A 53,783-nucleotide genomic window follows, 5' to 3' on the forward strand; every position below is an offset into this window, starting at 1 on the left:
GGATGGAAATCAAGCACTATGCTCTGTCAAAGCTCCCCTGGTGCTCTAGAATGTACCCTTGGGGTTGAGAATCACCAGACACAGCTAAGTCATAAGAAAGACAAAGGGTCAGGAGGGGATAAAATGAAATGAGCAAGTTGTACAATCACAAATTCAACAAAACAAAATTTTTATTATCCCATTGGTATTTTGGTCCTGTTTCCCCTAAAGCCAAGCAATAGTCATATAAATGTTTTGTTTTTTTTACTGAGGTTCAATTCACATGTTATTATGCTTTAGGTGGTTTGAAGCAATTGTGCATTCATACAGTCACACAGCCACTACCATTAGCTAATTTGAGAACATGTCAGGAACCCCAGAAGAAACCCACACACATATTAGCAGTTGTGTTCTTTTCCTCCCCCAGTTGCCTGTGACAGCTCCTAGTCTGTTCTGTCTCTATGGATTTGCCTATTCTGGAAACTTCATATAAATGGAATCATGAAGTACATCTTATTTTATGACTGGCTTCTTTCATTTAGCAGAGTTGTTAAGCTTCAGCCTTGTTGTAGCATACATCAGAATTTCATGTCTTTTGATATTTGAATAATATTGTTATTTATTACATACTGTATACTATATTACAGTATACATGCAATATTGTCACCATGTTTTATTTGTTCATTAATTAGTCAGTGCATACTTGTGCTCATTTCAATTTGAGGTTATTATAAATAATGTAAATGTGAACATTTGTATATAAAGTTTTGTGAGGATATGTATTTTTGTCTATTTTGGTTATTTACCTTGGAGTATAACATACTGGACTGTATGTTAATTCCGTGTCTTCCAAAGTAGGTGTACCATTCTACAATTCAACAAGCAACATACCAGTATTCCAATTTTTCCAAGACCTATCAGCACTCACTACTTTCTGTCTTTATTTATTATAGCCACTCCAGTGGATGTTAAATGGAATATTGCAGTTTTCATTTTCATTGTGTAATGATTAGTGATACTGAACATTACTTATGTAATTACTAGACATTTATTTTCTTTACAGAAATGTTTTAAATCCTTTGCCTATTTTTAAACTGCTGTTTGTATTTTCATTGTTCAATTCCAAAACTTCTTTAAATATTTAGGGTTTTGTTTTGGCCTTTTGTTTTCATGGTTTTGCTATACAACCCATGCTGACCTTGAACTCAATATATTCCTGCCTCAGTCTTTCAAGTCCTGGGTGCTACTACGCCTGGCTACTAAACTCTTAATAGAAAATTAATTTGCAAATGTCTCTTCTCATTTATTGGATTGTCTTTTCACTTTCTTGATAACATTCTTTTGTGCATAAAGGTTTTTTAAAATTTTATTTTATGAGGTCTAATTTCTTTCTCTCTTTCCTTTTTTTAAATGGATTTAGCTCTTTCATTAGATCAGAGTTGTCATGGTTACCTGAAACATGGCTGCCATTTTCAGCTATGGGAAATCCTAAACAGGACAAAGGGTGATGAATTGGCAGACATATGGGAGATCCTGAATTCTTTATGGCATTCTTGATCTTCTGAATTAATCAGTCTAGATGCTTTACTACCTTAAGGTCACTTATGTCTTTGCTTAACAAGAAAATTGAGCCAGGTGTTTGTTAATGGTACTCAGATCATTTTAACCAACATAGACCATTAGAAGCTTCTCCAAGAGCTATAAAGATACCTGTCTTCTTGGCTGGTGATGATTTGCAAAGAGCTGTATGTAAATCGAACTTCATTACCAGTTCTGGTCTTTGATATCTTCAGGAAGCACAATAAATCTCTATTTCTTTTCTAAGCTGGAAATGGAGTTTAGGTATCCTATAAAAACGTTTGGCTATGAAAGAAGTGCTTTGATATCCTAACTGTAACAATGAAATCTCAGCATTTCAAGCTGACAGGGAGTGGGAGTCTCTCCCCTGCCCTGGTAATCTTTGTAGTTGGATTTTTATTTGAGCTGCCAGCTCACAAAAACAACACAGAGACTTTTTATTAATTATAAAAGCTTCGCCTATAACTTAGGCTTGTCCCCCTAGTGCTTATAACTTAAGTTAACCCACTTCTATTCATCTAGGTGTTGCCACGTGACTCATGACTCTTACCTCTCCTCCTGCCTTGTCTTGCTCCTTCTGCACCCAGCTCTCAACTCCACCTCTCTTCTTCCCAGAGCTTTCTCTATCCAGAAGTCCCAACTATACCTCCTGCCTAACTATTTAGCTTTTTATTAAACCAATCTCAGTGATACATCTCCACACTGTAATCTAACATCTCAGAACAAGTCTTCTTCTCTATGGCTGAGACACTTGCTCACCATTCTGCTAGAAAGGACCTTTGAAGTAGTGTGTCAAAGCCAGCCTGGTGGGGCTTTCAAAAGCCAACTGTGCCTGTCCCTTCCCAATTCCACATTCAACGATGTCACATAAAAATCAGGCCACGGTGAGAATATTTACAATGTGGGATTCAGCAAAGGGCCTTTTCCCTTTTTGCGCAATGCTGGCAGTTTATCATTATTTGAATATCACTGAACATTCCCTCAAAGTTAGTTCTACGGATAAAAAGATCCTTTATACCAAAGTATGGCGATACCAATAAAACTTCAAGGATGTAAATTAAAAAGATGAGAGACTGCACTATCCTCCCCTTAAGATGACTAACATCTGTGACAATGGGAAATTCCATCAATCTTCTTATGCACTGAGTCCCAGCCCCCCCAGCTCGATCCTCCTCCCAAGGCCATGCTGTTCATGCTTTTGAAAATTCTCGCTAATAGTCAGTGTTCAGCATTTTATTTTGTACAGCTAGGCCACACTGTAGCAACTGTTCCATTCCACATAAGGGGAAAGCCACGGTAATGACGTGGTTTTCCTGTGGAACTGCTGAGGTCACCATCTGTGGTCCCAGGGGCAGTTCCCTGTGTGACTGAGAGACAGGAGCCCAATAGGTCCCTCTGCAGACTGACACCCCTCCAGTCTTGCCTCCTCTCATCTACCTCTAGTTCCAGTTTGTCCCCTATTCACCCTTGCCTTCGGAGATCAAAACTTTCACTAAACATAAACTTGTGGAATGTTGAAAAGTAGACAATTCCGTGCCGATGAGTTTTGTTATTCCCATTAGAGCTTGAAATTGAAGATAGTCTCTTTAAAAAATATGAGCTCTCTCAAACATACGACAAGGTGTTGAGAAGAACACAAAGGCACGGGTGTCCCTGCCTCAGCTCAGAAGTAAAATACAAACACTGGCCGGGCGGTGGTGGCGCACGCCTTTAATCCCAGCACTCGGGAGGCAGAGGCAGGTGGATCTCTGTGAGTTCGAGGCCAGCCTGGTCTCCAAAGCGAGTTCCAGGAAAGGCGCAAAGCTACACAGAGAAACCCTGTCTCGAAAAACAAAAAACAAAAAAAACAACAACAAAAAAAAATACAAACACTGTTAAAGTTTCTGACCCATCACACTTCCCTCCCGCCGAGAGAGAAGCCCTTTGGCCTGGAAGGCGGCTCCTCCCATAAAGTATTGCCATGCAAGTGCAACGACTTGAGTTCAATCCTCAGAACCCATGTGGGGAAAAACAGTCAGCTTTGGTGCCACCTGCTTATAATCCCAATGCTGGAGGAGCAGAGACGGGAAGAGATTTGTTGGCCAGCCAACCAATGAACACATGGAATTCTAGGCCCGTGAAAGATCCTGTGATTAAAAAAAAAAAAAAATGAGGTGGACAGGGCCTAAGGAATGACCCCTGAAGTTGACCTCAGGCCTCCACACACATGCACAAATGCCCTTTGGAACATTCAGATGCAGAAACATCTTTGAAAATAGGATTATTATTTGAATGCATCTCTCTTTTTTTTTTGTCCCCACGGGGTCTCCCTTTGTAGCCCAAGATGGCTGGAATTCACTGTCCCAGGCTGGCCTTGAACTCAAGGCAGTTCTCCAGCCTTAGCCTCAAGCATGTTAGGATTACAGACATGAACCACCATGTCTGGCTATCTTTATATTTTTATTACATGTCTATATGGAGCTTAAATACAACCTCTCTTCTGATGTACATTGTATTTCCATATACTCTACCATTTTAATTTTGAAAATAACAAGTTTGAAATGATTTTCTTCAGCATGTTGAACTGGTATTTAAAACCCATATATCCAGTGCTAACAAACTAATGACTGTTTTAAGGTGGTTACTGTGTCATCTCGTGCTAATTTGTTTGCATAGCACACAGTATATTCTCACATTACTGGCATTTTCTCCTTATTTGTACTTCTCCGTTCCTTTCTGTCTGGTATTTTATTATGCAGATGTTTTTCATTTTAATTTGCTTAACTTTATCATCCTTTCCCTTTATGGTTTGCTCTGTTTGTGACTTATTTAAGAAGCATTTTCCTATCCTTAGGTCATGAAGATAGTCAGCTATATTGTTCTACAGAGACTTTTAAATTGCATTTTAACACATGTAGGGTCTATTATACATCTGAAGTGTATTTTTGTCCAAGGTAAAGAAAGTAGTCAATACTTTTTCTAAATGGATATCTAAAGGCCATAAATGATGCTGGAACAACTGGACATCAGTGAAGAGAAACATACATTTGCTCCTCTGGTATTCCATGTCCCCTTTCCTTTTCCAAGGGTCCATTCACACATAGCTTTGACTCTCCATTCTCCACTCTGGTCTTGGTGGTCTATTTGGCTAGCTTCCAACAATGCCTACATTATTCTGTTCCATAATAAGTCTATATATTCTAGTAAGTGTGTCCCACCATTGTACCATGCCTTTTCTTTGGGGCCACCAACCAGCTCCCAAATCGTGACAAGGAGACTTATTAGTTATAAATGCTCGGCCTAGCTCAGGCTCATTTCTGGCTAGCTTTTTTTCTTTAACTTAAATTTTCTTGTTTCTCTGTATCCACCGTTTTGCCTTGGGGATTTTTACCTTTTCTTTCTCTATGTCCTACTTTTCCTGCTATCTCTATGAGTGGCTGGCAGCTCTCTGGCTTCTGGCCCCAGGCATGTCCCCCTCTTTCTCCTTATTCTCCTCTCATTTTCTTCTTCTTTTCTCTCCAGCCTAGATTTCTCCTCCTACTTATTCTCTCTGCCTCCCAGCCCCGCCTATCCTTTCTCTGTCTAGTTATTGGCCATTCAGCTCTTTATTAGACCAATCAGGTGCCTCAGGCAGGCCAGGTGAAACAAATGCAAACACATCTTTACATAATTGAACACACATCCTTACACCATTACACAAATGCAGCATAAATAAATGTAATATATCTTTACACAGTTAAAATATTTTGCAGCAAAAACAAATGTAACACATCTTTGCCTAGTTAAAATAATATTCCACAACACACCATCTCAATCTCCAGGTTGCCAAAGTCTATGAAAACCCTTACTTGGATTTGATGGAAGTAGTTCTCAATTTGTAGTTCAATTAGGAAAATGTCATGGGCTGCACAGTACTCCCTAGATCTGTATCTTGAAATCCTAACTAAATGCCTCGGAATGTCACTGTATTGGAGAAAAGATCTTCAAAGAGATAATAAATTTTAAATAAGTCATTGGGGTAGGTTCTGATCAAACCTTACTGGTGTCCTTCTAAGAAAAGGAAAGTAAGATGCAGGTAACACATAGGGAAGGCTGTGCAAAGACACAACAAGAAGGCAGCTGGCCATTGGGAAACTAAGAGCCTCAGCAGAAACTAACCCTGCTAATACCTAGATCGTGATCCTCAACCCTCTAAATCTGGGGGAAAACCAACTCCTGTTGTGTAAGCTGTTTGGCCTGAGGCGCAGACTAAGTGTCCCTTTCTGAAATGCTCAGACTAGGAGGACTTCAGAATTTTCCTTAAATTTGGAGTGTTACCAGAGCTATCACTGGGTGAGCATCCCTCATCTGAAAGTCTCAAATCTGAAATATTCCCAAATCTGAAGCTGAAATCAGGAAATGTTAAGGTAGCAGCAGTATTAAGGTTGTTTTTTTCCTTTTAAATGTACAAATACAGTATTTTACTCCCCAGGTTGAGTCAAGCAACAGAAACATGTGCAGGACTAAGAAGACTATAGATAGATGAGTGGGCAATTGAACACACAGTAGGTCCAGATGGAAGAGCGGGTGCATGGGTAGGTGGTAATTTGACTAGGCAATGTCAACAGCGGGATCTACACTGGGCTGAAGGCCCTGGGACAATCAGGAGGACTGCCAGACTCTTGATGTGTACACCAGTGGTGTTGCTTTCACAGAGATGTCCTCCTCTTCATGGGGTCTAGATGAGAGATGTAGCTACAGTTTTCCTGCCTTGCCCACAGTCAGGACAAATCTCTGTCACTCGCCAGTCCCACAGCCGCTCAGACCCAACCAAGTAAACACAGAGACTTATATTGCTTAAACTGTTTGGCCTAATGGCTCAGGCTTCTAGCTATCTAGTTCTTACATCTTAAATTAATCCATTTCTATAAATCTATACCTTGCCACATGGCTCATGGCTTACCGGCATCTTCACATGCTGTTTGTCATGGTGGTGGCTGGCAGTGTCTCCCTTTCCCTTCCTGTTCCCTTAATTCTCCTCTCTGTTAGTCCCGCCTATACTTCCTGCCTGGCTACTGGCCAATCAGTGTTTTATTTATTGACCAATCAGAGCAACAGATTTGACATACAGACCATCCCACAGCAGAGAGACTTGCACCCTTCCTGTAATCTGGTATGTTTGCAAGCTCTTGGGCACCATTTTCCTGCAATTATTTCAAAATACTCATGTGCTCATGTGGTCCCAGTTTACCTCGATAAATTCATACTGTGGCACTCTTTATTGTTAGGAATAAATTGTTTATCATTACGTGCCATGCAGGTAGTGCCTGTCCTGTTTGTGTGCCCACCAACATCCAGAGACCTCCTATCTCTGTATTTGTACTCCAGCTGGAGTTAAAAGTTGTTTGTACGGCTGGAGAGTTGGCTCAGCAGTGAGGAGCACTTGTTGCTCTTGCAGAGGACCTGAGTTTAATTCCCATCACCCACATGATGGCTCACAACCATCCATAACTCCAGTTCCAGGGTACCTGACATCCTTTTCTGATTTCTGTGGGCACCAGGCATGCATGTGGTGCACAGACGTACACTCAGACAAAACATTCATACACATAAAACAAAATAATTTTAAAAACCTGCTTGTTAAAAGGAGTCTCTTGGGACAAGATACAGCTTGAAAAAAAACCCATCATTTTACAAAATACGGAGCGAGAAATGCCTCATCTAAGCGTGACTCCATCAAGGCTTAATGCAGCTCCAGACACAATGGATGGTTAATAGACACCAGAGACTCTGGGAATTCCTCTCCTGGAGAGGATGCTGAGTTACTGCCAGCTACTCTCCTGCCTTGTAATCCTCTCTAGCATTTGTGTCACCGCACACATCCTCAATAAACCACTCCGCAGGAGAAAGTTAAATCGCTAACAATTACTCTCTGTTCACTGAACAAGATGTCGTGCCTGAAGTAATGAAGCATCCGATGCTACTGTCTGTCTGAGCAGCTGTAGATCCAGGAACTAAGCTGGGTGCAAAGGTGTGAGAGGTGGAAGACACAACCCTACCTCAGAAGGGATGTAGAGAACCCCTGAGGGAAACAGTAGTACAAAGGTCAAAGCCAACAGGGTCTGAAGGTCAGCGCTCAGACCTGCCTCACCTCTGAGAAAATCCTGAGCTTCCGGAGTTACAGGCAAGCACTGATGATCCCAGTGGCCTGGAGCATCAAAGCAGCAAGTTTTTCAGAGGAACACCATGCCTCACATGTATCTCCACAGCCAGGGACCAATGACACTCCTGCCTCCTACCTCACTCCAAAGCTCAGACAAATGTTTCTCATTGGTAGAGGTGTTACTGGACCTTTAGAGTCATTAAGCACACTGCATGGTTTTGTATTTAAAAAAAATTAAGAAACAGACATTAATCAATGAAAATTGGATTTACATACAATTTAGCCAAAGGAGGAGTTATCTAGTTTCCTCTCCCACGGAATTCACTGTCGTCTTACAAAGACCAGAATATATGTAAATGTAACTGCAAACAGTAAGATGACTAATTGGTCTTTTTAGGGATGGAGAGAGAGTAGGGGGTAAGGATTGAGATCTGGGCACCAGGTTGTCGCCAACAGGTTTTTTGTTTGGTTGGTTTGTTTTTAAATTTAAGTCTGGGAAGAGAAAAACACTGTTTAAAATTTCTCCCATTCTAAAAGAAAATAATTGATATAGACGAGTTGGTGATGTAGGATTCCCATCCATTCTGGGCCTGGGAAAGTTCTTTGTCCATAATTCAAATTTTTAATTTATTTTTGAGGACTGTAATTGAGTACTGTGTTTACATCCTTCTCTCCTCCTTCCTCAACTTCCTCCTGTGTCCCTCCTACTCCTCAAATTCATGATCTCTTATCTGTTCCTTGCAGCTGTTACTATATATATAAATTTCTAAATACAGCCTGCTGAGATCACTTAGTGTTGCTCATGTGTATTGAAAGCTGACCTCTTGGGATAACCTTGGCTAAACCATTAGGAGGTTCATCCACAGAGAAGATTGATTCTTCCTCTCTTAGAAACCACTGAACACCCGTAGCTCTTCTTCCGGAAGTGAAGCCCTGTGAGACTTCCCCATCAACATTGGCATCACATTTTAAGCTTGTTTAGACAACCATATGGTTGAGCCCTCCTGTGTGTGGCTTCCCTGTCATCCCCAGAAGACACTACCTCTCAGCAGATGTCCTATCCTGGTCTTCTGGATCTTATAGCCTTTGTGTCCCTCTTCTACAATCTTCCGTCAGCCTTAGGTATAGAGGTTGTGTTGTAGATAGAACAGCCGGGACTGGGCCCAGCCTCTTTTCAAGCTGTTGGTCAGAGGAGTCCAAGAGACCCCAAAAACAATGTAGGCTACTGCCATGGCCCTTGGTTGCCGCCCAGAAACTGAAGGTAAAACCCTGTTACTTTGGACAGAGCTGACATGGAAGCCTTCTCCCTGATGATAAGCTCTCAGAGTACCAGAAAGAGCTATGCAAGCTGCCAAGGGAGAAAAGCAATCAATAGTCCTCCTCAGTTACAATCTGTGTGAACATCAACAACGGCCAGAGGGCAAGGTGTCCTAAAACGTACACTAGTGGCACTCAAATCCTGGGGGTAACCAACAGCCATCCTAGTTGCACTTAAGGCCCACTCAGTAGGAGGGAATTCATTACAGGCATGGTAAACACAGTCTAATACGTGTGGCTGGTGAGACCAAGGACCCTAGAGGAGAACCAACTAGAGGCACTTAGCTAAACCAATGTAGTTTCTAACTGTGTTCTAAGTACTTAGCTCTATAGCCACAAGAAACTGTAGCTCTTACCATCGAAGAAGCTTCTTTTTGCAGCAGATGGAGACCATTACAGGAAGCCACAACTGGCCAAAATGCATAATTCCATTCTTGATATAGGTGCATAGTACAAGCCTTTCATTTCTTTCTTTAGAGGCCAGCTTCAACAAGATCCAGACTCCACATTCCTGTTAAACACATTCATTTTGCAAGTGAAGAAAAGGTGATAGGCCGAGAGCCAGGGGGAGGGGTCTGAATGTGGAGTTGAGGCTTCTCAGCAAAGTTCCTATATACAGCTGTGAGTTTGATCTCCTGCCTTCTTTCTTGAGACTTTCTCCCCACTGAGAAATGGAATGTACACTCACTGTGGGATATTTGAAAACACTGAGATACAAAAGAAACATGTACTAGAGCCTCATCATCTCTTAACACTGAAGTATTGACCGTTTCAGCTCAGTGGACACATTTTCAAAATGATCTTCCCCATCATGTAAGTGAACTAAGCCAGACTGAGAAGACAAATATTGCATACTTCCCTTCATATGTGGAAAATATGTGTCTGAATATGTATATGTGTGTGTGTCCGTCTTTGTGGATATGTGTATATCTGTGTCCTGTATATGTGTGTCTGTATATGTGTATGTGTGTATGCATGTGTGTCTCTCTCTCTGTGTATTTATGTATGTGTATGTCTCTGTGTGTGTGTCTGTGTGTGTGTGTGTATGTGTGTATGCATGTGTGTCTCTCTCTGTGTATATTTATGTATGTGTATGTCTCTGTGTGTGTGTCTGTGTGTGTGTGTGTGTGTGTTTGATGTGAAAGTAGAAGGGATCCTGTAAGAGGGACAAGAAGCCTAAAAGGAAGGGAGGAGAGAAGGGAGAGGAAAAGATAAATATTACACTTACTCTTATAAACAGAATCTATATTTTACATATGACAACAGCACAAGGGGACTTTAGAGGGAGAGGGAGGCTACTAAGAGGGGAGAGCAGGGATGGGGTGGGATGAATATAAGCAAAGTGCAATGATATATGTGTATGGAATGTCATAATGAAAACTAATATTTTCTGTGCTGATTAAAAATTAATTTAAAAATCTTCCTACAGTAAAAGTCTAATATGATTTTCCTTGTAGAGAATCTTCAGTAGCTTCTTACTATCTAAAATCCCATGTGCTCAGCCCAATGCTTAGCAGTAGATACTAAATAGGACACTAAAGGCTCCAAATCATATGACAACATCTGTATTTAAGCACAGATTATATTGCTTAAGTCCTCAGTACAGATGAGCTGCTTTGGAATGTTGTCTTCCTATGTTTACACTTAAAATCTGTGATGCTAAATTATCTACTGACAACATCATGTCATCGTCTCTCTATGCTATCTTTTATTTATTTTAACTATATTATTATTATTATTGTGTGTGTGTGTGTGTGTGTGTGTGTACATACCACTGAATGTATGTAGAGGTCAGAGGACAACCCGCAGGAATCTTTTTCCTGGACTTGAATTTGGAATTCAGGTGGTCAGGGTTGGCAGCCTTTCCCTACTTAGGAACCGTCTCACCGTCCTCAGCACATGGTGCACAAACATACAAGTAGGCAAAACATTTACAACACGTAAAAATAAATGAATAAAAATCTTTGAAAAGAATGAATATATTTCTCTTTGACATACGTCATTTAAACCAAATCATCACTGACTTGAAGAAGCTGGAGAGGGAAACCCACGATTTCAAGGGCTGTCATTACTTTTGCTTCATCCTTATAAGCAGCCTCATGGCAGTGACAGTGACGAACTCCCCAAGAATTCTGCTGGTCTAGCCAAGTCCAAAACCAACTTCAGCTTATCCAACAGCCTCTATGAGGAGCCTCTGTCATGGAGTCCTGGCGCCACATGAACCCTGGCACTTTTGGTTTATATTCCAGAGGAGCCATCAGACAAGAGCAGAAACATGGCCGTTCACCTTTCCATTACAATGTCCCACAAACAAAGAAAATGGCCTGAGGCATGGGGAGAGCAGACATCCTGACTCTTTTAAATTCTGGCAGCCCTACCTTCTACCATGCACTGTGGTTTTGGGAGAAGTTGAAAGCTGCGCTTCAAAAGTAATTATAAATGAGGGCTCTGGCTAAGCGCGACCACAGCAGGGGAGAGAGATGAGCTGCATCTTTGCAGGAGGCCTCGGGGGCTATGGTGACTATGTGAGCCCGACTGTGGAGCAAAGCATGCAGTGACGTCTTGGTAGATGGCATGTGTTTGGGAGTGTGCCTGTCACAGCAGGATGATCTGCCCTGTGTAGTCTAGGAGATGGACAGTGATGCAGGCTGACAGACAGGTGGCTGGCATATGGTATAGAATCTATACAATCTAATAACTACTTGTATTCTTGTAACAAGCAGTAGGGTGTTCATGAACATCCACAGGAGGTTGCCCTGGCTTAAACACTTTGATGGCATGTCGTGTATGGTTACTTTCAGAAAATCTTAAAGTCAGAGGCGACAGAGACTCAACTGAGAGATGAGATGGGCAGATGCTCATTTCCTGCCATGCTCAGGAAATGACTGGCCCCAGGAACTTGGAGGGAAGAAAGGGGAAGATACATGTAGTTGATCAAGAAGTTCTTTGATCAGCAGATAGTGGTGCACACCATTAATCCCAGCACTCGGGAGGCAGATCTCTGAGTTCAACACTAGCCTTGGCTATAGTCTATAGAGAGAGTTCCAGAACAGCCAGGGATACACAGAGAAATCCTGCATTGAAAGAAAAAAAAAGTTCTTTGATCAAGACTCTAACCTTTTCCCCTAGACCCCAGTTTCACTTTGTGCTGGATGATTCTTTACCATGGAAGCTGCATTAATAGGTAGGGGAGTCTTTTGGAGAAGAGAGAGACCAATTCTAGATTTTGAAAGCACAGGAAGCCTGAGCTTAGCCCTTTAGGCTTCCTCAAGAAGCCCCTATTAAACAAGAAAGGCCTCTTCTTTCTCCTAGCTCACTGGTGATGCCCAGTGTGTTCAATGGCATGAAAGAGGCAAAACTACCCATAGGAAGGTCATGAGGGACAGGACTCATGAAGGAGTCAAGTTTAACAGGGAATCCAAAAGTAAGATCTCAGGCTAAGGGTACCAGTACCATGGAGAAAGGGAAGTATGAAACAGATGTTATCACTGTCTTAGCTAAGAAAGCTAGTGAGTTCTACAGATGAGAAAGAACTGACCCCAAGCTCCAGGGCTCATAGTTTGCTGTCCAGGATATGGGCTGAAGGGAAGGCACAGTTGATAAAGAACTGCCATACGAGTATGAGTACCTGAGTCCAATGCCCTAAACCCAAGTGAAAATACTTAATGTGGTGGTGCATGCTTGCAATCCCATCTCTGGGAGGAGGAGGAGGAGGAGGCAGGAGGATCTCTGTGCTCTAGCCAGCCAGCCCAATTGGCAAGTTCTTGACTAGTGAGTGACTTTGTTTCAAAGAGGTGGACAGCATTCTGAAGACAGCCAGACATTGTCTTCCAGCCTCTACATACATGTGTATGCACCCATACAAACACACAGATGTACACACATATACACACACATTTAAAAAAAGAAAATTCTTACGAAGTCTATGAGTATGATTAGTGCCAGAGTGTTCTAAGAGAACACTAACTCTGCCTGGGGGACCAGGGAAAGCCTCCTAGCTAAGACAGCAATAAGTGAGTGTGTTGAAGTCAGAAAACAATACTGTTTGCACATGTATATGCACAGGTGCATAGCATATGTTCTCTGGACAGTGGTTTGCATATGACAGACACATAATAAAGGTTTTTGAGTTAATTCAAGAACTAGTTATTGCTTCTCTCTCTTGACCACTCCTTCTAAATCTTACTCTTCTCTGAAAATGCCCAGAGAGTTTCATTTTTAAATAATATCTGATAAATGAGACATCAATTAGACATAGGAATTGTCATTTTATGACATGAGACAACATTTTTAGAAAGGATCCTGTAACCCCCAGCTAGAGAGAAATCTTGTTCTTGTGGTCATTCTAGATCATTTACTGGACACTCATTGGACACCGGGTGCTCTAAGTATGAAATGTGCTCGATCGTCCAATCAATCCTCACAATATCCCATCATGGTGGGGAATGTTTCAGCTGAGGACTCAATGTGCAGGCTGAGTAAATGGTAAAACTAAGACAGTCTGGCTTCAGAGCCTGCCACTCAAACTACATCCCACACTTAAGGCTGAAATCTAAGGGCAAAGGTGCCTTGAACTTTACCCCAGTATGCAGGTCAAAGATCAGCAGTATTAAAATTATTAAAAAGTATTAAAATTAAATGCCACTTTAAGTTCCATAATTTTACCATTTCATTTCCCACCAACTTCCCTCTGTTTCGTAGTAGAAACTGATGAGTCCTAAATTCAAAAGTATTTCTTCTAGATCACTGTTTCCCAAACGAATATATCTTGTTAAGAAAATAATATTAGAATCACAGAACTAATCATTTTCCCCATCAGACATTAAGGACAAGCTGACAGGCCTAGGGAGTAACCCTGTAATGTCAGGATTAGCTTTCTTGGCATCAAGTTAACATGTTTGCTTTGGTCTCACCATCTGGAAAACAGAGCTGATAAAAATTTGGCCATATTGGGGCACGGCAAGATTAACAAACCAATGTCTATAATCTTCACAGTCTGATTTTCTTAGAGGAAACAAGGATTACCACCATCTATTTATCCAAATAAGATCATTAGTAAGGACTGATGCCAACCTTCTTCGAATTTTCCCAGTATTCAGAGCAACCTTAATCAGACCTCAGTCCATTACTATAGAGGGATAAAGTTTATCCTTCATAGTAGACATGGATGGCCCACCCAGACAGATGGGCTCAGCAGGGAAGAACCTCGTGGGTGGGCCTGGTCTCTCATTTTCATGACATCAGCTTTTCCAGCTGGGTCACCATCCTGCTTCATATGGCAAATGTTCTTCTGCCGGAAGCAGACCCTTTGGTTTCCTCAAACATGAGAGTGAGGCTTTCTACACCACCCCAAATCAAATAAGAGTGGGAGACAGTCTGACATCAAACCTCAAAGAGAGACTCCCAATGTATAAAAAGATGACTATTTCTACTTCAGTGACCAGAATAATGTATAAGATTATAGCAAATATAATCCGAACTTTATTTCCAAAGATCATTTAAGCGCTTATTACATGGTAGAACTTGTTCTATCAGGTGGGGGGTACGGAATTGGACAAGGTAAACCCATTATCACCACCAGCCCAGCTCTTATAGACTTCACATTCTGGAAGACAAGACAAAACAGTACTCTTATAGAAAGGAGTGAAAATTAATGAAGCATGCTTCATGAAAGGAATAAATGAATTAATGACTGCTTGCCATCTCCATGTATCTTTTAAGGAACACACTGTCCATTTCTCAAGACTGTATGGAATATTAATGAACACTGAGAAGACAGGATCCTGTAACTTGTATCCTATTGTGCCGGAACCATTTAAGCAGTTATTGTTGTTTTTCTTGCCCCCCTTCCTTCTGTATACCAGAGATGCTGAGAGTACCAGAGCATGATGGATTGCAACCAAAGAAGAGAAAGCAGACTCCCAAATGGAAGCCTCACAGCAGACCTCCAGCGAGGAGAGCTCAGACTTGTAACCTATTTAATCACAAGGACTCCATGGAAGATTTGATCACAAGGACTCCATGGAAGGCTGGAGGCTCCCACATGACTAAGGCCTGTGCAGTGACCTGTGAGACCTGGAATAGGTCTATTCTTAGAGATGAGAGAGAAAACAGCCAGTGAGAGACACCAAAAGGTCATGTTAGATCTTTACATCAGCACAGAGCTGATAATGAAAATGTCTCCACATACAATTTAGTTTCCTTTTCTAAAATAAGTCGAGATGCAGATTCATCTGGTTTTATTGACAATTGATAAATGCAACAGAGACTCACAGCCCTGGAATATTTCTATTACCCTAACAGGAACCAGCCTAGAGATGGGGAGGGTAGACACTCAAGGATTTCTTCAGATGTTTTTAGAGAGTCCTGAGAGAAAGCTGTGGAGAGAGGATCTTTGATAAACATGAAATGTAAAGTGAAATGTAAATGTAAGGTAAGCATGAAATGTAAAGTAAACATTCTGTCCTCTTGCTCTTTTCCAGGCTCTGGTGTGTGCCCTGGGCATGATGATGTGATATGCTGTTCTGTATCTGCTCTGGGGCTGAAGGTCACATGGATTTGTACTTTTAAGTGCAGGAATGGGGACATCTCCCGGTGGCTTGCAGATGTGTTCTACCTTCAGATCTCATTAACTTATGGCTCTTTGGTAGTTTTGTCCTCATAGTTACCAAAAGTAATGCATTACATTAAATCCTAATAATTTGTCTTTTCATTGGTTGGGTTTGGAATTAGAAGAACTGGGAAGCAGAGAAAGAAGAGGAGGCAGGGGAGAGACAATGTGGAAGAAAGAAAAAGCTGCTTTCTTATCAAGTGTTTATTCCTTCAAGTGAAAATCCATTATGGACATTGCAAAAGGAAATGGGTGTGGCCTTCTCTCTGAAACCACACAAAACATTCTGTTCAGACTGAGCCACAAGCAGCTGGAAGAGAGTGCCTGAAAGGACACTGAGTCAGATTCAAAACCTCCAAATGTCAACATTCTTCTGGTAAGAAGAGTCACCCACACATCTGCAGAGGCAAATGTGAGTGCTGAAACCAGCCTGACAATCAGGTCAGTCTCAGGCACGGGGGCATCAGAGGGAACACTGTGGCCCTCCGCAGCTCCACTGAGACTGATCTGAAATTCATAAAGGCCAAGAAGCCCTGGTGTCCCTGTCTCTCTAGGGAGCAGGCAAAGCTCTCTTACATATTCTAGAGCAATAGTTCTCAGCTTGGGGGTTGTGACTCCATTGGGGGTTAAAGGCACAAGAGTCGCCTAAGCTCATCAAAAACCACAAATATTTACATTACGATTCATAGGAGTAGCAAGGTTACAGTTATGAAATAGCAATGAAAATAATGTTATGGTTGGGGGGTCACCATAACATGAGGAACTGTATTAAAAGGTCACAGCATTAGGAAGGTTGAGAACCACCACTCCAGGGAATTTGAGGGTGAGCATATCTACTTGGCTTTCAGCCAGCTGGTGAATATGTCCTGTGAACATCACTACTATCACCGCCACGTAAGACTTGTTGGTGCTAGTTCTGGACAGGCCAGAGCACCTGATCTTTGAACCACCAAGTTGAGTCTCTTCTGTGACTTCTGGACTCGGTGTTCTCGGAGGGACAGCTATAGATCTTGAGGCTCCATTTGGGTTGGTCATGAAAGCCTCACTCCCCTTGCTCTCCTCCCAAGGATACTTTTGTTCCAGTCTTTCTCTGAAAGAGACAAAACATCTAGGTTGCCCCATTATCATTCTGGGATTTTTGCCATTGGGCAAAGAGACAGAAGGGCACTTTTAAAATATCAGGCTAGCAGATTGTATCCATATAAGCTGGAATTGAGGAGAAAGTCCAAGAGCAATGAAGGCAGACTTTGGTATTAATCTGGTCTATTCTTACTAAGGCTGATGGTCTGGTTAGGACATCATGACAGTTAAGAACTTCAATCATCAATCCAGAACTATTTCTGAACACCTCTGGTATACCAGACCCTTTGCTAAGAACTTGAAAGCAATGTGCCATCTTTAGAAACTTTCCAATGAGCTGGGGGAGATAATACACACTATCAGAGTGTGTGCGACTACGCTGGTTCCTCCGTCCTCCTTCCCTGACTTTGCATTACCTCTGTGAGAAATTCTAATCTTTATGTGCTTACTCTGCATATGCTTTTAAAATTGCCAGGTCTTGTGCACATAAATTATGAATCAGCCCTAAGGGAGTTAATTAAGAAGAGAGGAACGAGGGAACTGTAAACGAGGAAAACAGCTGACAAGAGAAGTCAAGGTGCTTACACTGAAGTCGAGGTAAGCATGGTGTGTTTGCTTCCCTGTCCTCAACCTCAGAAGGGGAGCTCATATGAAAAGTCTTCTTGGGTATAATCAACGTAAAGGTTGAAATGAGATTGTTTTGATGAGGATGGGCCCTTAATCCAAATAAGAGTGTTCTAATCAAAGGGAGAAAAAACAAAACAAAAACAAAAACCAGAGACTCACACATAGAGCAAAGAGCCAGAGGATGAGAATTGGCAGGAATGCCCAGAAGATGCAAATGAAGAGGCAAGAGGGAAGTCTCCCCAGGAGCCTTGAAGGGGGCACAGCCCTGCTAGTGTCTTGATTTGGGGCATCTGGCCTCCAGACCGTGCGAGGATATATTTCTGTTGTGTTGAGCTGTTGAAGTTGTGACAACTTTTTATGGAACAATAAGAAAGTGATTTAATGAGGAGAAATAGAGAAAAGCCTTAGAGTGGAGAAGCAGTCTAAGAGGAAGGAGTTGCTCACACTGAGAACAGATGATATGTGATACCCAGGATGGCTGAGATTACAATCCCTGGGAGCTGGACAGAAGGGTTTAGAATTACCATAATGCTTAGCTATGCCTCATTAGTTAAACAAGATCATCCTAAAACCATTTCTACCTCAAGCAGCCACTTACTTGGCCTATCTGAATCACAGCAGAATTATAACAACAACAACAAAAATAAAAAAAATAAAAAATATGGCCTGAGGGCATAGCTCAGTTCTACCAAGTGACAGAGCACTTGCCTAGCGTGTGCTTGATGCTTGACACAAAAATAAGCAAATAAAATCAAGTGCTGCAACTGTGAGCCAGGGAGGCCAAGTTGCCGAATGTCATGGACTGTACGTCAGTTCCATGTGCCCATGCGTCTGGCCCTGTCTTACATGGCCAACTTGCATGCTGTGTCCAGTGGTCCTGGAGGCACAACCAGAGAGGTAGAAAGAATTCCAAGGCCCCAAGTCAAGAAGATATTGACTACGTGGATGGAAAATGAGACTCAGGAAGAAAAACCTCTTTGCGTGCATATTATCTGTAATCAGTGAAAACAAGCACACAAGCTCCTCCTTGAAGCTACTGGAAAGAAAACCAAATACTTCTATTTTAGTTGAGAATGCTAAATGGAAATTGACTCTTTTATCCACTACTATCAATTTAAAATGTCCCAGTGTGTACTGCTTTCTCTTTACCTAGACATTAACCATTATGAATAGTATAACAATTAAAAGGCTTTTCACACATTTGCTCCACTCAGAACTTTATTTTACCACAAGATAACCTCAAGTTCTGCAAAAGCAAATTTTCTTTTTTTCTTTATCAAACTCAAAGCAGTGCTCTACCCTGAGGAAAATGCTTCAGAACCCTACACTGTAGCAGGTTAGCTAAAAACACATATATGGAACTATGTTCACACAGGACACATCCTGTACAATGTACTCTTCTCTCAACCTTGCCATCTGCTCCTCACCCTCTTGGTCAAAAGAAACTAGTGTGAATTAAACTGGTCTGAATGGAAAGGTTGGTTGAAAGAATAGCTTTGAGGGAAACCACTTGAGGGAAGAGTGGAGAAATGAAAACCCCAGTGTGGTCAGAGGTATTTGGGAGAATGCTGGGAAGTTAGAGTTCTACTGTGATCATGAATAGTACACTAAGGGCTTTGGATTTTATTTGGAGCAGCTATCTACTCAAAGTAAGTAGTGTTTTGAGATGGTCACTCTGACAGTGGAAAAAGCTAGGTGCTAATGTTGGGGAAATAATGGGTCAAGTAAAAGGGAGGCCTGGTATGGCGGCACACATCTGTACTGGTATGGTGGCACACATCTGTAATGCTTGGGAGGCAGGGGGAGGAAATTCACCACAAGTTTGAGGCCAGTCCGGCCTACATTGAGAGTTTGAGGCCAATACAAAGTGAGATCCTGCCTCAAAAACAAAACAATAAAGAAGTAGGAGAGGCTAAAAGAGAAGTTTAAAATCCAGTTAATCGTAATATAGATAAGAAGTGAAGACTTTCTGAATTCAGGACCAAGAATAGGAATAAAGTACATTGAAGACCTGCAGTATAATCAACAAGATGTAGATGGTCCTTTGGATGGGGTGTTTTTCATTTTCACCTACATTTCCCAGTCCATTCTCAAAGTGGAATCCAAAATAAAGGTTTGTGTGCAAGTAATTTTGGCAATCAACCTGGTACAAAAGTAAGTGAGAGATTAGGACAGTGGGAAGAGAAAGCATGGAGAAGCAAAACAAAAGTGCCATTCACACCAAACTAGCCACGGCAAATTAGGTCACCATTGCTCAGTATCTCTTGGAGACCTTCTGAGGAGCCCCATACCATTGGTTTAGGGTATCTCTTCAGTGTTAGCTCACTGGACACAGGAGCTGTGCATAAGTGAGTGACAAACAGGCTTCTGGTTCTTTGGATGTCCAAACCAGCATCAGAGAAATCCATGGACAAGAACTCCGGGGTACCTGATCTAAACACAAGGTGCCTTTGAATACAAGTGAACTAAGCTAGTAATTGCCTGCTTACAAGTCACCCAGGCAGTAGCTAGGCTAAGCGGTGACACTGAGAGAGGTCACAGTGGTGGCTAGTACTGTGTGAAAGGAAAGAAGCCAAAGCTACTGCTGTTCCTGGTGCAATTTGCAAGTGTTGATCTCTACTGAAGTTCATGCTGGGAGTTCAAAGCCCTCTGTGGGATACCAGGAGCCCCACTGTTCTGACCCCTTCTGCTTTCTCTATCTTATTTAACTCCAGTTAAGGCCTCTCCCACTTCACGGCCTTTATATTTTTATGTGTTACTCTCTCTGAAGCCTGGAATGTTTTTTCTCTAGAAACCTCTGGGCTCAATCCCTCACATCCTTCAGATCGCCATTTAAATGTCATCAAAAGTCCTGCTCTTATTATATCCTCCAACAGAGACTGCCACCATAATTCTCCTCCTTCCCTGTCTCACTCTCCACAGCACATCTCTACCTGACACAGGTCAGGCAGACTTGTGAATTGGCTCCTCCCTCTCCTCAATAGAATATAAATGGGGGCATACACCTATCAGGAAAAGAAAGAAAAGCCACTGAGTTAGTTTTATGCAATATTCATACTGTTCTGGTAAAAATGAGATGCATAGGCAATCACACATTATAAAATATGGATTGTGTAATCTCAGTGATTCTGCATGCAATTAAAGTGCTCATACTTTGCATTGTGAACTGGCATGGCATAATCTAGAAATGAGCGGTTCAATTCTTGCTAATGGTTTAAAATTGAATTTAATGATTTCATTTTTCTTTATTAAATAGCAAATAAAAATCTGTGACAAGTTGAGAGTCTGGGAAAGAAAGGAAAATGCTTCATGTTTAACTTCCTCCGACAGTATTTCCCTTGCAGTTTTTATTGTGCAATTCCCTACACAATGCGTGGCCTCTTTTGCTTGCAAAGGAGGCAAATCCCAGACATGAGTCCCATCTAATGATAGACAAGGTGTTATCATTTTATTTGGAGTGCAGCGGGGTTGGGGGCACATACACACACAGGCGAGACCTGCGGAATCTGCCAGGAGACCCTGGCTGTTCAAGACTTCAGATGTAGTGTTACCGCCATCGTGTGTTCAAATGGCTCATAGCACTTAACTTCAGGAGGAGGCTCACAGGCAAGAAAAGCAAGAGAGGGACCCCAGACTACACTAAACCTACCCACCCACTGCAGCCAAGCTAGCAAACCAATAGAATTATTAATATTATTATTATTGTTATTGTTATTGTTGGTTCTGAGATAGCCTTTAACGGCTGAGCCATCTCTCCAGTCCCAATAGAATTATTATTTGGTGGAGTCTAAATGAAGGCAGATTTGTAATGAGAATAGTGGTTTCATCCATGGTCTGTATACACCATTTCAGAGCTGGAATTGTGTGTGTGTGTGTGTGTGTGTGTGTGTGTGTGTGTGTGTGTGTGTGTGTTGCCTTTCTGTTTCCCTCCACATGTTCTCCTTCATTCCCACTATCCTCTTCTTCGAAGTCCCCTATTTGTCCAAGAAGTCTGGTTCTCATGAGTTCAAACACAGCCAGCTCTTGTGTGAAAGGCCTGGTCGTAGTCCCTCCGACAACAGTGTCACTGTGAAGCACTGCAGGTGCAGATGGAGAATGGGTCAGAGCCAAGGATGCTGGCGACTCCTCGTGGCCACAGACATGGGACAAGAACCGGCCACGTAAGTGAATAATAAACGTGAGTGAAGCAAACCTCCTTGAAGTCTTGACATCTTGCTGCTTTGGTCAGAGCTCTGACAGCCTGGTCCCTGGGGATAAACAAAGGATACTGATGAGCACTGGGAATGACCCTTTCCTTCACCACTGAAAAACACACTTGAAAAATATCTGGGGGACCGGCGAGATGGCTCAGCGGGTAAGAGCATTTCCAGACCACCAGATTTGATTCCCAGCACCCACATGATGGTTCATAACCATCTGTAACTCCACTCCCTGGAGAGGTGATTGTCCTCTTCTGGCCTCCATGGGCACCAGGCACACATAAATGCAGGCAAAACATTCATACACATAAAATATAGTGATAAAATAATTTAAAAATATATGGAAATGATGGATTTGAAAGATAAGAACTAGTTAGTATTTTATAAATTAACCTCTGTATATATGTAAGTATTAAAGCAATATATGTAAATTATAAGGAATCTGGAAAATTTACATCATAAAATTGCCAGTAATATGCATATATGTGTATATATTTGAAAAACATTAGACTTTTTTTATGAAGTGTCTTTCTATGTTGCCCAGACAGACCTGAATCTCATGGTGATCCTCTTGTCTCAGTTTCTTTAGTGCCAGGATACAAGTGTGAACTATTACACACAGCAAGCAGCAGATTTGTAAACATTTTTATTATGCTAATTTATTGGGGGCGGGGAGGCTATGCATTCCACAGTGTACTTACAGAAATCTGAGGACAATTTGTAGAAACAGAAGCTCTCTCCTTCCACCGTGTGGGTCCTGAGGCTCAAACTCAGGTCATCAGGGCTAGTGGCCAGTGTCTACCTGCTGAGTCATCTTGGTAGTGCCATCATATTGTTTTTATTTTATTTTATTTCATTCTATGTGTGTGGGGGGGGTAGTTTGCCTTCATGTATGTATGTGCATCACATGTGTGTCTAGTGCCCATGAAGACCAGAAGAGAGCGTTGGATCTCTGGGACTGGAGCTAGGTAGTTGTGAGCTGTTGTGTGGGTTCTGGGAATCAAACCTGGCCCTTTGACAGAGGATAGGGTAAGTCATCCCTCTAGCCCCTTCCATTATTATTTTTTTTACAGTTAGAATTAGGATATGTTATGTTTTAATCCATTTAACTCATTCCGCACTGTGGACTTACTAATTTTCTCTGATGATAAGTAAGTGTAATTTATCACATGTAAGTGTAATTATGTATAACTTTACACTGTTTCAGTTTTTCCTCAGAATACATTCCTCAAAGTGTAACAGGGTCCCAGACTTAGGAGGCCTCAGACCTTAGCACAACTGACTTCATGGTGGAAGTACCATTCAGGCTGTAAAACTCGGCACATAGACAGCACCACTTGCCAAACAAAGGTCTAACCCATCAAAGTCCATATAGTTCTGAAAAAGTCTCAAAATGCAAATGTACTAACCTTGCTTTTTAGCTTCTGCAGTTCTGCTTCTGGCTAACTGCTCTTCTTAACTGGAGTATGTCAACCCAGAACATGGTTTTTATGCTTTAAAGCTCACTCTGAGAAAGGCTTGTGGGTACACGGGGATTGCGAATACCCAATGTAGCTCCTGGCTGGTTAATAAACACTTTATCTTGGCTAAAACCCATGTCCAAGCCGTCTTCTCTGGTGAATACTCCACAATAAAAGTAACATAACTTGGTATACATTTTGGAAAAACTCTATCTGAGCTGCTCTGTAGGCAAGCTAGAGCATTTGGAGTCCCACAACAGCATATAAAGTTCCTCATTTTCCCACACCTAGGAGAACATTAAATTAAAAGGAAAAAACCTGACTTGCTAGCTTATCTCAATCTCTTTAATTTAACTTGCATTCCCTTGGAAATTAGTGAGGCTGAATACTTTTAATGTTATTGGACATCCTGAGAATTGTCTATTGGAATTTAACTGTTTAAAAAGTGTATTTTTTTTTTAAAAAATTTATTTTTATTCTCAGTTTCAAATTATGTATATACATGTGCATCTGTAAGGGGATATGTGCACATGAGTGAAGCTCTGTAGGGGCCAGATCTCCCTGGAGTTGGAGTTACAGGTTGTGAGCCACATGACGTGAGTACTGGGGACCAAACTTGGGTCCTCTACAAGACCAATACAATGCTTGTAAGCATTGACCCATGGCTTCAGCTACCCCACCCCACTTTTTTTTTTTTTTTCGAGACAGGGTTTCTCTGTGTAGCTTTGGCACCTTTCCTGGATCTCACTCTGTAGTCCAGGCTGGTCTCGAACTCACAGAGATCCACCTGCCTCTGCCTCCGGCGTGCTGGAATTAAAGGCGTACACCATCACCACTCGGCTCCCACCCCACTTTTAACCTTTTCACGTGAAGTGTACTTTGATATCTGGTAAGAAATGACGACAATACTTCAAGTTTCCTCAGCTTTTCCAGACACTTTCTTTTTCACTGAGCTTACACTGTCTTTAATACATTATCAAGCTTTAATGTCTTCCATATTTATTGTAGTTCATTTGTCATCTGTTGCTTTTATCATGAGCACTATAGTTGCTCTACTTTATGGCTATATACTATATATTATGTCAAAGCCTGATGAGGCAAGACTATGCATTATTTTTCTTCTTCAAAAACAACAATGCTACCATTTCCTTTACATTCTGCGTGTGTGTGTGTGTGTGTGTGTGTGTGTGTGTGTGTGTGTGTGTGTGTGTGTCTCGGTATTAAAATTATTTTTTGGAGAAAAATCTCACTGGCTTGTTGATTGACTAAAATGGTAGAAGTTACATATATTAGCCAGTTAATCCATTGTATAGGCAAAGTATTCCACTACAATAGACAGGCCTTTATCCCTGGACCATCACATCTCCAGAGGACAAATACAGACAAGAACATAGGCTGTGGACCAGGACCAGCTCTGTGGGCTTAGTGAGTTACTGAAACAGTTCTGCATCTCAATTTCATCCTCTATGATGTCATCCTTACAGTTTTATTCACCCCCAACCCAATATGACACTGGATTACACTCTTGCAACTAGATTTCAAGATATTTAATTGACAATTTTTACTATTCACCCAAAGGGTACTTTATAGGAAGACTATAAGGCAAAGCAAAAGTAATGTAATTGACAATAATGAGTATCTCCACACCCATCTGAAGGGATAATCTCCAACCTCATCAGAAGGGCAGAGATTTTTGGTCTCCATCACACACATACCTAATTCACATATTGATACACAATAAGCACTTGATAAATATGAATAACTATGAATATTGACTGAGTAAATGAATGACCAATGATGGTCCCCTTGGTTCTAATATGTCAGGATACTAAGGACAACAGATTTATTTGTGTTCTCTTGAATGGTCAAGAAAAATAACTTGGGCTGGAGAGATGGCTTAGAGGTTAAGAGCACTGGCTGCTCTTCCAGAGGTCCTGAGTTCAATTCCCAGCAACCACATGGTGGCTCACAACCATCTGTAATGAGATCTGGTGCCATCTTCTGGCCTGCACGCATATATGCAGGCGGAATACTGTACACATAATAAATAAATCTAAAAAAAAAAAAAAAAAAAAGAAAAAAGAACTCATCAAGAGAACTCAAATGAACTCATCTTGAGACCTCCCTAAGCTCCCCTAAAATAAAAAGAGAGGGGAGTACACCGGGATAGGTGTGGGGGTCTTAGGCTGTTTTACAAAGCAAATTGATTAAAGGAGGTCCTGGAATCTGATCACATTACCTCAGAGACTTCTGTCTCAAAAGCAACATCGATTTTACCCTCCCAAAATGATAAACACCCTATAAGGTGTTTAAACTAACACTAAGATATTTGCACACATAGGTTCATATTGCACACAGAGGATTATTCATGATTGCCAAAAGGTGGAAGTCAATAAAGTTTCAACTGAGAGAAGCAAAGTGTGGTCTGACCACACAACAGAATGGCATCCAGCCCTAGAAAACCAATCAAGTACTGAGACGTGCTGCAGTCTGGATGAAACTTGAAGGCATGATCAAAGAAGCCAGTCGCACTAAGGAAGGTGGAACATGCATGTTTGAGGCCAACTTGGGCTACACAGTGAAACCTGTCTCAAAACAACAAAGCCAGTCACAAAGGGACAAACATTGGGTGACTCCACTTATATCAGGTTCCTGAAGTATTCAAAACTGTAAAGAAAGTGGTAATGGGCAGTGGCTGGGGGTAGGGAAATAGGGAAGTCACTGTTTGGAACAGTTTCCTTTATGGAAGATAGTTAGGAGGATCAAAACTTCAAAGTCACAGCAAGTTTGAAGCCAGCCCAGGCTACACAAGACAGTGTCTCAAGAAATGAAAACAAACAAACTCAAATCCCAGAGATTTATTTCCTAATGTTCTGGAAGCTCAAAAGTATAACATGAAGGGGCCCAGATCTGACAAGGGCCTTCTTTTTTATTCTTATTTTATGTGTATGGGTGGTCTGCCTGCATGTATGTCTGTTCACCACATGCATGAAATAAGTGCCCACATGGGCCAGAAGAGGGTGTAAGTAAATGGTGGGCAAGTAAATGGTAGCAAACAGCTGCAAGATAATATGGAGGCAGTTAGTGCCATGACCTGTATACATGAAACGGCTAAGATGGATAACTTTATGTTATGTGTTGACATTTCCCTCAGTGCAACAGAGGCCGGACCGTACAAAGTGATTAGGTCATAGTCTAATAGATTACTATCACATGAGGGAGGTGGCTTGTTGCCTTGAACGTGTGTTTGTGATTCAAGTGAATCTGCTTCTTCTGTCACTCACTCACTCTCTTGCTGTGGTGATGATGTAACAAGAAGGTCCCCCCATGGGGCTGGAGAAATGGCTCAGGGGTTAAGATGGCTGCTCTTCCAAGGATTCTGAGTTCAATTCCCAGCACCCATATTATGGCTCACAAGGGGCGGTTCCTCTAGTTCTGGGGGATCTGATGCCCTCTTCCGGCCTCTGTGCAAGGCACCTGTGTTTGTCGTTTCTGAGACAGCCTCACATAGTCCAGGCTGACCTCAGACTTTGTGTAACTGAACTTCTCACCCTCCTACCTTCATCTCCCAAGTGCCAGGATGACAGGTATGACAGGTACAGTTTATGTAGTGTTGGGAATCTAACCAGGGATTCCTCATATATCCTCATACAGCATGTTCTCAACCAACTGAGCTACATCCCTATCCAAGTCTCTGTTCTTTATGAATGACCAAATCTTAGATATCCTGTAGATATCACAGACATATGAAATGGGCTAAACATTATGCATATTTTACTATACTTTTATAGTTACTAAGGATGTTTAAAGCAACTCTCTGGAGTGTGGGGTGAAGGAGCACAGTTCCCTGGAGAGCAGAAAGGGCATAAAGTTCTGTTCTCTTCTCCTATGTCATGTCTTATATATTTCCTCCATCTGTCCATCTATCTGCATCCCTTATAATAACTGATAAACAGTACCAAAAGCTTGTAGGTCATGAATACTTACCCTACCAGGCCTGAGAGCACCAGATCCTGGGATACCTTTCCATTTTCCACCAATTAGCCACTGTCTTCGGTTGTTGATGTTTGCTTATGTTTTTGTTCTTTTCAACAGGGCCTCATTGTAGCCCATGATGGCTAGCCTTGAACCCCTGATCCTTCTACCTCTATCTCCCAAGAGCTGGGATTCCAGTTGTGCATTATCACTCTTAGTTTAGTCTGCTGTTTTCAACAAGGAAATCGATCCGATCTACATGGTTCCTAGGGCTTGATGTCTTTCTGGCCACTTCCCAGGAAGATCTGGCCAAGGTCCTGTGCCCAACTCTAGACAGATTTAATTCTCCCGACTATTCTTAGGACACTGTGGATATGAATTCTTGGCCATGTTCCTTGTGATACCATAATGCAGGATAAAAACATAGCCTACCAACGGGGAAGGATGTTTTCAAAACTAGTTTCACACAAAGAAAGCTGATTAAGGTTGTGTGATAGCAGTTGGAGGGCAGAGGGGTAGCTCAGCAAGTCCTCTCCAAACGGCTGCAGCGGGCACTGTTGTCCAGGAAGGTATTCATTCAGTAAGACTACAGCAGTGCTATCTACAGCCAGCTCCAGACCAAGGTCCTGAGGGGTGGGGGGCAGGGGGTGGAGTGGCAGGGGGTGACTTCCAGAGAACAATATTGATAGGCAGCTGTTTGAAGAAAGTTTAATCTCTAAATAACCTTTAATGGGGAAGCAAGGCAACTTGAGGGCCAGTTTTATCTCGAAGGCTTTTGGCTTGTTTCGCAGCATATACTATCTTCCTGTGCATGGAAACTCTCTATGAGAAGATCCACACCGAAGAACATCTCCAAATACACTGAAGAACAGAGGGAGAAGATGCATTCTCCCCAAGGCCTCCTGCTGACACACCCACAAATAGACTTTTGAGCTGTTGAAGCTGCCACAGAGAAGATGGAAGTGTGAGCAGAAAGGAAACTAAAGAATTAAAGAGCTCACTTCAGTAGTGATCTTTGTCTCTCCACGGATCAAATGTGTCCCTGCCTCCTTTCCAAAGCACCAGTCCCTTGCATCTGCTGCCAGAGCCACTGTGCCTTTTACTCCAAGGACTGCCTCTCTATAATTCTACATCCAGAGTGACTGCTCATCACTCAGTATTCACTTTGTGTCTCCAAGTTTAGCAGGACTCTGGAATCTTCTGGTTCATTTCTAAGAAATCACAATGACGCATTTCACTTTAAAACATTTCAAAGCCATTGGAAAAGTATGCAGTTGGTTAGTTCGACTTTTATTTCACACTTGCCACCAGCCATTGCTTCCCTTCACCCACTGGGCTAGTTTCCTAGGTGGCTTTAGACTCTAAGTCATATGGTATCTCAGCGACTCCCCAAAATTACCAAAAGGTTTTTCTCTGGAGGATGTATTGTTTGCGATTTTACTGAGGAATCTCCTAGTTTTCAATGAATTGCCAATTTTATCATGAAAGAAAATCTTTAGTTCTACTATTTAGTTTCTCAAACTGAAAGGTCACTAAAAAAAATAATGTATACTGTGATTATAAGACTTATTCTTAACTAAAGGAGTATTGAATGCAATTTCCAGTGATTTTCTTTGGAGATTTTTTTGTTATCGTGAATTACCTCAAATTGTTGGGCAGATATAGTATGTGTTCATTGGACAAGTAAGTGAACACAGTAAGTGGGTGGTCAGCCATTAAAGACATGCATATGCCCACTCTGCCTGATACGTAATAAGCAGGTGGTAAACATTTTAACTATAGTTTTGCTATAAACATAATTTAACTATACAGGCAGACTACAATTCACAGACTCTACACACACCATATTCAATGCACAACACCTTAGGATTAGTTTGTAAAGTTGTAGCTTCTGTGTTAAATCTGCAAGTTCCAGTCAATATTTCCAACTCTTGCTTTATCTCTCCTTATGCCCTTCATTCTTAGAGGTTTTGAAAGCACTGTATTTGGGAGAAAATTAAGAAATGTATTATGGAAAATGAAGCAGTTAAAAGTTTAACTTCCAGAGATAGTGATCTTTAAGATTTGCTTTCTCAGCCTTTTAGGAATTCAATAAATCCCTTAGATCTGTGCATTAATTTAATTGTATAAAACCCATTTCTTACTCTACAGCTTATAAGTGTGTCTGTCTGACTTTTAAGCCCCTTCCAAAAACTTTGCTGAAACAGTAACACAGTATTTAAACTTTTTTAAATTGAAAATCTATTTTTTATACAATATATTCTAATCACGGTTTCCCCTCCCTCAACACCCAGATCTTCCTATCTCCCCACCCATCTAATCCCACACTTTCTCCCCTTAAAAAAACAGACATCTTAAAACAACAAACAAGGTAATAAAAGAGTTTGCCGTGTACCCACATCTAGAGATGACTATAGATGATGCCCAGTTGTAGGGAGGGAAAGGTGTTAACAAGGGTTTAAGACAGATGCTCCCTGCTGCTGCTGGTCTAGGAATTTTTAGATTTTAAGTGTGACGGCAGGGGTTCCTGTTGTCTTTTCCTGTCCCATGGTTTCAGTCAGACTCTCCCTAGTCCATTAGAAATGTTCAGTGAATTGGAACTTCTAAAGAAAAGGCTCTCCTTCGTCCTGGGGTGTTCCTGTGTAAATAGCCCGATGAGCAGCTCCTCTTCGAACCAACACATCTAAGACACAAGACTTGGACGACAGAAAAGTACCCTGTACTAGACTGAAAACAGCAGTTTTAAATGGCACATACACACACACCACCATCATCACCCAACACACATAGATACTCAGCGACAAATAAAAAGTAAAACGTATACAACCTAAATACTGATATAATGTGTATGAGAACCCTAGACACGCAAATAGAAACTATCAGCGCCACTGCCATCATCATCTCCATTACCATTACAGCAGAAATGTGACACGTGCCAGTTCTGCAGGCTGAGTGGCAGACGCTGGCAACTGCCACCTAGTGGCGCCAACGCTAAGAATACAAGAGCAGGTTGGGCGGGGCCTCAACAGCCGGGCACCGGAAAGAGAGACCCTGAGCAGTGCGCAGCCTCAATGCACCACCTCGGCCAGAGTGGGCGGTCCGAATGGGTTTGCCCAGGTTCCGTCAAATACCGCGAGAGTGCTAATCCCGTACCTAGCCCCTCCCTCCTTATAGGCTAAGTCCTGCCCTGGGCCCGCCCTTGGAGGCACAGGCCCCGCCTCTCGGGCAATGCGTTTCCGGCGTTGTAACGCGGCGCTGGTTGGCTGGCGAGGCGGAGAGCATGGCGGCGTCCGTGCTGGGCTCGCTGCTGCGGACTTTCCGGCAGGTCAGGCCCTTGCCTTTCTCGCCAGCCCACTTCTCACCCCTGAATCCCGTGTCCTGTGGGTTCCCCCGTACCCTGTCAGCTGTAATGCGCACGGAGGACCAATCCCAGGGCTCCGTCCACCTGCTTTCCCCTTCCGCCTTGGTTGGGAGAGGCCTAAGCGGCAAACGGGAATTTGACATTCAAGTGTGGAGCGGTGATTGGAAAGCTAAGAGGTTGACTCCGATTTCATGGAACTCCGTGTAAATGGAGAAGAAAGGGGGTCGGAGGATTGAGGCCTCGGAGGCTCCGACCGTGCAAGGGAGCTAACTGTCAGGGAGGGCAGCCAAAGCCACATGTGGTGGCTTGGAAGCAGGTGGTGACAGAATTTCGAACACAGAGCAGGCCATTCCGCTAAAACTGAAAGGTTAAAGAAAGGACTGGGAATTGCCTGTAGATTTGAGGAGTGGCAGTGTTGTGATGCGGACAGAAACTGGGAGAAATAGCAAAGGAAATTGGAGAAGTCTTTGAGAGAGTTTTGCTAGGGAGGGGTGTCAACGAGAGGGAGACCTGAGTTGTTTTTCCTTTATCGTGACAAAACAACATCGTGTTAGAGGGAGAGGTCCACTTGAGTGGGAAACATTGATGATAGAGAGGACAGGGAAGAATCGCCGGAGCTCTGCCTCTCTGCAGGCAGGAGGTGACGTAGGGTCTTGTGTTTGAAGTTTGATCGCAGGCAGGTACGTGGACAAGTCACGTGTAGCAGTTTTGTCCAGTAGAAATATAATGCCAACCACAGGGGTGATTTTCATTTTTTCTAGTATTTACATTGAAGTTAGAAAGTAGGTGCATTTTTAGCCAGGTATATCCATATTTTAACAAGTCAAGATTAGGATGATTTATGAGACATTGACATTCCTCTGTTGGAAACAGGTTTTCAAAATCTTATTTGTATCGTACTTAAAGCATATTACAGTTGGGATGCTAAATTTTGCATCATCATAGTGGAAAATACAGTTGTACCCAAAACAAAGTTGCTTGATATTTGAAAATTGAAGTGAATTAATAGCAAGAATTATGTCCCCAGTTGTACTGCTTACAGCCATATCCATGGTTAGTGGTCACTGTAATGGACAGAGTTGACATAACTGGAGAGGGTATAGAGTGTAGTGCAAATGCTGCTGAGTAGATAGATACGGTAGTGGGAGTTTGGAAAGTCTCTTTAGATTGTTTCTGATTTTATAGCTAAGGAACATTGAAGTCATCAGAACATGAGGGTGTGGGGCAGGGGACAATGATTTAAGAAAGGACATTCCTGCAAATTGTCCTGATTTCTACATGTGTTGTATGCACATGCACACACAAATAAATAAATGTAATATATTATTATTATTATTATTTTTAATACTAAGTCTTGGGCTGATGAGATGGCTCAGTGGGTAAAATACTTGCCACCAAGCCTGCGGAGTTCAAATCCAAGAACCCATGTGGTGGAGGAGAGAACTGACTCACAAAAGTTGTCCTCTGACCTTCACATACATACACACACACACACACACACACACACACACACACACACACACACGTGTACACACACACAGAACTGATTCACAAAAGTTGTCATCTGACCTCCACACACAATGCCCATCCATACACAAGCACATGTATGCATGCATATGTGTCAAATAAGTATAATTTATTTTATTGCTAAAAGTCATAAGTAGTGACTGAAAGAACTTTATGGATTGGAAAAACACTTGCAGTACCCATGGTCTGGTCTCTGTCTTTTAGGCGGTTCCTCCATCTGCATCAAGTCAGGTTCGAGGTTACTATGTAGACTGGAAAATGTTGCGTGATGTGAAGAGACGAAAAATGGCTTATGAGTATGCAGATGAGAGACTTCGGATAAATTCTCTCAGAAAGAACACCATTTTGCCAAAAGACCTTCAGGTTAGCCAGTTGAGTCCCTTTCTTTCACAAAATCATTAATTGACATCATTTCAGATTCTTTTTGATACTGTTTTATTGCAACTTAGTATTACTATAATTTCTGGAGAATAAATAAGATCAAATGCTCAAGTCAACATAAACAGTCTTAAAATCAACTTTGGTGAATTTAGGATAAAAGAAAACTATTCATTTCTTCCTGGTTCTTTAGCCATTTTATTATACAATCCCTAGCAGGTATTAGTGAGTGGTGGCCACATAGAAACTGAGAAGTATATTGATGCAAGGTCTCCCCAGCCTCAGCCCAGTCTTGGAACCTTCAAGGCATTTGAAGGTATTGCTGATGCATGGGCTGTATGCAGAACACATGACCTGTGGTCCTTACTCGGGACCTGCCTTCCTGAACCCTTGCCCCTTCCATGTCCATGGTTAGGCAGTCTTCCATTTAGCCTGCCTTTCTTGACATGTACTTCTGGTGAAATAAAAGGACGTTGATCCTGTTTGGCTTCCTGCGGCATATGGTTTTACACTTAAGTGGTGACAGAGTACATGTACTGAAGACGCTTGTAGGAAATTATAAACTCAAGGCTATTTACCTTACTGAAAGTTCATAGAAAAAAAAAACAACATTTATACAAATTGGCAGAATGATTTAGTCTGTTTTGTATTCTTTTTTCCCCCACTTTGGTTTTTCCAGACAGGGTTTCTCTGTGTAATCCTGTCATCAATACCTGGCTGTTATATTATATTCTTTCAAATCTCATCTGGTTTAAATTAAATCACTAGAAAACTGAGTTCCCAGGAGCACTCTGCTGTGGCTTTTACTACAGTGGCATTACAGTTCCACTTAAGACAGCAAAGAAGAAGGCCTTGACAACTCAGCTCAAGACACCTTTGATCACGGAAGCATGAGTAAAATGGTGGCTGCCAAGAGCTGGGAGTCAATAGGGTCAAACTCAGTTGGTCAACAGGGACACACTTGGGGTATTAAGGTGAATAAATGCTACCTAAAATATAGCTTACTAGTCATTCTAAACTTGAAATTTGCCAAGAGTAGACAGATAATACATACAAAAACTATGAGCCAAATGACATTGATTAGCTTGATTGTGGTAACCATCTCACAATATGCCAGTATATAATAATTAAATATATACAAATTGTCTATTAAGCCATAGGGTAAATGAGTGAGCTATTTCTGAAGAACACCGTCCCGCCCCACCCCCACCCCCACCCCCTACCACACACACACACCCCAAAAATAAATGCCTCTAGTGTGAGTACCAGCAATAGCAGTGCAGACTGAGCCATCCAAACTGATCAGGGCCGTCTGATGCTTACAAGTTAAATTTATGTCCAGTTCCAGCAGGTTTTCCCAACTTTCTTTCCTGCTTTCATCTTCCTTGTCCAAGTATCATCTGTAAACTACTTTTTATTTTTGAGGAAAAGAAGGGTATGCATAGGTAAGTGCACATTCTTATAGCACGTTCATTGACCTTGTGTTGTTTTATGTGATTCTCTACATACTTCATGTCAGTGAGTGTATAAGCTTTTGGACATCAGAAGCTTTGAATGCTCAATTATTTAATTTAATGGTTTTCCTAGGTATCATTTGAATTTTTGTCCTTTTAAATGTTACTGTACTTTTTTTGTGTCTTCCACAGTCTGTCACAGGGTCAGTGATATGTGCCAGTACATCTGACAAAGTGGTATAAGTACACATATTAACAAACTCTTATGTAAGAATAAATATTTACTGACAACCTGAGCCTAATCTGCCATACTTTATCCTCTCAATTACTTACCAGTTTCATAGGCATTATGTGTACAAGATTCATAGACATTGCAAATATTTTTTTTCATGTAAATCTTGTCTGATCACCTTTATTTCTGCAGTACTCAGAATCTTTATCTTAAGACTTTGAGGCTCTTGGGAATCCAACTTTGTACTCGTCTCAAGCCATGGTCTTTCCTACTGTTTCATCAGCTCAGAGGTTTCAAGCTTTCATACTTCAAAAAATTAATGTGTGTCTATATGGGGGCAATAAATGCATTCACATATTTTTTTCTAAATGACCTCAACATGGATGTTTGGAGCAGCATTATTCACAATAGCTCAAAACTGGAAGCTACTCAGATTTCCAGCAGCTATAGAATAGATAAAGGAATTCCAGCCCCTCAACAAAACTAGCACCAAGGAGACTGAGCATATTAATGACACTTGGAACAGTGTAGGTGGTCTCACAAGCATATTGTTGAGTAAAAAAGCCAAACAAATGAACAGAAAGAGAAAAGGCTATATGAGCATATTACATGCAATTTACAATAGGGAAATGTGTACTTGCGATGTTAGTGAGCCTGTTAGCTGTTGGCCAGTACCCTTAGAAGGGAAACACAGATAAAGTCTTCGGTGCTGATAATGTTATTTTGTAATTCAATGCTAGCTACACGGTATATGTTGTTTATAAAAATATACTGAACTGTCATTATGGTTTGTAGATTCTTCTCATTGCTTTAATCATTAAAATCATATTGGAAAACATCAAACATTTCTGGTTTGTTTCTACTCAAAGATTAAGGCTTACTACTACATCCAGTGTTTGGCTAAGATTCTAGCCCATCCTTCCTTTGCTTTAGGTACTGAGATGTGATCTGTGTTATGATTTCCTCCTAGGAAATGGCTAGTGAAGAAATTGCTGCCCTTCCACGGGATAGCTGTCCTGTGAGAATCAGAAATCGGTGTGTTATGACATCCCGTCCACGTGGTGTAAAGCGTCGCTGGAGGCTTAGTCGAATTGTCTTCCGCCACTTAGCTGACCATGGGCTGCTTTCTGGAGTTCAGCGAGCAATATGGTAAATCAGCTGCCCGGGAAGCCAATCCTGGCAATAGAGACTTTACTAATAGACTAAAGTTTTTATCGGGTCTAGTATGTTTAGTCTACCTGATACTGTTGACAGTTAAATTACTTTTAGATTTTTAAATAACGAAATGTGGTGATTTGTCATTGAATTGTCTTTTCTCTTTAATTTTACAATAGGCATATTACTCTTATACAAGGGATGAGTGGAATAAAAATATTTTCTGTGGAAGTATGGTGTTTTCCTTCAAGTTTGATGTTTAGTAACAGAATAACGTGTTTTTTAATAGTGATTTCACAAAACAGTTATAGACATCCCAGCTAATTGACAAGTTGCTTTTCTATGGCATTGTACCCCTGGGCTAGCTTCCCTGGCCAGCAATTAATACCACCTTTGGAATAACAGTAGATAGCAAGTTAAAGAGGATATTTTAGATTACATTTAGTGTCAACTTTTTGTGACAGTAAGTAACTGCTAAATAGCTTTTTGTTTCATCTTTTTAAAGTGTTTATTTATCTGCATGTAAATCTGTGCTCCATGTGTGTACCTGGTACTCAAGAGGCCAGATGAGGGCATTGGATCCCAAATTACAAACAATTGTGTTGGGAATTGAATTGGGGTCATTTGGAAGAGTAGCCAGTGTTCTTGACCACTGAGCCATCTCTCCACCCTCTAGTTGTCCATCTTTTAATTGTTATATTAATCAGTGAGTTCCGATAGGGCTAGCCTGATCTTTGCATTTAAAACTCACCTGTTGTCAGAGGCTTACACATTTCACTAATGACTGTTTACCCTGATCTTCTCATTAGATTTTCTAATTCTATCTTTGCTCATCAGCTTCTCTTTTTCTTTGTAGAGAACTTTCCCTATCAAGAATTACTAAAATGTATTTCTTAATGTGTAATAAATTTTCATAGTAAACAAGTTGGTACACATACCAATAAAAATGGAAACAAATTCATTCTTCATTTCTGTGAACTTTGAAATTTGTATACAGTGGTGCTTCAGTTCACTCTGCTCGTTCTTACTCATGCTCATTGTCTTATTACCAGTGGAAGTCCCTTGACATTTGTACCCTGCAAATAAGGTTATTTATTATGTCTTTACTTACTGACATAAAAGCCTATTTAGCTCATCTGTTTCCTGATTCAGACATTTGTCTTTAGGGATCCCTGGTTCTTAAAAGGAATGTTTAGACCACAAGATGCACTAGAGTTAACTCACAGCTACTAAGTTGTCACTACTTTACTAGGAATTTTTGTTTTGTTTTCAAGATTTATTTTTAATTATGTGTATATGTATGCATGGGGGGTGGTAAGTGCCTGGGGAGGCCAGAGGTGTCAGATACCACTGGAGCTGGGGTTAAGTCTTGTAAGCCACTAGGTGTTGGAAACTGAACTGCGGTTCTATGACAGTTGTTCACGTTGAGCCATCCATCCAATCCTAGAAATAGGGGCGGGGAGTAGGGGGAACTGGAGGGATGGCTCAATAGAGAATGCTTACTGCTCTTCCAGGGGACCAGAGTTAAGTTCCTAGCACCCACATTGGACAGCTCATAACCACTTATAATTCAGCTCCCTGGGGAATCCAACATTTCTGGCAGCCTCAGACAACCACGCTGACATGTAAATACCCACACATGTAAACATAATTCAAAAATAATAAAAATAACCTTTAAAAAAATCAACTCTTAATGTCACCAGCTTACTTTTATCACAATATATAAAAATTCAAGTATATTACTAGTACCACTAATTATGGCACAAAATTATTTAGAATCCATCTCACTAGTGATGGACAAATGATATTCTAAAGATGCTTGAGAATAACTTGTACTAAACTCAGTGTACATACTATTGTTTAAATAGTTGTGTCTCCAAAGTGTATATTGAAATTTAATGCCCAGTCCATGGTATTAAGAGGTACAGCCTTTAGGAAGTAAGGCCATAGTTTCACCTTCATGAATGAGATCAGTGCCCTGGGAGCTCCTGGAGGACTGAGTTCATCCCTTTTGCATCCTCTGACAAAGCCCTTATTAATCAACCACCAAATAGATTGGCCCTTGATCTGGACTTGCTAATCTCCAGAATGGTGAGAAATGTTTCTATCATTTCCATAAATTACATAGCAGAAATGGACCAAAGTGAGTTGGGCTTTGTTTTTCAACTATTTTCAATAGTTCTAAGGTCAACATTGTCCATTTCTGCTATAATATAATCTACCATAATAAAATTAGTCCCTGTTAATATTTGTTCCCAACTCTTTGTATATATCATTCTAATTTTGTTTTTCTGTTCCATAATCCCTAGAATTTTTCAAGTTAAGATAGACTCCAGCCAGGTAGTGGTGGCACACACCTTTAATCCCAGCACTCAGGAGGCAGAGACAGGCAGATCTATGTGAGTTCAAGGCCAGCCAGGGCTACACAGAGAAACCCTGTCTCAAAAAACCAAAACAAACAAACAAAAACACCAGACATCTAATTATGACAGGTATTAGCAATATGAGCTTAACCTTTTCATTCTTTTCCCATCTATGCATCTATTTTTCATAATCTAAACATGAAATTTAATGTTCTTATATAAAATCCAGTGGAGTTTTCCCCAATGTAAGTTAAGGGTGGTATAGTTTTTATTAGTACTTTCTAGAACAGAGTAAGCATATTTTCGATGTTCTTCAAAGTAGCATGCACAGCATACATGTTTTGAGCTACTCATACATCTTATCTTCTCGTCCAGATCCACTGATCCTCTTCTTCCCAACTATATGTCACTTTCCTCACTCCTAGTTTTTATCTCTATGAACAATTTATTCGTAATTATTGGAAACCTCTCAGTATGTCATCAGTTTTTGGTTGTGTGTGTTTTCCCATGTATTTTCCTTTCATACTTTTTTTTTTCCCCAAGACAGGGTTTCTCTGTGTAGCTTTTGGAGCCTGTCCTGGAACTCACTTTGTAGACCAGGCTGACCTCGAACTCACAAGAGATTCACCTGCCTCTGCCTCCTGAATGCTGGAATTAAAGGCGTGCGCCACCACAGCCCAGCCTCCTTTTATACTTTTAATCACGACTTTTCCTTCACTCTTAGGTCATAATGGAATTCCTCTCTTCTGGTACTTGTATACTTAGGTCATAATGGAATTCCTCTCTTCTGGTACTTGTATACTTCATTTTTGATGACATAAATGTGGACAATATGGCTGTTTTAAGTTCTATCAATATCAACTCATCTTCCCCTACCAAAATACCACTCTTACTGTATTCTGAATCTTCTAATACGCAATCTAGTTTGTTCCACAGGTCTGTTTATTTCATGTTTCAGTACCACAGTTCTGGAGGCATTATAGTCCCAACCACCCTTTCTGTATGTTAGTTTTAAGTTCTTGCCTTTTCCCTAATTCTTAATTGTAGTTGTAGTGGTTCTTCTGGAACTCTAGAAGCTTTTTCTTCTAGGCATCTAATTGCTTTCTTTTTGGTGGTGAGCTTATTAGCCTTCAACAGCTGAGCCAATCCAGCCCTTCTTGCTTTCTGCATGTTACTGCAGTAAATGCAGTTACAGCCTAATTTTTCAAATACACTATAAAACAGATAGCAAAACTGATCTTTTACGTAAAACTTGAACTTTATTGAACAAAGGAATAGATAAACTGTTGCATCATGGTTATATTTTTATAAGCCAGCTGCTCCACGGCAGTACTTACAACGTAAGATGTTTGTCTGTTTTTGTCATTTGTATTTTGTTTAAATTTTATATTCATAAGTATACTTAAATCAATTAGTATACATGGTAGCGCATGGCACACTCATTGTTTAAGGTGGTAATAATGGGTAACAGGTATATCGTAACTTGCAAGTTTGTGTACAAATTTGAATCTTATGCAAAAATTTTGGTTTTAATTTTACATTATGGGAGATGATGTCAGTTATAGGCAAATATTTTGTTTTTTACCTTTCAGCCAGAACAAAAGTAACATTTTCATCATGTAAGATTTCTTTTTTACATTTCAGTAAATGTAAAACCTTTTCTTAACAAAATGACTATGATGCTAATGAAGGAAATGTTTAATAAGCATATTTACTTAAATCAAATCCTCCAGTAAGAAATAGAGAATTTGCTGTCTTTACTTATAAGGCTGTGTAAATAGTTATCTGTCAAATTTTATGTGCAGTTCAACAACATTCCCTTACTGGGAACATGAGTGTTCCATATCACAGTTCCCAAGGGACTTAAAAGTCTCAAAATTCCGTGTCTTCTCTGGCTTGCTTCTCTCTAGATTCCACCCACGCTTTATTAATGGTTCGCTTCATGTCATCGTCTCCATCTTCATAGATTTTCTTTAGAACGTTCATTAACCCCTCACTGGGATCTGTTTCAGCGTCGTAGGAAGGCTTTCTATGAAAAAGAAAACAGTGTACAATGAAAAAATGCAGCATGGAAAGACATTCTTCGATTGTAACTGGTAGGAAGGAGAAGAGCAGAGAGAAAGGATGCTAGAGTATACAACCAGAATAGCTTGTCTAGGTTCATCCTGGTAAAACTTCATTACCACGTGTGCACAGTACACAAAGGAGAGAAAGCCACATGGCAAGGACTGACAATGAGGCAGTGAGATTTCAGGAGGAAATACATAAATGTGAATAATTTTTCCAGCTTGTTGATTTTTACAAGCATGTTTCTTCACATTAAAAAACTAATGAGAGCTGGGCGGTGGTGGCCCACGCCTTTATTCCTAGCACTTGGGAGGCAGAGCCAGGTAGATCTCTGGTAGAGTTCGAGGCCAGCCTGGTCTACAAAGCGAGTTCCAGCACAACCAGGCCTGTTACCCAGAGAAACCTTGTCTCAAAAAACAAAGCAAAGCAAACAAACAAAAAACAAAAACTATTGAGGAAAACACTACATACATGCATCATGGTATGGATACATAGTGAGATCCATGGAACTTGGCCTAGTGTTGAGGTTACAGTCTATATGGTAAGCAATTCTAGTTCAATGAATGTCCAAACAGCCAATCAGCTTTACATTTACTTTTTGAAATAGGTCTCATTATTTAAGCTCAGGCTTGCTTAAATCAACTCCCCAAGTAGTCAAATATTCCTAACTCTAGCCTACCACATCCCTACTGCATTTTGGCTACCAGGGGAGGAGCGACAAAAACTACAAACTATAGGAGCGCACTTTAAACCCATCCACAGTGCAAGTCATCTGGGAGGTTTTTTAAAAGTCATTTAGGAGGATAAAAAATAAAACTGGATGTGGTAGTAAATGCATATAATCTCATTACTTGAGACACAAAAGAATTGAGCTACATAGCAGGACTTTAAAAAAAAAGGAAAAGGTATCCTTGTCACATAAAATCAATGATAGTGAAACCAACTACACCTCAGACATCTCAGGAATCAAATGATTTGGGTGGCTGAACTCTTCAAATTCTTAGAGCAAAATTATCTGAGATCAGGCCACAGTACCTACAGACACACCAATATGCCCAGGAATAACATAATGCTAAAGAACAAGCTATACAATGATTGTCTTGGACCTGCCCTTGCCCTCCTCAATAGGCTCTGACAGGCTGAGCATAGTAGCACATACCTTTAATCCCAGCACTCGGGAGGCAGAGGCAGGCGAATCTCTGTTAGTTCAAGGCCAGCCTGGCAAGTTCTAGGACAGCCAAACTACATACTAGAGAGAACCTGTCTCAAAAAAGATTCTGACAGGTGAAAGCAGATGTAAGTCGAACAGGTTGTCCAGAAGACATCAGGAGATAATGCTTGTACAACTATTATCCATAAAATGAAACCAGAACCCCAGATAAAAGTTAGTAAAATTATTCAAGTAAACTTACTCTTTCTCTTTGCATTCTTTTTCCACCTGAGTTAAGTAGTCCCATCGTGTGTTTTCTGCTTTCTTTCTACATAAGATGATTACTGTATCAGTCTTGACCTGGAAGAAAAGGAGAGGAGTGGGAGCTTGTAACATAGAAATAAGCACAACTATTTAGAAAACAGTAATTTACCCAACCAAGTGCCTAGTACATTAATACTTATTCTGGGCTATCCAAGACTCTATTTGAAAAGACTCTTGGGCTGAACCTACCTCGGTTTAATGAGTAAAACTCATGTGCACATGTCCTGGTTGATTTTTGTTTGTGTCAACTTGACACAAGCTAGAGTATCTAGAAAGAGGAACCTCAATTGAGAAAGTGCCTCCATCAGATAGCCTGTTGGCAAGTCTGTAAGGCATTTTCTTGACTGACAAGAAGTATAAGCCCTAGGCAGATAGTCTTGGGTTGCATAAGAAAGAAGGCTGAGCAAGCCCCAAAGAAGAAGCCAGTATGCTTACTCCATGACCTTTCCTCCATGGCCTCTGCTTCTGTTCGTGCCCTGAGTTCCCTTCATGACTGACTATGATATGCACGTTACTTTTGGTCTTGGTGTTTTATCACAGCAATAGAAACTTAACTAGGACAGCATGTCATGCAAACATGAGGACCTGAATTCAGAAATCCAGAACCCAAGTAAAAAAGCCAGGCATGGTCATACACAACTGTCGTCCAAGCACTCCTACGGCGAGATGGAGACAGGAAATGCAAGAAGCTTGTGGGCCAGGTAGCCTGGTGCATATATATAGTGGTGAACTAACAAGAGACTCTGTCCCAAACAAGGTGGAAGGTGAGGACTGACATGAGTGTCTTCTGATCTCCACATGTACACCATGGTGTGTGTATACAAGCATACATGCATGCACACACACAAAGACTTAAAGAGAATGTTAATGGGAAGTATGGGAAGAACCTCATTAGAGGGCTTCTCTAGGACAAAATGTGAACCAAGTGAAACCTAAGACCTGAAAGGAAGACACTACAGACAGCTAGCAGAGCAAAAAGAATAGCTCCTCGATGAAACAGTTATGGTGTGTTGAAAGGACTGGGTGGATCCCGGTGATTTAAGGAAAAATCGAGGGTAAAGTGTCTGAAGGGAGAGCAAGGAAGGGGAAACAACTTTTTAACTCAACAGTGATCAGTGTAACTCTGACGCCTTGATTATTCCTTCCCTATGAGACTAACAAATGAGATTACTGCAGAGAGAACTGGCTACTTAACACACTGCTTTTATTACTACTTTTAAACAAATATCTAACATGGAAGAATTACATGTCTATACATCTGATATACTAAGCATCACTTTTTTCTTTTCTTTTTGTGGTTTTTTTGAGACAGGGTTTCCCATGTAGTTTTGGTGCCTGTCCTGGATCTTGCTCTGTAGACCAGGCTGGCCTCAACTCAGAGATCAGTCTGGCTCTGACTCCCGAGTGCTGGGATTAAAGGCATGCGCCACCACCGCCCGGCCTACATCTGATATATTAAGCATTACTTTTTAAACTGGAAAGAAAAGTAGGGTTGGAGCAACAGGGTTTTTTGTTTGTTTGTTTGTTTGTTTGTTTTTAAATGAAAACTTCCTTGTTTTTTACAGCTTCAACTAAGCTAAGTACTTAGAGGTCCTTATATGTATCACAAATTTACATATAATACACCTAATGCGATCCTATTTATCAGTGTACCAGTCCTACTTTGTACAGATGGGGAAAGTGAGGCAAAGAGCCGCCAGGGGTTACAACTAAGTGATGAACAAAGCTGGCATTAAAACTCAACTCTTACCCACCTAGAACATTTCTCCTTAATTTTAATGCAATTTCCTTAGAATATATTCTACAATCAATTGGCAAGCTGTCTTCGAAGGGCCAAACAGTAAATCATCTATTTTACATTTCATGGGCTAAACGATCTATTTTGCCACTCTAGTGGAGCAGCAGACACCAAAAGTACTTAAGAATGGTTAAGAAACTACTTACAGATCAGGCAGTGAACTGCACTTTACCGGTACCAGATACAGCAGAAAATTTTTAGTTCATCTCTACCCTAAGTCAGCCAGATTCAATTTAATGAAGTTTTTACAATATTTTGACCAAAAATAATAATACTCACTTTTTTTGAACTGCTTTCCACAGAGATGGGTTTCAAAAGATTGTTCACAATCATGGAGTAATTCTTGCCATTGAGATTTTTTACCAAAAGATCAAATGACCTACAACACAACAGGGAATGCATTATCATCTTTCTGGTTCTATGACAGGCACTCTATGGTTCTTGAGAGAGTAAGTCACCAGCTTTAGTTTAGGGCAATAGTTCTCAGTTTTCTTAACACTGTGACCCTTCAATACAGTTCTTCATGTTGTGGTGACCCCCAACCATAACATTATGTTCATTGCCACATTACTGTAATTTTGCTGTTAAGAATCACAATGAGGGGCTGGAGAGATGGCTCAGAGGTTAAGAGCACTGACTGCTCTTCCAGAGGTCCTGAGTTCAATTCCCAGCAACCACATGGGGGCTCACAACCATCTGTAGTGAGATCTGGTGCCCTCTTCTGGCCTGCAGTCATACATGCTGTATACATAATAAATAAATAAATCTTTAAAAAAAAAAAAAAAAAGAATCACAATGAAAATATATGCTATATGGGATATCTGATATGCAACCCCTGTGAAAGGGTCATTTGACCTTCCAAAGAGGTCGTGACCCACAGGTTGATAACTGGATTGGTATGTAGACTTGATTGTTCCACTTCTTTCAACTAAGGTTATAGTTAATGCTAAATTTCAGCAGCATTTTGGAAGCCATCCAGAAGACAAGATTCCCATGATAAGGCAATGTTCGTTGTACTTTCCAGTAACAAGAACTCACCTCTCTGTGAAGTGTACCTGCACATTCTCAGTGGGAACCTGATGAACTCCAGTTAAGGTAATGTAGATTTTCACAAACTTATCTGACTGATCCCATCCTAGCAAAACAAAGATGGACAGGCATATCAGAAACTATTTATGCTTATCATAAAACTCAGTTACAGGAGCTGAAAGATGGCTCAGCAGTTAAAAGCACTGGCTGTTCTCCCTAGAGACCCAGAGTTCAAAGCCTAGCACCAATATGGCCGTTACAGCATCTGCAACTCTAGTCCCAGGGCTTCAGACATCCTCTTCTAGACTCTGAGGCATGCAGGTAATGCTGACATACATGTAAACAAAACACCCATACACATAATAAAATAAATCACAGTAACAGAGACATGCAAAAAACTAAAGGCTAAAAAATTCTCAAGATGGGGTGATAGAGATGGCAACTGTCTGTAACTCCAGTTCCAGGGGATCTGACACCCTCACAGATGTATACGCAGGCCAAACACCAATGCACATAAAAATAAAAAGGAATCATAAAAAAAAAAAACCTCTCAATATGGAGAAGCTATGTCTCAAAACAGTACCCTGAAAACAGTATTATTCCTAAAGATAGGCCTCCAACAAGAGGGAGAATAAAGAGTAAAATTCAGTTTCTAAATGCAAAGCCCACAATCTTTTTATTTATTAGAGTAAAACTAGGATCATTTAATGCACTTCATCTTTCTTTCTTTTTTTTTTTTTTTGGTTTTTTGAGACAGGGTTTCTCTGTGTAGCTTTGCGCCTTTCCTGAATCTCGCTCTGTATACCAGGCTGACCTTGAACTCACAGAGATCCGCCTGCCTCTGCCTCCCGAGTGCTGGGATTAAAGGTGTGGGCCATCACCACCTGGCCATCATCTTCCCACCAGCGCCCAAACCCTTAGCCTTGTGAACACCAGGCAAGCCCTCTACTAGTAAGTTTCGTTCCAGCACTAATTTTTCTTTTCTATTTTAAGAAAGGTCTAAACTGCCGAAGCTGGCCTCAAACTTGCAATCATTCTACCACAACCTCCCAAGCAGCAAAGATTATAGGCACGTGCCACTATGCGCAGCAAATACAGGAAAATTAGCTTATTTACTTGTTTTGTTAAATAATTTTGTCCTCCATCTAAAACTTGATAGATCTTTCCATGGTAGCACATACTTATAATCCCAGCACCTTGTGAGGTGGAAGCAGGAGAACCAGGAGTTCAAAGTCATCGTCAATTAAACAGTGAGTTCAAGGCCAACCTAGGCCACATATTAAGACCCTGTCTCTGGGAAATTAACAATTTTCCACTAAGCTGAATAGCTAAACATCAATACTAATTCAATAACCATTTCTACTTTTCTAACAGTCTAAAAAACTGCAACCCTAGCCCTTTCAAGACATAGAATGTAAGTTTAAGATTCCATTTCCTAGCTGGGCAGTGGTGGCGCACGCCTTTAATCCCAGCACTCGGGAGTTAGAGCCAGGCAGATGTCTGTGAGTTCAAGGTCAGTCTGGTCTACAGAGAGATCCAGGATAGGCACCAAAATTACAGAGAAACCCTGTCTCGAAAAACCAAAATGATTCCATTTCCTAAGCAAAGCATCGTGATGCACAGCTAGGCTCTCAGCTACTTGGAAGGCATAAGTGGAAGGATCTCTTGAAAACAGTCTAGACAACATATCAAGATGCCTGGCCTCAAAATAAAACAGAATGGGCCTGGTGGCACACAACTGTGACACTACCACTCAGGAGGGAAGGCAGGAGGATCTCTACAGTTCAAGGCCACCATGGGCTACAATACAAGCAACTGTCCCACACACAAAAAAGCAAAGTCCAAATAAATAAATAGATAAAAGATCCTAATTCTTCACCATAAATCTGTTATTTGGCCACCCAGTAAGTATAGCATCTAATGCCATTTTGGTATATACTGTTACACTACATAATAGTATCTAACCCACACCAAATGTCAACATTAAAACAAAAAAGAGCACAAACTTGACACAAAGAATGTATATGTAACATGAATATTTTATGGAGTAGTTATTTCTGCTTGGCAGAACACTAGATACAAAGGAACGGGCCATACCATAATTACTGATTTTCACAGTGTATCCTGTTGTAAGAGGAGCAACCACAGCAGCTGGCTTTTCATTGTCAAGTTCTGGTTTCTTCTGCGATTTCTGCTGCATCTTGTTCTTTATTTCCGTCTCAATCTTGGATTTTTCACTTGTAAGAGTATCACGCACTCTTTTCCTAGTGGTCTTTTCCAGCAACACTTTGACCTCTTCTAGGTCTTTCTGCAACTGTGTTATGGTAGAAGGACATTAGGATAATTAAGGCCTACCACCCAATTCAACTTACTGAAGTAAGAACTAAAAATTAAGTTCATTTCATTTTTTAAGAGTTGCAAATTCATTTCTTCTTGTTCACTGAATTGTAAATAACTCACACTTCCTTTTTATTAAAGGAAAACAATCTTAAATCAATATTAACAGTCTTTATTTTCTAGCATGGTAGGCTGTTACCTGCCGGTTGTAGAAAAGTACAAAAATAGGATTGTTCATAGATGACCTTGAAACAACAAGTCTAGGCATCAAGTCTTAGAAAAATGTAAACATTTTAGTAAAAGAGATGAGGATCCATCTGACTGAAAAGAGCGAAGGCAACTTTACTGAGGTAAGGAAGGCTGTACTCCGGTGATTTGCTTCACTGCCTTTCCTATCTCAGAATTCGAAATTTTTGACAAAAGATAAAAGATAAAATAGAGTCAGCAAGACGGCTCAGTGGGTAAAGGTGCTCACTGCCAAGGCTGGTCACTGAGTTCAATTCCCAGGATCCAGGGGAAAGGAGAATCAAGACTGGCAGGCCCTCCTGATCTTCACATGTGTTATGGTAAATAAATGTAAAGGTATTCTGCCTTGAAGAAAAAGTCTGTTCAGCAGTTGGATCCATCTTTTGGTTATAATCTGAAACCAAGAAAGGAAACCTAGATATCTAACCCCTGTGACTCATGGAAATTGGTAAATGTGTTGTTTTCTTGTTATGCCAATACATCAGATAGTCTTCTAGTTTCTAGACAGACATTTATGATGCTGTGAAACTTCATTAAAGACAATGCTGGAAAACTAATGGGCAGGGGCTGTATAGATGGCTCAGTAGTTAAGAGCCCATGCTGTTCTTCCAAGAATAGCTGCTTAGGTCCGAGCCCCCACATTAGCAGCTCACAAATCTTTATAATTCCACCTCCAGGGTATCTGATGCCCTCCATGGGCACCTGCATCCACGTGGTATATACAGGCAGATAGACACAAAAATCAATGGGCTTAAATATTTTCCCCAATCACCCTCTGACATAACTGTGAGTAAATGCTTAGGATTTTCTGCCTTGGTACTAGGTACTTGGTACCTTCGTACTAGGTAACCTGACCATAAAAACGACCTTACTTTGTACCTTCATAGTAAGTAAAAGGCTTAATGTTAAGTCTTTAAATGACCCATCTACAATTTAGAGTCCATAACAGAAAACCACAATCAAATCTCACCAGCATGACGACCTAAACATGAGCAAACAAAGACAACATAGGCATGCTAAGGTGAACAAGGAAGGGAAGCCCATGATGTCCCAACCCTATACAAAGAAATACAGGCAAACAAGAAAGGCTAAGGCATGAGAAATAGTCTTCCCCAAGGAAGAAGACAGACGTGAGCAGGCAAGAACAATTAATGAAAGAGAGGCCATGAAACTGAAGAGAGAGCAAATGGGAGGCTTGGAGGGAGGGGAAAAATGCAATGTATTATAATCTCAGGAAATAAAAGAATTTTAAAAATCTTTTAAATGCTAAGTATTAGGTAGCATCTGAAATAAAAAGGAGTTAGCCTTCATCAATCTCAAGAAATATTGATTCTAAGATCCAAAACTGCACACTCATCTTTTCAATTTAGAATCAAGGTATTTCATTCAAAGTAATCTTTCAGTGGTTTCAAAATTCATGTAGATTCTAGTATCAACATAATAAAAATACTAAAAGTAACGCAAGTACTTAGTCCCAGAATAGGGATTTACTTAACAAAAGGAGAAAGGAAACCTATCAAACCTAAGAGGTTTTGCTTTTGACTGGAATGGGAAAGCTTTTGACTCATGGCAGAATTCCCAGGCCCTCTTTATGGCTAGTTTTAGCTCTAAAGTACTCTTTAGTAAGGTGTCAACTGAAGTGACTTAAGAAGAAGCACTGCTTGGCTTTTGTATTTGCAGCCCTGAAACCAACAACAGTGCAGGTTCTGCATCCAAACTTTAAGGTGACCGAAATAGATAAAGCAGTCTCCTATCCACTTTATCTCACAATTTTTCTTGGCTTCTTGGCATGCATGTTTTCTGTATGTAAACAGGTATCTTCCTTTGAATCTATCTCCTAGTTGTTCACTACGAGCCTTAAAACCAATGTGCTTGGCCTGGCCTGGTGGCACGTGCCTTTAGTCTTACCACTCTGGAGGCAGAGGTAGGAGGATCTCTATGAGTCTGATTACCATAGCAAGTTCCAAGCCAGGACTATTTAGTGTGACCTACACCTGCAAACGAAAACTGCTCAAAACGGGAAAAGAGCCCAACTTTCCCCCTAAAGACATGGAACTGGATACCAGGTATGTACACACACACACACACACACACACAAACAGATGTATGACATCTAGGGAGACATAACAAATCCATAAGGTGGTACCACACTCACTTGAATGGTATCTTATGAACAACATCCAAGAAAATAACAAATGTTATTGAGTATATGGAGAAATACTATCTTTTATGCAATTCTTGTGGAAATGGTAGTTTCCCAAGACTTAGCCTTATTATCTGTCAACTACATGGACTACAAACATTCCCACAAAACAACAAAACTTGTTTACAAAGATTCAGAATCATCAAAAAGAGAAACTGGAAGGTGCTAACAGATGAGCATGCATTCTATCTGTATAATGGGGTATTAGTCAACCATAAAAAGGAATGGTGTACTGATATATCACAGATGAACTAGAAACATGTAAGGCACCAGCTCGATCCAATCCAACACTCAATGAATTTTTGAGGAAATGAAAAATAACACTGTGAATTGAATTGTACACCTTAATATGATTGAATAAGGTGAATTTTATCCCAAAAGAAAAATGTGTCCCTATATGCAAATCCCCAAATCTAAAGTTCCTTCCTTTGGAGAGGGTTACTACTGAACTACCTGTATGCACAACTGCTAAGCTGCCCTAGGCTCTCCATGTGAGCACATGGTGCCCGAGGCTACTTACTTGTGGCAAGATACCCGGATTAGTACTTTAAAATAACTTCATAGTTTTTCTGCTTTTAAAGCCAATGTCTTGCTTTTCAAAGTGAGGGGAAATTTTCCGAAAAGCAAATCTTAACAGATAGACAACGCTTCTGTAAACACAATATATCAATCACATAAAACCTATACAGGCCAGAAATGGAGCAATTCAATTATCATTCATATTTTGTAGCTGAGTAAACTTGAGGTTCCCAAAAAGTCAAGTCACCCATGTTCATAGTTTACAGATCTAAAAACAGACACCACGCAATTTCCTACCACTACCTACAACTAAATTTCTAATTTCTTTAAATGCATTTATTACATAAAGATCGGGGATATAACGCAATGATAGCGCGCTTGCCTAGCATGTGCAAGGCCTGCAGGTCCGCCACTGGCACTGCTAAATAAAGTGAGTCGTAAGCACTGCTCTAAGCGTTTAGAAACAACACACAGAATGTATAACCACCCCGTGGAATGAATGCGGTGCCCAAAGTAACGTGGCTAGCCGTGGAGGCACAGAATTCCTTTCAATTGCCCTCCGCCCAGAGCAATGAGCTTTGATTTAACGAGGTTCCTGTTCCCTAGCCGGTAAAAACCAGTAGAGGGGACCACGACCCGCGCCAGCAGCTGGGCTCCCGACACACCCCCGACCTTCCACCCGCCGCCGGGCGTCCAGGGCCCAGGTAGGTCGCGGCGCGGAGGCCGCGGGCCCGCGACAGTGGCAGAGCTGGGGACACGAGCCCGGGGAAAGGCGCGGCCGCCCGGCGGCGCGAGCCTGTAGGTCGAGGCCGACCCCTACCTCCTCCAAAGTGGAAGCCATGGTGCGGCGGACGGGCCCGAGGCCGGAGCTGCACCGGTGCACGGGAGCCGACAGGAAACGCAGAACACGCCACCCGAGAGCGACGCAGCGCCAGCAGCGAACTACACCGACCCGGCGCGACTCCGCGGCCCGCCCTCCGCACGCGACGACTCTAGAACCTTCGCGAGGCTCCGCCGCCGGCCCTTGAGGCCCCGCCCAGCTCCGCCCCTCCGCGTCTGGCCCCGCCCTCCAGCCGGGTCTCCTAGCAACGCTCAATTCTCGCGAGCGATCGAATGCTCAAGAAGCGTCACGCCTCTTCCTTCCGCCCCAGCAACCTAGACGTCATTCCGCTACGGCGTAACCTGGATGCGCAGTCGCAGCTGGGAACCACGGCCTAAGTCTAGCCGTGGAACTAACGCACAGCGGTTTGGGGACCCAGGGGGAAGTGTTTGGGGAAGGGCTGCTTCAGCCGCTGGGACGCGGGGCTAGCCCGGCCGCCATCTTGACTTTGGCTATTGTGAGATGTTGGGAGAAAAGAACAAAGGCGCGCCCCCAAAGCAGCACAGTTACGTCCGAAAAGGACGGCTTTGTTAGGGAGGAAGATTCCCGAAGAGAACACTGGTTTTTAAGTGGGCATTGGAATTCGGGATTCGTCCTGTGTCTAGCACTTTGGACGTGGCGCCATCTTGTAGGACTTTTGGGTTGCACGGGCCATGTGACAGGCTCCTAGGCGCAATGATGAGAAGACGGCACGTCTTCTTCAGTGGCTGAAATTTTGATTCTGCCTTTCCTTTATGAGCTATTGAAACAAGATTTCCAGTACCTTCGCTCTTTACTAACGGTTCAGTTATTGTAGTTTTCAGCAGGGTTTGGATTAAGTGGTTCCAGGTAGGAAACGTGGAGAAACTCTTAGAACTATATTCTGGTTATAGCAGCCTGGATTAGTAAAGCCCCAGCTTTTACTATCTATTATAATATTATTTTAATTTCTAACAGCATAGAGACATCTGTAACACAGTTGAGAACAAATAGTACCCCCAAAAACTGGGAGGTCAAGCAATCTGTCAGCTTTATAGATGCCTAGGGGAGTGATTAGAATCTACAAGTCAAAAGGAAAATGCTGCTATACTACATTTTACATTACACTAATGTAATTACATTACAATATGCGTGAACTCAGGCAAACCTGCACAAAATGACCTAAGTCAGGCGGGAAAGTACATAGTGTTTAGTGACATTTAAAAGTCTCAAACCGCCGGGCAGTGGAGGCGCACGCCTTTAATCCCAGCACTTGGGAGGCAGAGCCAGGCAGATCTCTCTGAGTTCGAGGCCAGCCTGGGCTACAGAGTGAGTTCCAGGAAAGGCGCAAAGCTACACAGAGAAACCCTGTCTCGAAAAACAACAACAAAAATAAGTCTCAAACCACCATTCCCATGGCCTGTAGCATTAAAAATGAAAACAAAACAAATGCCGGGCAGTGGTGGTGCAGGCCTTTGACAGAGAAACCCTGTCTCGAAAAACAAACAAGAAAAAAAGAAAAAGAAACAAGAAAATGAAAGCAATCTTTTTGGAGAGAAGACAATGACAAAATGGTACCACCTTCTAAGGTTTGGGTATTTGAATTTTTTTTTTTAAAAAAAGGAAGTAAAAGGAGGAGGACATGACAACTACTAAAGTATGGGGAGATTTTTATTGTAGATACTGTAATGATATGGCAAGGAAGGCCTTGGTGGGTTGGGCCAAGGTGCCCGCAGAGGCGTGGGCACTGCAAGTTACACCAAGGGAGAGAGAGGAAAGGAAAGCGGAGATGCACGCAGCCTCGTGGAGAAGAGGTGTTATGATTAGGTGTTATGAAAGGGTGTTATGATACTGCACGAGGGAGACCCTGGCTGGCCCGGCCAGGCCGGGCAGATGCGCTGCAGGCGCGTGGAATCAGTCACTCACACCCCAGGTACTACATCCACCTGGAGAGTTTATTTGATCGATAAAGATAGGAAGGAGAGAGGGAGAGGGGTCGAGGGTACACACCTCGTGGGAATGGAGAGAGAGAGAGAGAGAGAGCGAGGAAGAGAGAAGGGAGCAGAGCATCCCCCCCCCCCCCCCCTTAAATGAGGTTTTTTAAGTCAGGGCACAGAGAGGCCCCAAGGGGCGGGTCAGAATACTAACAAAGGGGAAAAAGAAGAAGGAGGGGAGGGTTTTTTTCCTCTTAAAGAGGGCTTTACATCAGGACACAGGGCGGGTCCCCAAGGGGCTGGCCAGAATGCCAGATGAGGAAGAAGGCAGGTAGGCAGAGGGAGGATTTCCGGCTGAACATGGCCAGCAGACTAAACCAGCTAGGAGCTGCCTCCAATCGGCCTATGCCAAAAGACCTGCATAACAAAAATGACTGAGTTATACAGAGAGCAGATTGAGGTAAGGGAACCAGAAATCCAGCCCCAGAGAGGGTATAGGGTAGGGGATAGGGTAAGGAGTGCTGGCAGGAGCCACAAGTACTGACTGAGACTTGCCTCATCTTTCTTTGAGACCTAACAGTGTTGTTTCTTGATTTGGGTACAGTTTATGAGCTGTAAACATAATGTTTGTGTGGTTGGTTTGGTAGCCTAAGGCCTAGAGGAAAATTTTTCACGGTGACAAAAGTGTTACAGGGAGTCCACCAGAGATGACTACTCTGACACAGTTTATAGACAATGAAAAGTCTTCATTCCATGGGGCTGGGACTACACTTAGGTATTTAGGACCCTAGTATAAACCTGAGTGTTTAGGGTAAGTACTATTTAAAGGCAAAAACTATATCCTGGTATCTCAGCAGATGCAGGAGGAGGTTTTGTGCAAGCAAACATTTTAACAGAAGCTAAATGGTTAGTTGGGAAATGAGGTTTGCACAAGTAGACAATCTTACCAGAAGCTAGGTTAGCTGGGGCATCTTGACCTTGAGTTCCTAGAATAGGGTTGAGTAATTTCCCATGAGATTCTCCATCAAGAAGATTGTCTTAGTTAGGGTTTCTATTTCTGTGAAGAGATACCATGACCATGGCAACTCTTATACAGGAAAACATTTAATTGGGGCTGGCTTACAGTTCAGAGGTTTAGTCCATTATATCACGGTGGGAAGCATAGTGACACCCAGGCAGACATGGTGCTAGAGAAGGAGCTGAGAGTTCTACATCCTGATCCACAGGCAGCAGGAAGAGACTGTGAGCCATGCTGGGCATAGCTTAAGCATATATGACCTCAAAGCCCGCCTCCACAGTCACACTTCCTCCAACAAGGCCACATCTACTCCAATAAGGCCATACCTCCTAATAGTGCCATTCCCTATGGGGGCCATTGCTATTCAACCACCACAGCAATCGTTCTAGTTAAACATAAAATGGCCTCAGCAAGAATACAAGATGGAGGAACCTCTGTACTGTTTTTCCCTGTCACATTACTAGTTGGCTAGTGGAGGTGTATAAAGATCACTTGAACTCTAGTTCTAGGCCAGCCTACACAGAGTAGCAAGATCCTATAGGAAGTAAAATGAACTAACAGATGTATGTTTTATTATATTTTAATTTTTCAAGTGTCCAGACAGTAAATAGAAATGAGGACTGAAATAGGAACAAATACTCTATTGTACTACATAAAAGTGTCACCTGGTTATCTTATTTATCTCATTTGCTTAGGATCAAGAGCATATTGAATCTTCTATCTAAGGCCTTACCTCATGGTCTGTAGCAAGTTCTGCAAGCTTAATCTTTAAAATGTGTGGAAACTCAAACACTTCTCATATCCTTTACTGTTATCTGCTCTCATCTCTAAGGAATTGATGCATACATTAGAAATTGGCTAAGCAAATCCTAACTCTGTAGGACAGGCAGACAGGAATGGAAGA

At 41.5% G+C, this 53,783-nt stretch overlaps 2 protein-coding genes across 2 annotated transcripts; one reads left to right on the forward strand and one right to left on the reverse strand.

Annotated features, from left to right (window-relative positions):
- Nucleotides 1–30,138: 30,138 nt before the first annotated feature.
- Nucleotides 30,139–36,021, forward strand: Mrps14 (mitochondrial ribosomal protein S14). Its single transcript, XM_052737343.1, has 3 exons — nucleotides 30,139–30,271; nucleotides 32,039–32,197; nucleotides 34,869–36,021. Exons 1-3 carry the CDS (start codon nucleotides 30,227–30,229, stop codon nucleotides 35,049–35,051), a joined length of 387 nt encoding a protein of 128 aa, XP_052593303.1. The 5' UTR covers nucleotides 30,139–30,226; the 3' UTR covers nucleotides 35,052–36,021.
- Nucleotides 36,022–38,650: 2,629 nt separating this feature from the next.
- On the reverse strand, nucleotides 38,651–50,140 carry Cacybp (calcyclin binding protein). Its single transcript, XM_052737342.1, has 6 exons — nucleotides 49,910–50,140; nucleotides 45,882–46,098; nucleotides 43,794–43,890; nucleotides 43,035–43,134; nucleotides 40,896–40,993; nucleotides 38,651–39,445 (listed from the first exon to the last, which is right to left on the reverse strand). The coding sequence occupies exons 1-6, from the start codon at nucleotides 49,928–49,930 to the stop codon at nucleotides 39,289–39,291; spliced, it is 690 nt and encodes a 229-aa protein (XP_052593302.1). The 5' UTR covers nucleotides 49,931–50,140; the 3' UTR covers nucleotides 38,651–39,288.
- Nucleotides 50,141–53,783: the final 3,643 nt, after the last annotated feature.

Source organism: Peromyscus californicus, unplaced genomic scaffold, assembly GCF_007827085.1.
Source record: "Peromyscus californicus insignis strain IS unplaced genomic scaffold, ASM782708v3 Scaffold_14__1_contigs__length_90479793_seg_2, whole genome shotgun sequence".
Classification (NCBI taxonomy): Eukaryota; Metazoa; Chordata; class Mammalia; order Rodentia; family Cricetidae; genus Peromyscus; species Peromyscus californicus.

Coding starts and splice junctions, on each gene's coding strand:
- Mrps14 (XM_052737343.1), top strand. CDS start 30,227: ATGGCGGCGTCCGTGCTGGGCTCGCTGCTGCGGACTTTCCGGCAG. Junction 30,272..32,038: donor TGCTGCGGACTTTCCGGCAG/GTCAGGCCCTTG, acceptor TCTGTCTTTTAG/GCGGTTCCTCCATCTGCATC. Junction 32,198..34,868: donor TTTTGCCAAAAGACCTTCAG/GTTAGCCAGTTG, acceptor ATTTCCTCCTAG/GAAATGGCTAGTGAAGAAAT.
- Cacybp (XM_052737342.1), bottom strand. CDS start 49,930: ATGGCTTCCACTTTGGAGGAG. Junction 43,891..45,881: donor TGTGAAAATCAGTAATTATG/GTATGGCCCGTT, acceptor TTGTTTTGCTAG/GATGGGATCAGTCAGATAAG. Junction 39,446..40,895: donor AAAGAATGCAAAGAGAAAGA/GTAAGTTTACTT, acceptor TCTTTTTCATAG/AAAGCCTTCCTACGACGCTG.